General features: G+C 33.4%; 5 protein-coding genes across 5 annotated transcripts; 2 read left to right on the top strand and 3 right to left on the bottom strand.

The window, feature by feature from the left end:
• Positions 1 to 18563: 18563 nt before the first annotated feature.
• On the top strand, positions 18564 to 20394 carry LOC133300157 (F-box protein SKIP22-like). The gene has a single exon (XM_061499658.1). The coding sequence runs from the start codon at positions 18631 to 18633 to the stop codon at positions 20011 to 20013; it is 1383 nt and encodes a 460-aa protein (XP_061355642.1). The 5' UTR covers positions 18564 to 18630; the 3' UTR covers positions 20014 to 20394.
• A 7268-nt stretch (positions 20395 to 27662) lies between these two features.
• On the top strand, positions 27663 to 30069 carry LOC133300159 (tubulin alpha chain). Its single transcript, XM_061499660.1, has 4 exons — positions 27663 to 27837; positions 28349 to 28583; positions 28683 to 29053; positions 29218 to 30069. Exons 1-4 carry the CDS (start codon positions 27745 to 27747, stop codon positions 29869 to 29871), a joined length of 1353 nt encoding a protein of 450 aa, XP_061355644.1. The 5' UTR covers positions 27663 to 27744; the 3' UTR covers positions 29872 to 30069.
• A 7592-nt stretch (positions 30070 to 37661) lies between these two features.
• LOC133300150 (amino acid permease 6-like) lies at positions 37662 to 40540 on the bottom strand. The gene is made up of 7 exons (XM_061499649.1): positions 40450 to 40540; positions 40110 to 40343; positions 39184 to 39277; positions 38877 to 39091; positions 38560 to 38702; positions 38185 to 38412; positions 37662 to 38089 (listed from the first exon to the last, which is right to left on the bottom strand). Exons 1-7 carry the CDS (start codon positions 40538 to 40540, stop codon positions 37664 to 37666), a joined length of 1431 nt encoding a protein of 476 aa, XP_061355633.1. The 3' UTR covers positions 37662 to 37663.
• A 4169-nt stretch (positions 40541 to 44709) lies between these two features.
• Positions 44710 to 51813, bottom strand: LOC133300149 (probable mannitol dehydrogenase). Its single transcript, XM_061499648.1, has 2 exons — positions 51696 to 51813; positions 44710 to 45248 (listed from the first exon to the last, which is right to left on the bottom strand). The coding sequence occupies exons 1-2, from the start codon at positions 51811 to 51813 to the stop codon at positions 44710 to 44712; spliced, it is 657 nt and encodes a 218-aa protein (XP_061355632.1).
• A 4630-nt stretch (positions 51814 to 56443) lies between these two features.
• On the bottom strand, positions 56444 to 59767 carry LOC133300155 (uncharacterized). The gene is made up of 4 exons (XM_061499655.1): positions 59404 to 59767; positions 58897 to 59129; positions 57654 to 57761; positions 56444 to 56756 (listed from the first exon to the last, which is right to left on the bottom strand). The coding sequence occupies exons 1-4, from the start codon at positions 59597 to 59599 to the stop codon at positions 56634 to 56636; spliced, it is 660 nt and encodes a 219-aa protein (XP_061355639.1). The 5' UTR covers positions 59600 to 59767; the 3' UTR covers positions 56444 to 56633.
• Positions 59768 to 61055: the final 1288 nt, after the last annotated feature.

Below are 61055 nucleotides of genomic sequence, written 5' to 3'. Positions count from 1 at the left end.
TGATCAAAAGTTGACTTTTTTCGTAAAGAAAGAAAGTGGGACAGTATTTTTTTGTTAGTGACCCGAAAAAGGCTTTACTCTTATTGTAATAATATCGTTTGGATTACTATAAAACAAAATAAATTTTTTATTTTACTATTTAAGAAAAAAACGATAGTATAAGTAGGGATAGGTTATTCTATCTTTCTTTTTTTTCATGTCTATCTTGCATATCAATCTCCAACATAGTTAAATTAAAATCTCAAATAGGAGAGAAAAATGATAAAGGCTAGTTGAGATTCTGATTTAATGGTGTTAGAGATAGTAGATAAAGTTGGCGTGAAAAAAGTAGATAGAATATATATATCCCTTATAAGTGTTAAAGTTTTAGGAAAAAAATATTTATATTTTTGCTATAGATATTTTTTTCAAAAATAGAGAAAAAGTTACTGGATCCACTCACATCTATATAAGTGTAACAAAAATAAAAATTCTGCATGTTAAACCGCTCCCCCACACACACACACATATATATATATAAATATGGATTTACATTTCTCTAGTTGCTTGACTTCTAGCAAATAAATTTGGAGAATCATAATCATACAAAAGTGGATGAAAGCATTAAATGTGGAGAATCATAACAAATCAACAGTGTAAAATTTATTGCTGGATATCTAGCAGCCACAAAAATAATTTTACCATATATATAAATGTAAGGATAGTGTATTGTACCAACCTTCTTCTATATCTACTAATTTTCAACATGGTTATTCAGAATATAAAGAGGAGAGAAAAATGATAAAGATTAGTTCATATCTAATCTTACGGTGTAGGAAATAAATAAGTACAGTAGAAATGGAAAAAAGATAGGTAAAAAACTAAATAAGTACAGTAGAAATGAAAAAAAGATAGGTAGAATAGTTTTTCTCATATATATATATATATATATATATATATATATATATATATATATATATATATATATATGCTTCCCTCACTAGAAAATTATTCACAAAAAATCTGATGTGGTGTTTAAAATTATCATCCCGATCTATGATGCTTCCCTCACTTGTTCAAATGACTTAATTATCTTATAATGCCTTAGTTGTATTATGAGTTATGACACCATTAAATTACATGATTTTTTTCTATATAAAATAAATTGTCATTCTATTTATCCACCTCACCCTCATCATTAAATTACATGATTTTTTTCTATATAAAATAAATTGTCATTCTATTTATCCACCTCACCCTCATTTACGGTACTTTTTCAAATTCAAAGGGTATTTATTAATTGTCATTAATTTATCAATTAATAAATATTTATAATTTAATTATTAGAATTGGTGGAACACAACTTCTCTCGTGAGTGCTACCACATGTCATTCATGCGACAAATAAGGTAAAAAAAAGTAAATATATATTTACATTTTGGGAGGGTTATATTCACAAATTTTTATTTACAAGTTCTTACAAACTATACTAGTATTTCCTGAAATACACTTAGTTATATCATGTACTTTCGGGAGTACATAGTATAATTTACAAAAAATTATAAAAAAAATTATAAACGAATTATTCCCCTTTGTTAAAATATATTTAAATTTGCGGAGATAGATTCAACGAAAAAACACAATTAAATACAATCAATTGTCATTATTTTAATTTTTTAAAATTAAAATAAATTTAAAGGAATGGGTTGAAGTTTATATCATCCCATTTCATTTACTACTCTCATTTTTCTTTCCTTATCTTGGAGTATGAGATGAAACTACCATAATAAAACTTTGGGTTTAACATATCTGATTTTGTAGCAAAATGTTTTTTTTCCTACACTTATATAAAAGTGAATGGATCACGTTAAGTTCTTTTTTCTTTTCATTTTAAAATGGGCCCTACTCACTTTTATGTGAGTGTGGCAGAGAAAAAATGTAAGCAACAAGAACAAAAATATTATTCTATAATATATATATATATATATATATATATATATATATATATGGCTTTAATGTTTCTAAAGTGAATGTAGATAAGTTATCTACATTCACTCCCAAAACGACGTCGTTTTGGGTCGAAAAATTAAAAATTATAATGAAAAATATTATTATAACACTGAAATAAATTATAATTACAAAAATAACTTGATTTCTGCCTCAAAACGACGTCATTTTGAGCTCACTGTAGATAAGTTATCTACATTGACTGTAGAAAAAGCGAATCCTATATATATATACATATATATATGTCAGGATCATTTTACATCAGTGTAAGTTACACTCTTAATCTTTTTTCTTTTTTTTTGGAGTTACCCAACCCTAATTATCTCTTTGAGACGAGTTGGCTTCCTCCGGTATCCCCACGAGCTTCGACTCTTTGAGCCGGCTATGGGACTAATCCGGAGTGCGGGGGAACAGTGATGGCTAAAGGTTCAGCCCCCTCCCCAAGAATGCATTCAGCGGGAATCGAACACATATCCAACCCCACTAACTCAGCGCCAAGTTACCAACTGAGCTGCACCCATTGGGTTAATCTTGTTCGTTAACCCCACTTATATGATATCTAAAAGCTCAAATTTTTTAGTAATGTGAGCCATTGGATATAAGTGAATCAATGATCAAGATTGAGGGTAAGACTTCTACTGGTGTAAGAATATATATATATATATATATATATATATATATATATATATATATATATACACGGTAAAGGGTTTCTCCTGTTAATAGAGATAAGTTATCTCGGGTGAGTCTAAAATGACGTCATTTTGGAACGGAAATCAAGGTTTTTTTGTAATTCTAATATGTGCAAAGTTATATTAGTTTTTATCATTATAATTTTTTAATCTTATAACTCCAAAACAACGTCGTTTTGAGCTTACTGGAGATAACTTGACTGGATAAATATTTTTCTCATACATACATACATATATATATATATATATATATGTATATATATTGGGATTAATATTTCATAGTTATATGAGATAAATTTTTCCTATATATATCGGGATTAATGTTTCTTATGTTATATGAAATAAGTTTATCTCCTACATACACATAAAAATAATATTTTTCATATACTTTTATATGTATGTAGGAGATAAAATTATCTCCTATAACTTAAGAAGTATTAATATTACACACATATATATATATGTATATATATATGGGTTATATTTATCTACTTTTACATAAGATAACTACATTTCCTACACACACAAAAGCTAGGTGGGTCCCATTTCTTTTTTTTCTCTCTCCTCTTACCTATGGGTCCCACTTATAATCTTGTTTCTACAACATAAGATAAGCATTTTCCTACAACATAAGAAAATTATTTCCCTATATATATATATATTAAAATGTATTTACCTTATTTGTGGCATGAATGACATGTGTCGCCACTGAAGAGACAAGCTGTGTTCCACCAATCCTAATAATTAATTGATAAATTAATGACAATTAATAAGTTTCCTTTGAATTTGAAAAAGTACCATAAATGAAGGTGGGATGGATACATAGAATGACAACTTATTTTATATAGAAAAAATAATGTAATTTAATGTTGTCATAACTCATTAATACTATCAAGGCATTATAAGATAGTAACGTATTTTAATTAAGCCATACGAGCCAGTGAGGAAAGCATTGTAGATACGGATGATAATTTTAAACACGACGTGTTATTTTTGTCTACGTTAATTCGTCTTGGTAATTAAAATCTCAATTTAAATCTATTTTTTATGATTTTATTATTTTTTTAATCAAGATGATTTTATCAAAATTTCAAACGCTTTTACGTTTTCATGAATTTTTACAATTTTTTTACGTTAGGATTTTACGTTTTATGATTTTTTATCCTCCTTTCAATTTTAGGTAAAATTTTGATTTTAACTACCATGATCTCCACTAATGAATTCAAATTGGTGAATTAATACCGGACATAATTAGAATTTTTTTCATGTTGAATTCGTCTCCATTCATGAATAACATTAAAAAAAAAATATTGTGATGTCCATTATTAATTTGTCAATCTTGTAACATCCTCTTAATATTTAAATATATTTAATAGTAATAATAAATAAATAAAAATATCTGAGAAAATAAATCTATAAATATTAACTTGGAATACTAACATCCTTCATTGTTTATACATGGATGGAAGTCAGTACAAATATTTTACACTCTAAATGTTTTACATCAGTTCCTCACATATATTACATTCCTAACTACATCAGGTTACAATGTTTATTCTGCATACTTCTCATTCTAGTCTAGCTTATAGGTGTAGGACTTCATACTGCCTGCATGGAATATGGCTGTTGCTCCTTAGTTTTCAACTATTATGTAAAATTTCCAACGATCGCCATAAAAATAAATATTCACAATCCATCCTTCTCCAGAAAAAAAATAAGTTAGGCATGATGGTTTTCTGGAAAGGTTAGCACAAAATAAATAAATGTGAGATAATTCTCAGTAATATTGAGATGTTTAAACTATAACCATTTCCAGACATAATAATGAAAAATATCAATCTCTCAAGTTTATTTCATATCTGAAATAATAATATAAATAATAAATAATAATAACAAATTGTGTAATATTTAACTGAAGTCAATTTAATTTCCCAATTTTGTGGGTCTCCTACTTGAAAAAAATTGATATGGCGGAGCTCAAGTCATGATAAGGCATCCCTTACCCTAACTATCTGATCCCAAACTTTTGAGGGTCAATTCACAGTAGTAACTTACAGTTAAAATTTACACATCCTCTTAATATTTATTTGGTACCAAATAATTTATTGTATCTTACTGCTAAGGAAAAATTTAAAATTTGATGAAAATCACAATAACATGAGAGGTAGAATAAAATTAAAAGAAAGATTAAGGTATGACTATAAATGCAAATAATATTAAATAAGAGAAGAAATTAAAAAATATTTTGACAGAATAACAACATTACAAATTATTTTTTTTACAAAAAAATGAAAAGAATATAACTGGAAGGAAGAAAATAGAGAGAAAGTTTTACTATCTTAAAATTACCTTTCAACTATTCTATCCCCGTCTTCTTCCTTTTTATTGCTTTCTGTGAAAATTTTCTCAACTTTTCTCACTTTTTCTAAGAGCCCCGCCCCTTCTCAATCTTTCTTTTTAACAACATGAAAGGGACAACACCTACCTATATATATATATATATATATATATATATATATATAGGTAGGATCATTTGACACCAGTGTCAATTTTAAATTTGACACCTCATTTGATAGCCGTTAGATAAAAAAAGATCAACGACTCTGATTTGTGAGTATCTGATACCATTGATCTTTTTTTATCTAACGGCTATCACATCAGGTGTCAAATTTAAAATTTGACACTGATGTTAAAGGATCCTAACTCTCTCTATATATATATATAGTCACGTTTGGAAGCTAATTCATTCCCGTTTTTTTTTAGGGTTTGTTTTTTCTAAAGTTACTTTAGATAACTTTATCTAATGTTCATCGAAACAACGTCGTTTTGGGACGGAAATCATGGTGTTTTTGTAATTTTAATTTATTTTAGGGTTATAATAGTCTTTATCATTCTAGTTTTTCAATTTTTCAACCTCAAAACGACGTCGTTTCGATAAACATTAGACAAAATTATCTAAAGTAACATCAGAAATTTTTTCCCCTTTTTTTTATGCATCATTTAACTTACCTCACTTGGTTGACATCATCAAATTCTAGTAACTTGTATTATATATATGGGTTTGTTTTTTCTAAGGGTTTGTTTTTTCTAAAGTTACTTTAGACAACTTTATCTAATGTTTATCGAAACGACGTCGTTTTGGGACGGAAATCATGGTATTTTTGTAATTTTAATTTATTTCAGGGTTATAATAGTCTTTATCATTCTAATTTTTTAATTTTTCAACCTCAAAACGACGTCGTTTCGATGAACATTAGACAAAGTTGCCTAAAGTAACATTAGATACTTTTTTCTCTTTTTCTAAAGTTACTTTAGATAATTTTATCTAATGTTCACCGAAACGACGTCATTTTGGGACGAAAATCATGGTGTTTTTGTAATTTTAATTTATTTTAGGGTTATAATAGTATTTATCATTCTAATTTTTTAATTTTTCAACTTCAAAACGACGTCGTTTCGATGAACATTAGACAAAGTTGTCTAAAGTAATATTAGATATTTTTTCCCTATATATATATATGTATATATATAATACTATCTTATATATTAATTTTAAATACTAAATAATATTTATTTAATTCTTAATAAATAGTAACTATAGTATCATTATTATTTATTAATAATTATTTAGGAGGGTGTAGTGATATATTTAACTAAAAAAAATTTACTGTGATTATTATAAGAATTTTAAATAAATAAATTATACATAATTTAATATATATTTATTTATTTACACCAAACATATTAATATTAAATAATAATTTATTTATTCATTATTATTACTACTATTATCAATATTGTTTTTTATTTTTATTTTTATTATTATTTTATATATTATTACTTTGATTATTATTATTTTATTTTATTTTTATTTGGTTATTACAAATCTGACATTAACTCACAATTGATATGTTTACAATAAAATATTATATAGTTGTATATTTTTTTATATATATAGTTATATATTTAATCTCACTTTTATTTACTGATTTAAAATTATACAAGTAATTTTAATTTATATCACGATGTGTCGATCAATATAATATTATATATATATATAATGGAAAAAATATTTCTCAAGCTGTTTGAGATAAGTTTATCTCCGGTCACCCCAAAACTACGTCGTTTTGATTATTTATTTCCTTATATTTATTGATTCACCTTTGAATGGTTATGATTCCCCTTTTCTCTCTTCCTTTATCGCTATTGATCCATCTTTGTACGGTTATGATTTTGTATCCGGAGATAAAGTTATCTTCGGCAGCTTGAGAAATGTTAAGCCCATATAAAATATTATATATACAAACTTTTTGTTTATAAACTCTTACAACCTATACTATGTACTCCAAGAAGTACACTACACTAGGTTACACTATATACTTTCAACAGTATATAGTGTAATTTGCAAAAATTTCTAAACAGATCATTCCTCATATATATATATATATAGGGTAATATATTATATATGGGATAAATTATATTTACAAACTATTTTATATACTCTGGGAAGTACACACTTAAGTGTTTGTATTACCCGAAATACATAGTGTAGTTTGTAAGAGTTTCAAAACAAAAAATTTATAAATATAATCATGTTTATTAATTATATATATATATATATATGTGTGGGGTAAACATTTCTGCAGCCACTTTAGATAAGCTTGTCTACAGCTACCCTTTAAAAAACTATGTTCTCCCGGGAGAAAATAGATATAACATTAAAAGTTTTTTTCTCTCCTCATTTACTTTTCAGAACCTGTCTGCTGATGTGGAGAGAGAGGAAAAATCAACTTTAATGTTATAACTATGTTCTCCCGGGAGAACATAGTTATAAATGGGTAGATGTAGATAAGCTTATCTAAAGTGACTGTAGAAATATTTATATACATATATATATATATATGTATTGTTTTTAAATACAAGTTTAATGGAGTTATTGATTTCACACATGATAAAATCATGGAATCAACCACCAATATTGAAAATATAATTTATAATTATCCAAAAGGATTATTTTTCTTTTTAATAATAGTTAGTGATGTTTTCTTTTGATACAGATAGTTAATGACGGTTTTAGACAAGGGTTATGACTATTCTGACTACAATTTTTTTAAGTTTATTTTGTTAAATTAAGTTTTGGATATGGTAAAGTCTTCTCATCGAAGATTTGAGACTTCAGAGTAAATCTGGCGTCCAATTTATGACTTTTACAATGTAATATATTAAAAAAAAAAATATTGAACCATATCTGGTGGATATTATTTTGTACTGATAATATTAAAGAATCAAACTCCAATATAAAGTCATTAGTAAGGACTTTTTGATCTTTTTATCCTTTAGTAATTAAAAAATAATTATTTTGTCTCCGTTTCAAAACTATTACAAACTCACTTAATCGATTAAGTGTCCAAATTTTGTTAATCGATTACATTTTCACCCTCTTCGTAATAGCCATTTCATACCAACCAACAAATTCATTCACTTTCTTACTAAAATTTCCAGCTTCGGTTGGTGTTCCTGGAGAGAAGGAGAAGAGTAAGGAGGGGAAGGCTTTAGCAAACTAGAATAGAGAATTAAGGGGTAAGCATGAGATCCTTTGTTGTGTCCTTCGAAATGTCTTGTAAGAAGAAATCAGAGTTGAAAAGATTACATTTTTGTTATGCATTTGGTTTTAGATGCAGAAGACGCATAAGAGCCAAGGAAAGGGAAATCTTCCTCACAACTTACATGTTATCTTCCATTGATACTTTTGCTGCATAGCCTAAATCACCAAATTTGCAGCCAACTTTGCTTTGTTTTTGGATGTGTATGTCCTTCTTTTCAATCCGTGCCTTTCTTTTTCTTTACTGTTGCCAAGACCAATAAGCAATCAGTTTCACTAGTTTTTGTGTGTACTCTAAAATGATCCAGTATTACGATCCTTTCATCTTTAAGGATTCATGGATGATAGTCTTCAATGAAATAGATAAGAGGCTAAGGGGTGCCGTAAAATGCTCAGATAAATGGATGACTAATGGTTCCTTAAGGATTGTAAGGCTCCCGACCATTTGGTATCAGAGCCAATCATTGTGTCATCCCCGATGACAGGCTCCCTGCCCGATGGCGGCAGCTCAAAGGAAACTCTTCGAGTTTCTTCCAGAGAGAGGGTAAAGATAGTAAAGATATTATATGAGGTGAGTAGGATAGGAATTTCCCAAATCATGGATAATAAAAACACTGCAAACTCTCAGCCTATTATGCTACAATTTTCCTTGTCCCTTCCTAAACACATCCTCTCAAAAATATCCTAAAAAATAGAAAACGTGATAGAATACTCTTATGTCCCTGAAGATGCAAAAATCCTTGTAACATTACCATTGTTGCCCAGTCCTTACAATATTTTCAAAAGACGGAGATCTGTGTTTAAAAGTATCACTAAGTTGATCTCCACCAAGAGACCAAAGATGAAAGAATATGTCCAGTCTTCCAGAATGGATCAATGTGAGCTACAAGCCACTTCTCAGGAGCAGTATGTGGATCTGGAGATTCCTACTAAGTTAATCACTCACTGGAGACAAGAAGGCTATATTGCACTTTATTTTGGTGCTATAATTCTTATCCTTTCATTTCATGGAAGGAAAGGTCTGTCAGTTACAGCTCGTGTTGCTCTGATAGACTCTAGCTTCATCCATTATGAAAATGTTGTGATTGGAACTGTGCTAACAACCCTTCACACTGGAAGTGTGGTTTTAACCATCTTTCCAAATTATAATGTGAGCTTGAAAGATAGAACCTTGCCAAAAAGGTTGAAGGTACAGATACATCTTACAGTAGCTGATCAAGTATCTGAGGCATATGCAGCAACTCTTCACCATCAGATGATCTATAGACTTCAAGATCATGTTGTAGACCTTCCCCAATTTCCTAATAGCCATAATGATGCTTTGTCTGTCATAGCCAAAAACCCAGAAGATACACCTTCTATCATCTAGATTCCTAGAAAGATATCCCGTGAAAAACTGACAGAATTAATTCCTTTGGAATGGCTGACTAATTATGAAAAGATTCATAAAGCCAGCAAGCCCATCTAGTCTCGTGAGGTGAGTTTCAGAAGATCTGTGGATGGAACCGTCAGAATAATCTTCAAGAAGCCTGATACAGTAGCCAACAGTTCTACCCTTCCAATTTTCCAGTCTATGACGATATCTCCCTGTTATACAGAAGATTGAATCCCTGTCCATGGGATTATGCCAGATGGATCTCCCATCTTTCCTGATCGTATTGGTGGTCATTTCATATGGGATACAGATCCTAATATGTGTGATCCTGAGTGTGATTGTTAGATGCATACAGGAGATACTTCAGAGGAAGAAGAAAGTGATGATGATGATACAAGGAGTCGCAGGCGGCGTTGTAAACCACCACCTCCTGTCCAAAGAATATCTAACCCAGATAATGGTCCATGGGTAGGTCTTAAGACACAGGAAAAACTTGAGGCTCTTTGGATCTATAAAAGAGGTTTAGAAATCCTGAGAGAAGAATGACTACTTCCACCTGAACCACCAAATGACCCTAACCTTATAACCTGGTCTTCAAAATGCCAGCCTGAACCCATACCTTGTATGATGTTTTCACAACATGATTTTCCTCCTTTAGAAAGACATACTGACCCAACCACAAAAATCACCACCAAGCCTGTAATTAACCAAGGAGAAGTCCAGCCAGATGGAAAGTTGAAGCCATTAAGTTAAGGTGAATAAGTTCTCAATTGGCAGACTGAGAACGCTCAAGCCCAGAATACTATTCTGAAAAGACTTGATACGAAGGTTGAAAAGATTTGTAATCAGATGGATACAGTTGAAGACCGTCTGCAACATCTTTCAAAGAAGACGAGAAAGCATTATGACAAGAACATGCAGCAGATAGCCCAGCTTGAAGAAGAGATCAAAAAGCTAGGCTTTACTCCATAAGCCAATACGAGAGGTAGGGAGATAAGGAGACTGAAAGCAGAGATCCAAGATCTAGAGAGAAACATTGAACAAAACATCTGATCCCAACAAAAACCAGAACCGACAGAAAACTACAACCCCTTTTTGCCACCTCTTATGCCAAGTAATTATTCTCCTTTTCAAAAACCATTAGAATTATGGACCAACCCTCATCCTCCAAAACCTTGGACTTTACGAACCAGCCATCCTTATGACCAAAAGCCTAGAAGAGAAAGTAGAGAAAGAGGAAAATAACCTTTTACTTCTAGAAAACATTCATCTACAATTAGAATGGAAACAACTCCTTCTTTATCCTCAGACTCTACTGATCGTATGAATAATGCCAGCTCTTCAAAAAGAACTTTGGAAACTGTAGATTTCAAAGACCAATTTGCAATAATCCAGACAGAACCTCAAGACACAGATGAATCCCAAACCTTTGAAACAACATAGTCTTCCTCAACCTCTCAGAGTTCTGATTCCTCTGAGATTGTTCTTGAATCAAAACTAGATCATCAAACTCCTGAAACCACACCCACTCCTGAAACCACACCTGAAACTTATGAAGAAGAACAATCTGATGATTTAGATTCTTCTGATCTTTGAGAAGCAAATTATGCTGATATTACTATCATACTGATGGCCAGAACTGCAGAATCCAGAGTTGAATCTTACTATGATTCCCTTGAGTCTGAAACAGGTGATGCTACCAGCAGAAATCAAACTAAGAAACCAACTACAACAGGACCTTGGTTTACACTTGATGATATTTCTCCAAACCTATGGAGATAAAGACTCTTAGAATTTGGAGCATGGATTGATACTAAGCTCTTAGCTGCTGATGCTGACCCTTACAAAGTAATGGAAGAATTTTGCTCCATAATGGTTGGTTCTCTCAAAGAATGGTATCATAACTTGGGAAGTGTCAGACAAGATCAGCTTCACCAAGTAGGTACTTCCTCTGGTATGCTAGAAGTCCTCCACCAAGAATTTATTGGCGATAGAGACATCATTGACAAGAAAAGCAGGCAAGAATTTTTTGAGATGAAGTGCTGCTCTTTGAAGATAAAAGATATAGAAAAGCATTTTAAGAGAATGATGCAAAGGTTCTATTTGTTGAATGGATACAATGATCTAAGCCTCTAAAACACTTATGTGGCTTCTCTTCCTAAGGAGATTCAACCAGAATTAAACAGAATGACGATTGCTCAAGGGAAAGATTTCACAGCCTTTACTATGGGTCATATTCACCAACTGACTCTTGAAGCGGTAGACAAACTCTGCAAGCAACATAAGTATATGACTGATATGATGAATCAAAGGTCAAAATATACTCAAGCCTGTAAGAAGTCTTATCTGGAGATAAAATGCAAAGATAACAACTGTGATTGCAAAACAAAGAAAAAGACTCATTTCAAGAAGTATAATCAGAAGCAGAAAGGAAAAGGCAAAAAGTCCCAGAAACAATATAGGTTCTTCAAGAAGAAGAAGTTTCGTGGGAAGAACAAATGTCATAAATGTTTCATTTGTAAAATGAAAGGTCATTTCACAAAGAACTGTCCTAACAAGTCAGAAAAAGCAGTAAAAATGATAAATGCTCTAAATCTTGATGAAGGAGATGCAGAATCCTTGTACTCAGAGCAAAGTACTGGAGATGAAGAAACTGTCTTTGCTCTACAAGATTCTTCTTCTGATTCAAAAACTTCTGACAGTGATGTTCCAATTTTTTCCATAAATAGAAGTTCACATTTTGTCATTCAAATTCAGTCATCCTAAAAATATGATTGCCTATATGGATACTGGTGCTGCAAGATCAATGATGGATCATAAGATCTTACCTCCTGAAGCATGACAAAAAAAACAGCCTACTTTGTAGCAGCTGATGGAAAAGTTTTCAGAACCAACTTGATCACTAAACAACCTACAGGGATAAGATTTTCCCTGAATGTGTGGTCTGGACCAATATTATTGGGACTCCTTTACCCAATAAAGACATTTTGATAGGCATGGATGTCTTTACCAAGGCTAAGAAACTTCAAATTCTTCCTCAAGGAATAAGATTCAAAAGAGACTTCAAGTCCTATTCAGAAACCTCGAGGTTATATGCTCTTTATAAAGCTCCTCCTGGACTTGAAGATATCAAAGAAAAACTTCAGCCTCTGTGTACAGATAACCATGGAGAATTCTCTCATCCAAATCCATTGTGGAAGAATAAAGAATTTTTTGTACAGCTTCCTTTCAAGCTCAATGAAGATGTCAGTCCAACCAAAGCAACTCACCCAGGAATGTCTCATTATGACCTTCAATTGGCCAGACAAGAATGCCAAGAACTCTTGAAGCAAGGATTGATAGAACCTACTAAATCTCCATGGGCATGTCAAGCCTTTTATGTGGAAAAAATATCATAGAAGATCTGAGGCAAGAAAATATCAGTGATTGATTATAAGCCTCTGAATCATTTTTTGCAGGATGATAAGTTTCCTATTCCAAAGGTTGACACTCTTCCTATCATTTTTAAGAATGCTCACATCTTTTCCAAGTTTGATATGAAATCAAGATTCTGGTAACTTGGATTGGACCCTGCTGACAGATACAAGACTGCTTTTTGCATTCCGAATGCGCAGTATCAATGGAAGGTGCTTCCATTTGGTCTCAAAGTGGCCCCTTCTCTTTTTCAGAAAGCAATGACCAAAATCTTTGCTCCACTCCTGGATACAGTTCTTATTTATATTGATGATGTTCTTCTTTTTTCTAAAAGTATGGAAGAACACAGGAAACTGCTCAATCAGTTTGCAGAATTAGCTGACAAACATGGGACCATGCTTTATGAGAAAAATATCCTATTGCCCATACTAAAATTGATTTTCTGGGAATGCATTTCTCCAAATGAATGTATCAGCCACGGCCACACAATGCATAAGGACTTGCAAACTATCCTGATGAAAATCTCACTGTAAAACAAATTCAACAATTCTTATGAATTGTTAATTATGTAAGAGATTTCATTCCTCATGCAGCAAAGTACACCAGTGTATTATCAAAGCTTTTAAAGAAAAATCCTCCTCCTTGGAGTTCAGAACAAACCCAAGCAGTCAAAGAACTGAAAAAGATTGCTCAGAATCCACCAGCCTTGAAAATTCCCAGTACTGGTAAAAGAATTCTCCAAACAAATGCCAGTGATCATTTTTGGGGAGCTGTCCTAATAGAAGAAGATGATAACAAGAAATATTATTGTGGACATGCAAGTGGTCAATTCACAGATGCAGAGCTACATTATCATACCACTTATAAAGAAGCCCTGGCAGTCAAAAGTATAATCAAGAAATTTTATTTCCATCTTCGTGGTCATAATTTTGAAGTCCAGATGGATAATTCCTCTTTTCCAAAAATCCTGGAATTCAAAAACAAAATGCCACCAAACCCCCAAATCCTCAGACTGAAAGACTGGTTTTCTAGATATAATTTCACTATCAAACATATCCAAGGAAGCCACAATATCATCTTTGACCTCCTATCCAGACCTTCAAAACCGTCCAAACCTAAAGCACATGTTCAAGTCATTTCCAGCATAGCCACTGTCCTTTTTCCTCTGATATTCATGCATTAACCATTACCCATAGCAGCCAAGCATAAAAGAGATTATCTTCCAGAATTAGGCCAACCTACCTTAGTCTACCAAATCCAAAAGTTTGCTAAAGACTTTTATTTTTATTATACTCCTGAAACCACGAAAACAAAAAATGTTATCCCTTCAGTATTTAACCCATAAATTCCTTTCTTGCACATTTTACAAGTTTTTTGTGATGTAGGTTATGACATTACGAAAAAAAACACTCTGGAGTATATGGTGTCTCACAGTCAACCATTCAGTTCCTCTTGCTCTCAAGATTCAAAGAACTTATGAGATTCTCATGACTCCTTGAGCAGCATATTACTTTCTATGGACCTTGTTAGAATGGTATTCTCCATTACCATGGTGGAGAAAGGAATTGCGCAATATCATTCTATCCAAGGAACAAGAAGGAAAAACACAAGAAGAGGTTTCAAAACTCACTGCCATCTTCATCATTCACAAACTATACTGGCAAAGGCTCGATGGAATTATTTGGTCTCAGAATATTGCATATCTATGGGGATATTTTAATGTTCCAAGACAGCCCTGTTAAAACATGTCCAAGAACTTAATGGGTATGAAGAACCAGAAGATCACCCAAGCTCTTCTCAAGGCCCAGATCAAATGCAAGTTGATCTGATTATTGATCCAATAGATCCAAATGTTGATGTCATGATGGAGATAATTGAAGAAAAAGCCAAAGCAGACAAACCTTGGTGGAAAGAGATGTACGATGGGGTCCACGCATAAGAAAGGAAGACACTAAACTTGTCTATTAGTACCGACACTACTGATGATGTCTAGAAGTACAAAGACACGTGTGTGGTTGTAAAATAAAGAGTGTGCTAATAAATCAACTTTTAGAAAAGTTGTTTGTCTTATTGTATAATTATGTTTGGTGAGGTGTAATTTCTTATGTTGTTGTTATTATGGTTCCTTGCCTATAAAAGGAAACCTTGCGTGTGCTTGTATTCTCAGATCGAGTTTACAGAAAATAAAAGCTTATGTGTTTTTCCTATGAATTTCTAAAGAGTTATCTCTTTTCTCCGAAAACCCAGTATAATGTTCTTACTATAATTACTAATCTCTGGATGAGAAAGTTAGTATGCTCTACACTTGCCCTGTAAAGGGATCCTGTGTATCAGAAATCTAACTCTGAAATGATCCAGTATTACGGTTCTCTCATCGTTAAAGATTAATGGATGATAGTCTTCAATGAAAGAGCTAAGAGGCTAAGTGGTGCCGTGAAATGCTCAGATAAATGGATGACTAATTCATGATTCCTTAAGGATTGTGAGGCTGCCGACCATTAATTCTGTATATAATATGACGAAGATGGTGAAAACGTAATCAATTAATTTTTTTTGTAATTGGTTAAATTTTTTTTTGTACATTTAATTGATTAAGTGTGTTTGTAATCGATTAAAAGGGCATATTGGTATATAATTTTGAAACAGGAACAAAATAATTATTTTTTAATTAATAAGAGATAAAATGATCAAAAAGTGCGTTAGTAAGCGTACAATTTAATATAAATTAAACCATTTAGAAGGTTAAATATAAAGTTGTACAGTGGACAGAAATAATAAAAGTTGTGTTAATTTATTTTATCACATCAATTCATTTTTTAAGACCATTTTTTTTAATTCTGGATAAAGGAAACGAGTCCTCACCACGTGGTTGAATATATTACATTATTTTATCACATCAATATCAATATGACGTTGCTCTGCCGTTAATGCATATAAGTTATTTGTATTTATTCTCAAAACGACGACGTTTTGATATTGAAATTTTAAAAAATTATAAATATAAAGACTATCATAACTCTGAAATAAATTAAAATTATAAAAACACCATGATTTCTCCCCAAAACAACGTCATATTGAATTTACTACAGATAACTTATCTGCAGTAACTTCAGAAAAAACGAACTTCTTTTAAAAACGCTAAAAGTTAATAACGTTATTAAAAATCTGTGACATCAGATACTTAACGGAATATTAGGTTGATTGACCATTTTTTTTTTTATCAATATATATACCATACTTATCAAATTATATACTAATTTTTTTTTATTTTTTTTTGATAACATATACTAATTTATTCATATTTGATCAAAGTTGACCGACTGAGTCCCAATTTAAAGTTAAATTTTATATGCGGCGACCCCATTTGTTGTCCCTCATTTGCCGGTGCAAATATCAAGCAGATGATATTAAATTAACCAAATTAACATTAAATTAAAATTCAGTATTAAGGATACCAAAAAAAAAAGTATTAAATTCATTAATTCAAATAATATTTAAAATTAGAAATAATTCTCAATTGTCTGACAAAATCTTTAAGAACTTCTGAAATTTAAAAGTTATTAAATTTGTTATTAATAATACAATCTAACTATTGGTTTATTTTTTTTTGTTAATTCAAAATAATTCAATCCAATCGATTATCTTTTACAAATAGAGATAGAAAAAGGAAAATTAATAATTATATTATTATTTGAGCCATTGAAATTGTGCTATTATTTTTTTTTTATTTTTACATATGGCGTATTCCATCATATGTTGTATTTTTCAGTGTTATTAAAATCGGCTCAGTCATTGACTCGGTCGAGGTACTGGGTTACTGGCTCAACCGCATGACTCGGTAATTATATGTAATTTTATTATTTATATTAAAAAATTATAAACATATTCAAATATCTAAAAAAAATGATAAAAATTTCAAATATTTTAATATAAAAATAATAAACCTCATATTATTATCCAATAAAAGATTAAACAAAAATATAATGATCGTGATACAAGGCTTTAGGTTCAGAAAATGACATCTCTAACTGTAAATCAAATCAAAATTTTCTACGTAGTGCAAATTGAAATAATATTAGTGTTGTGCGTACATAACTTATATAAGTCAATAAGCAAAAAAAATTAAAATATGTCTATTATGATTCTTTTTTGAAAAAAAAATTTGTTTTTTTTTTGAGACCGGGCCAGGTATATGACCGATTTATCGATTCCTGAGTCGCCGGGCTGGGTCGGTCCGATTTTATTAACACTGATCTTTTCAGCCGTGGATAAAGACTCGTGCATTGAGAGAGTGAATTAGCCCTTATTTTTATTATTAATAAATTACTCATTTTTTGAATTTGTAAAGATTTTAAATTCTCTTCATATAAATAAAAATTATTTATTTTAATTATAAAATAATAATTTCAAATTAATACAATTTATATAGACCGAATAAGGTTGAGAGGATTTTTTGTTTTTGGTGAACTAGGTTGAGAGGATTTAAAGTGGCAGAGAACGTCCCACACTTTCTCATATTTTTTGTCATTCTATCACGCGGTAGAATTCTCGCATTGCATCGTAATTTCGTAAATATCACTTATTATCCCAATTCTGTGATTATATTTTTTTCTTATTTGCAAAAAGAAGAAGATAAGAAACGAGCCAATTAGTTTTGAACAAATAAGAAAGGATTTGGTGTTTGTCATTTCAAATGATATAAGTTATTATATTTTAGGAGAGAGATAGATACAGAAAAACAGAAATCATGGCAGAGAGAAAATGAGTAGTTTTTTTTAATTTAAGTTCAAATTATCTGTGTCTGTATCTCTCTTAAAATAACGTAACTTTCTGTCATTTAAAATAACAAACATTTTTTTCAATAAGAAAAACTAATGAAATTATTACTATTAATAATAAATTTAATATTTTTTAACTGTTAGGAATTTCAAAAAATAAGGCGACCAATTATTTATATTTTAAATATTATTTAACTTAATAAATTTAATATTAATTTTGTCTTGATAATTTCAAATTTAATATTATTTTAATACTCTCTTGATTAATATGATCAATTTAATACTTCTACTTTGTATTATCTAAAGTAAATACGACATTCACTTACATATATATCAAACAGCGAATAAAATCAGACATGTGTAATTTTTTTCTTCAAGTTAAGCCTGTTTAATCTATTTAGTTCAAACGGAAGTATGTAGATATATAATTTTAAAAATATGATAGATTGATAAATTTTTTTAAAAAAGTAATTATATAGTTGGGTCGCAATATTAATTGAGAAATCATATTCTTACGTTGAATAAGATGGATCTCTCGTATTACTCTCCCTTCAAATATGTTTCTATTTTTTCTTTTTTCTAAAAGTTAGTGGGATCCAGTTTATTTATCTCTTAACATAAAAAAACTTCTCTTATACTATAAGTAATCCCCGTATTAATTTCTCCACACTAATTTGATCGGTTAATCATTCTATATATTTGAGGCAGAGAGAGAGAGTAAAAACTCATTAGACGCTTGCCTTGTGATTCCCATTTGCTTCCCAATCCATTTCGAATCAACACGATGAAGCTGAGACTCAGATCTTTGGAATCCAAAGAAACCCTAAAAATCGAAGTTCCCAATTCGTGTTCTCTGAAGCAACTCAGAGACATAATTTCTCGTGCCATTTCTTCTACTTCTTCTTCTTCTTCTTCTCTGCATCTCTCCCTCAATAGAAAGGACGAAATTGGCCTCTCGTCGCCGCATAAGTCCCTGGACTCCATCGGCATCATTGGCGGCGACCTCGTCTTCTACACCCTCAACCCTAACGCTTTCTCCCACAAAACCCTACTTCACAAACCCACCCCACAAGAAGAAACCAATTCCTCTGACGTATCCACGATTCAAGACTCGCCGTCGATCGACATGAGCGATGCTCCTTCAATCCCAGCCGCAGAAAAGTCTCCGACTTTGGATGCTGCAGAGGCGGAAACCATGGATATGGTTGATGGGTCTGATGAGGCGGTGTTGGGGAGGAGCGATTCCGAGCCTTCATTTATGAAAAGGGTGGTCAGAGAAGTTCTTGGAACTGATGTTACCGATTTGAAGCTATTAGTCTTTGCGGTTCATGCTGTTATTCTGGAATCTGGGTTTGTTCGTGCGGATCAGGTTTCGGGTGTGGCGGTTAGTGGCTCCCATCTTCTTGATGACTGGCCTTCTGGGTCATCTTCGATGATATCTTTGAGGTATACACTGCCTGAGATTCTGAATAGTGGTGCCTCTCAAACTGTGAATTTGAAATTTCAGACCTTGGGGCATCTTGTGAATGTTTGTGGGTCTTTGTCTGATGATGCTGGCTCGAGGTTGCATGTGGTTCATTTAGATAAATGTAAATTTGCCCGGCCTGTAAAGTTGATGCTGGCAAATTCTGAATCCAAGGCTAGCTTTAATGATGGGGGAGATGATGAATGTGGAAAACAAGTTTTTGAATTGTGGAAGATGGTGAAAGATAGGCTTGCATTGCCACTCTTAATTGATCTTTGTGAGAAGGCTGGATTGGATCTTCCACCTTGTTTTATGCGCCTACCAATGGAACTTAAGCTCATGATTTTGGAGCATCTCCCTGGTGTTGATTTGGCCAAAGTGGCTTGCACGTGTTCAGAATTGCGATATTTGTCCTCCAGCAATGAGTTGTGGGAGCATAAGTTTGAGGAGGAGTTTGGAGGAATGAAGATTAAAGGAAGGTTATTCAAGGATTTGTTTGCTCTACAATGGGAAACAAAGAAGAAATCAGAGCGAGGGCTTCCTCTTCGACAATATGGAAGATATTTCTCAAGGAGAAGAGATCCCATTCCTTATGGAATACATCCAATTTGGGGTGGAGAATATGGTCGAGCATCCTCTGGATACCTACCGAGGTGGACTTACCTTCCCCAATGTCATTTGGGAGGAGAATTCCATAGATAATCTGCTGACCTGAGTTCTCATCATCAATAATATGCATTGCTGGGTATGAAACCTAATCATTGGCAATAGTTCGCCTATTTTCTTCTTCTTTGTGTGGAACAGACCTTGCTAGAGTGAACACCCTATTATAATCTTTGCTTATTTTTTTTGGCATATTATAATCTTTGCTTTTTGTCTTTGGTTCCAGTTTCCTCTGTTAATGCTTAGGTAAAACCAAATTCTGTTTCAGCATATAAGAATAATTTTCTCCAAGAATGTATAGAACTACATGTTTTTGCTGTGTGCATAATGTATATATTATTATGAATATGAAGCGAGTTTTTATAGCTGTGCCAGTGGTATGGTGGGCCCTGAATTTTGACCTCGGCCCATCTGTGATATTCATGCAGCAAAATTAAACCACGGTTGGTCTCAGTTTGTTAGGGATGGTTATTTAAAGTAATGATATATTTATGTTTGACTTTATATTGAGAGGAATAACATTGTGCTGAATTCGAAAGTTGTTTTGATAGCTAGTGAAACCAGTTTTGAAAATAAAAGTCAAGTTTAATCGTAGTTCACATGCTGACATGCTGGACAGGGTAAATTTATGTACAATTTAACTTGATAGACAGACGAAAAAAATGGTAACATGATGTACCGTTAGCTTGCAGTAGTGGGAGTATCATGGATTTTGTATAGGTTCTACTAAATGATCTGAACATGATTTTATTTTGTGTGACTTGTTTAAAATTTAAGAAAGCGAGTTTCTACTATATGTGATTCAACTAACCACGAGACTTGGAATTTCTTTCAAGATCCTGCAAACAGATGTTCGCTGAAATTGGTTAGCTATGGCAATAGAGCTATTTGTCGTAGTTATATGAACCTTATGATCACACTCCACGCACACTCTTCCTAACAAGTAACAACCATCTAAATTACTCATCTCTCAGCTATTGAGTTTTGGGTTTCATGTCATCACTCCTCTTAGACCGCCTTGTTTTTGTGCGGGTCCGAAAACCTACTAATTACTCATTTACTCCTCTGGGTCTTCCTCAACCTGTTGGTCCTACTTCTGATCCACAGCTGCTCCTGCATCTTAAAATATAACTTTTCAATCCGTATGGTTTAATGTTTTTGACAGGATATAAATTTTATCTCAAAGTAACTTCACAAAGAAGTTTTTGGGATTGAGAGAAAGATATTTTTATAATATTGGGACTATATTAGTTTTTGGAAAAAATGTTTGTCCTCTTAAACGAGGTCATTTTGGTTAAAATTAGTATTTTTATTTAAAATTTAAATTAAAATAATACCCACTTTCGTCTTCTACGATTTTCATTGTGTATTATTTTCTCTCATTTAAAAGGATATAATTAATTTACCCAAAAAAAATAGAGAGGATATAATTATGTCCTAAAACACTAAACCCGGGCCGTTTGGTAGGAGGCAAAATTTTAAATGCCTAGGATTCTGAACTTGGTAGTCTTAGATTGCAATGTTTGGTATCTAAAAAAATAAAATTATCTTGGAAAACAATTTTTTTGGGATTTCCATCCATAGTGCAAAAGTGGACCAAAATTCCAACCTCAAAATACCAAATATAAGTTGGAATTCTTCTTTTCCAGAAGAAATGGAACAAAAAGTGCAAAGCTATAGACCAAAATAACCCTATTGATACATTGTGTCATATCCTTCTAAACCTACAAAGGATAAAGGTGAGGTTATTTTCGTAAAATAATTCTATATTCTCACTAATATTTCACAATCAACCAAACACACACTCAATAAATTTAAGCATAGAATTTCGGGAAAATCTGACATTACCAAACACCTTTTTAGGAAGATTTCTGAAAAATTTATTTCTCACTATATTCCAGTAATAATTTTTTTCTAAATAAATAAAAATTTCTCTTCTATTAAACGTCCCCTTAGTGTTTATTATGTAAGTTTTTTTTTCCTAATCCCAAAACCATGTTTAAGATTACGATAACTTTATTAACAGAAATGGAAAATATGATATACTATCCTCTTGAAGTGAAATCTCCTTTTGTTTAATTTTCTGTAGCTGTTTTTTTCCCCTTTAGTTTTCGATAATTTGTTTTAGGGTCTTTTTTTATATTGCAATAATCGATTATAATTATGTATTTCTAGTTATAACATAATTAAAATTAGTTGCTGATTTTTTTTTTTGCATTAATATAAGAAGTACATTTTCCATTTTTTGTAATGTAGCTTCTGTATTCTTTCTCGGGCCTATAGCTTCTGTAACATTAGAGTCAAACGACGAGTCCAACTACCAACTACGTGGGCTATTAAGACATGTTTTGATTCTCTCTCTCTTCCTAATATTTTATAATATTTGTTAAAATTATTTTACACAATAAAAATACTAAAAACCTGTTTGATAATTTTTGTTAGGGTAAAGTGTGTGTCATTTTAAAGGAGGTAAAGTTGTGTCATGTTAAGAGAGAGAAAGAGATAGATAAAGAAAGATAGAGAGTTGAAAAAAAAAAAAAAGATGTGGGTCCCACCTTTTTGTAAGAGTGAAATGATATAAATTGTGTCATTTAAATGGAATAATATTTTTTTCCTTTTTTTGTTACGAGAATAACTTTTGAAAGTTTGATAACGTGAGGTGGCGGCGGCGACAATAGTATGATTCGATAGTGGGAGTAATTTGAATTAGGAATAAAAATTCTATAAAAAACAGCTAAAATGTGTTCTTAAATTGAAATTAAATCATGATTAATAAGTTAAAAAATGAATTAAGAGACTTTTGTCTTGTGCTGTAATTATTGGGAAAAAAAAGTGTTTTCCAAGAAAAGACAATTATTATTTTCTATAATAAAAGTCATGATAAGGAAAACACATTTTCAAGACGATTAAATGAAAAAATAAATGACTAAGTGCCTGTTTGGATCTTCTTATTTTTAAGCTAGAAGCTACTTATAAGCATAAGCTAGGCCAAACAGATTTTGGAAAAAGCTCTTATAACGAAAAGCTCTTTTTTTTATAATGAAGAAAAAAACTGAAAACTAAAAACTCATAAGAGGAGTTTTTTTTTAAGCTCTTATATGTTTTTCTTGAATTGTGTGTTTTTTTTTTAAACGAAGAGTGATAAAGATAGAGAGAAAGATAATTTTCTTGAAATATGTGCTTTTAAGTAATTTTTAAGCTAAAACTTTTATATAATTTCCAAACAGCTTTTAGCTTATTTTTTAAGCTCTTTTTTTTAGCTTTAGCTTATAAGTAGCTTCTAGCTTAAAAATAAGAAGATCCAAACAGGCTCTAAATAAGTTTTATTTTATTTTATGATCTGGTACTCTGGTTGTTAAAAACAGGATAAAAAATGAAACAAATCCTAAATAAGACCTAAATTTTTCGAGCACTTATTTTTCTCATTCAAAAAACTTAAACTACAGTGCTTACTTAAAAGGAACTGAATTTTTTGTTAATTAAGTTAACAAATATTGGTAAAGAGAACATTGTTACATAGATTTTTTTTTTAGGTTGAAAATTTTTACTTGTTTTTTCAAGAGAAACGAAAGAGGTGGGACCTCGTGAAAGTTGGTAAATTGTCACCCTTTTTTGCAATTAATTCCAACCAACTTGCTTCTTCTTCGAACTGCGGTTACAGGCAGAGTTGAGTTAGCACTGCTTTAAAATAACTTAAAAATTAAATTATTATTATTTAAATATATTAAATTAGTGCATATTTATAAATATTTTCGTAAAGAAAAAGTTTCTCTTTAAACATTTTCTTAAGAAAATGTATAAAATATTAAAATAAATTTATCTAAAAACGTCTTAAATTCGTTCGGGTTGGATAATTGAATGTATTATTATTTTTTCAACATGCATAAAAAGCTTTTTTAAAATTTCCAAAAGAAAAAAACGGTAGATCTGGAAGATTGCATCAATATAGAGAAAAGAATTTGTCATTTTAAATGACATAAAGTAATGTCATTTTAAGAGAGAGATAGACACAAAATAATATTTTCTTATTTAAAATTTAAATTAAAAAAATCACTCACTTTCTCTTCCATGATTTTTATTTTTTGTGTCTATCTCTCTCATAAAATGACATAACTTATGTCATTTAACGACAAACATCAAACCCTATCAAATATTGGTAAAAGGTTGTGTTTCAAATAAAAAGAAACACAACCAGTGTAATGTGATCTACAAGCTAGTGACAAAGTCAATCTTAAACAGGCTGAAAGGTTTAATGCCATCTCTTGTCATGCCCAACCAGTGCAGCTTTGTTAAAGGCAGGCTAAGCAGTGATAACATCATAATAGCCCAGGAAATGATCCACTCCATGTGAGGAAAAAAAGGTAAAAAAGGCTGAATGGTGATAAAAGTTGTCATGGAGAAAGCCTATGACAGAATTGGGTGGAACTTTCTTCAAGACACTTTCCTAGATTTAAAGCTGCCAAAGGAACTCATTAACCTTATTATGCTTTGTGTCTCCTCCAGCACTATGAATATCCTATGTAATGGGGAAAAAATTACAGAATTCAAACAATTAGAGGGTTAAGGCAGGGTGACCCTCTATCACCTTACCTCTTTGTGTTATGTATGGAAAGGCTTGCCCAACTGATCTTTGAAGCAACAACTCAGAAGTTTTGGAAACCAACCACTCTCAGCAAAAATGGCCCCCCAATTTCACACTTGTTCTTTGCTGACGACCTCCTTCTCTGTTGTGAGGCATCTCTAGATCAAGTTATGGTGGTTAACCAAGTCCTTAATCACTTATGTGAAGCCTCTGGCCAAAAGGTAAACACGTCAAAAACAAAAGTCTTCTTTTCCAAGAACATGAACCACAACAGAGTGATGGAGATCAGCCAAGAGCTTGGTTTCAACTTCACATCCGATTTGGGTAAATACCTTGGCATCCCTATCCATTACAAAAGAATCAAGAAGAACTCTTTTAAGTTCATTTTGGATAGAGCTAACAAAAGGCTAAATGCTTGGCACCAATCCTCCCTAGCTATGGCTGGTCGGGTAACCTTAGCAAAGGCAGTGTTGGCTGCTCTCCCAACTTATACAATGCAAACCTCTTACCTTTCGGTTGGTACTTGTGATGACCCGGGGAAAAAAATTAGAGGCTTCATTTGGGGCTCTAGCCAGGGATCTAAGAAGATTCATGCTCTCCCTTAGGAATCTGTTTGCAAACCCAAAACAAAAGGTGGGCTGGGATTCAGGTCTATGAGGAAGTTGAACCAGGCCTATGTAATGAAGATTGGCCATGGCATCATCACTAACCCAGATGCACTATGGGCTAGAGTGCTTAAAAGCAAGTACAAGGTAGAGAATAAAATGATCCCCTCCTTAAACAGACCCAGAACTCCTCCAATCTATGGAAAGGCATATCCAAAGTCTGGAGTGGAAAGTTGGAGATATGGGCAGTGGAGACAATATTTGGGCTTGGCACAAATTCAAACACCTAATCAGCCCTAGTGCATCTAGAGCAATAGCTGGGATCATTCCCCCTTCTCCCCTGAATGGTTTGGATAAGGCTATCTGGGAAAAATCTAGTGATGGTTCGTTTACAATCAGCTCCGCTTATCTTAATCTATCGGAACCCTTTTCCTTTGCCCCTTAATTTAACTGGAACTCTGTTTTGAATTGGGATGACCCCCAAAGAATTATAAATTTTCTTTGACTCCTCATGGGGGACAACTTATTAACAAACTGCCGTAGATTCAGAAGACACATGGCAGAGTCGAACCAGTGCCCTCGGTGCCTTGTCCATGCTGAAGATACAATCCATATGATAAGAGATTGCCATTGGAGTAGAGGAATTTGGCAGAGACTAATTAACCCCAATTCCTGGGCTGCTTTCTTTCATTCCACACTCCCCAACTAGCTCCACCAAAACTCGGGACATTACCCCAAGACTGATGGCAATTCTGATTGGACTCAGCTCTTTGGTATAACTTGCTGGATGATATGAAATGATAGAAACAGCTCCATCTTTTCTAATAAAAGCCTTACAGAAGATGGTGTGGTCAAGAGTGCCAAGACCTTCCTTCGAAACCATGTAGAAGCCAAGCAAAACTTGCAGAAAGCTGGTCTCCAGCAGAATAGAAAAGCTGAAATCCAAGTTAAAAGGCTTCAACCTGCTCCTGAGTGGATTAAGCTGAACGTGGATGGATCCAGCACTAAGAATGGAAACGTCACAGGGTGTGGAGGTGTCTTCAGGGACGAGGAAGGAAAATGGTAGCTTGGTTTTTCTAGGAACCTTGGGTCAGGCAACTCAGTCAAGGCTGAATTATGGGGTATCCTGGCTGACCTCTCATTAGCTTGGGACCAGGGATTTAGGAAAATCCACTTGGAAAGTGATTCAAAAATTGCGCTGGACTTCCTGCACAAGGGTATTCATTCCAATCACCCTCTCTCCAATCTGATCTTTAGGATCCAAGAGCTTATGAAGAGGAGCTGGGAAATTAAAGTCTCTCACACCTACAGAGAGGGGAACAATGTTGCTGATTGTCTTGCCTCCTAAGCTCACATATATGGATAGGAAACCAAAGTCTTCAGGGAGGTTCCTAATGGTTATAAGGATAGACTACATAGTGATTTTAGGGGCACTTTAGCCCCAGATTTGTGAATCTATAGGTTTTCTATTTTATTTCCTCTGTATCCAAAAAAAATAAAAAGAAACACAAATGTATTATTAAAAGGGTTTATACATGTCTTTTTAAAGGACATAAACTTATGTTCTTTTAGCAATTTTTAACTATATTTTTTTGAAAATATATAATTGTATTTTTTTAATTTTCTACTATAACTTCTAATAATAATAATAATAATAATAATAATAATATAACTTTAATATTATAATTAAACATTATCGAAAATATATAATTAAAAACTACTAAAAGGACATAAGCTTGTATCCTTTAAAAGAACACTCCTTTATTTCTTATTAAAAAGGTTAAAAGATAACTCATTAATTTAAGTGATAACAAGCTTGTTTCTCTTTGATAAGAAATATCAAATGTGTATTCAAAAAAAGAAAAAAAAATATCAAATGTAAATCTTGACAATAGATAAAGTAGTTTTGGGGAAGTCACCATAAAATATTTGTGTTTTCCACATATTGTCTAAAGATATGTAAATTTGTCAACGAGAAAACAATAAAAAGATGTTTCAAAATAAACCATGGGTTTAAGCCAAAATCATGTTAAAATTTTCCGATCATGTATTTTGTCAAACATTAATGAACTTAGTTTATACGGAAAAAACTATTTTTATGTGACATAAGACAAGTTTTTTTTCTACACATCCTTCGATAACTGTATCATTTTTTTTTTTCCAGATGATAGAGCTCATTAATTTATCTCTATGACATGAGATAACTATCCCCTTTAATATGGGATTAATAACACCATAGTTTATATGCTCTAAATGTGAATTGAATATGGATAAACTTGGTTGGTATTCGGGCGGCAACAATATAACATTTAAAAAAATTTAAAAATGAAAAGCTAGCAAGTGACCATGGTTACCAAGTTAGGTTACTTGAGATTGACAACTCAACCTTCGTTGCCGTCCGTCCCACATCCTGATCCAAACCATAGTTAAGGACAGCACAGCAATCCCAATTATAAAAACCAAACCATATGTGGCAAATGCCACTCACATTCAGAATTCGAAGAAAGCGTCTTCATAAACGCTTTCACCCTTCCTCTTCAATTTCTTCATTCAATTTCTCATCTTCTCTTTTAATTTGCGAGAATGAGAGAGTGCATCTCAGTCCACATTGGTCAGGCAGGTATTCAGGTCGGAAATGCCTGCTGGGAACTCTACTGTCTCGAGCACGGCATCGGGGTAAGCTTCGATCTGAGGTTCTTTTTTCGCATTTCTCTAGATCCGGGTAAAATTTGTTTCGATCTTACAGATCTAAGGTTGTTTGAATGTTATTTTCATAATTTCATTAGTTTCTTGATTTTATCTTCAATCGGTTCTGTATATATATCTTATCTGCATTGTGTTTGAAATTTGATTATTTTTTTTCCGTTTATATTTCCAAGATCTACATTGTTCTCGGCTTGTATTCTTGAACTTGTTTATAGATCTGTAAATTTAGATCGAGAATGTAGTCTCATTTTCTATGTTTGGATCTATAGGGGAACCTTAGGACTGACTTTGATTAGATCCTTTTGTTTAGCAGTCAGACATAATGATTTGCTTCTGGAATCATTGATGGTTCATTTTGTGGTTGTTTAATCTTGAGTTATGTTAATGGTTATATTAAATCCAATATGTTAATATCACTTTGTCGTGTATTTTTAAAATGAGATTTTAGAAATGAGACACTGAAATTCAAATTTCTATACAGCCTGATGGCCAAATGCCAAGTGACAAGACTGTTGGTGGTGGTGATGATGCTTTCAACACTTTCTTCAGTGAAACTGGTGCTGGAAAGCACGTCCCACGCGCTGTCTTTGTAGATCTCGAGCCTACTGTTATTGATGAGGTGAGGACTGGAACATACCGTCAGCTTTTCCACCCAGAGCAGCTGATCAGCGGCAAAGAAGATGCTGCTAACAACTTTGCTCGTGGTCATTACACCAGTAAGTCTCAACATCACCAGTTCCATGGTATTTCATTTAGCTTCATAATTGGGTTTGTTTGTTATCTTATATTGTATCTGTTATCTATGCTCCTTATAGTTGGGAAAGAGATCGTTGATCTGTGCTTGGACCGCATCAGAAAGCTTGCTGACAACTGCACCGGTCTCCAAGGGTTCTTGGTCTTCAATGCTGTTGGTGGAGGAACTGGTTCTGGTCTTGGTTCCCTTCTGTTGGAGCGTCTGTCAGTTGATTATGGTAAGAAATCGAAGCTCGGGTTCACTGTGTATCCCTCTCCTCAGGTGTCCACCTCTGTGGTTGAGCCATACAACAGCGTCCTCTCTACCCACTCCCTCTTGGAGCACACTGATGTGGCTGTTCTTTTGGACAATGAAGCTATATATGACATTTGTAGGCGCTCTCTTGACATTGAGCGTCCCACCTATACCAACCTCAACCGCCTTATTTCTCAGGTAAGTTTCATCAATTAGGGAGTACATGGATTTTTGAATATCCGATTGGCATGTTAATCTTAGTATGTTGGTTCTGATTTCTTGTGATTATTTCATATTGTTTTAAAGCAATCACCTTGGTATAAAATATCTTTGGTTAATGTTTTTCTTTCTTTGGAGTTCAGGTGATTTCTTCTTTGACTGCTTCCCTAAGGTTTGATGGTGCGCTCAATGTGGATGTGACTGAGTTCCAGACCAATTTGGTCCCCTATCCTAGAATCCATTTCATGCTTTCTTCCTATGCTCCAGTTATATCTGCTGAGAAGGCTTACCATGAACAGCTGTCAGTGGCTGAAATTACTAACAGTGCCTTTGAGCCATCATCTATGATGGCTAAGTGCGATCCTCGCCATGGAAAGTACATGGCATGTTGTCTGATGTATCGTGGTGATGTTGTACCCAAAGATGTGAATGCTGCTGTTGGCACAATCAAGACCAAGAGGACCATTCAGTTTGTGGATTGGTGCCCTACTGGTTTTAAGTGTGGTATTAACTATCAACCACCTACTGTTGTTCCTGGAGGTGACCTTGCCAAGGTGCAGAGGGCAGTTTGCATGATTTCGAACTCCACAGCTGTGGCTGAGGTGTTTAGTCGCATTGACCACAAGTTTGACCTCATGTATGCCAAGCGTGCTTTTGTCCACTGGTACGTGGGTGAGGGTATGGAAGAAGGTGAATTTTCCGAAGCTCGTGAGGATCTTGCTGCCCTTGAAAAGGATTACGAAGAAGTGGGTGCCGAATCTGCTGAGGGTGGGGATGACGATATAGAGGATTACTAGAATCTATTTCAGATTCTCTTGAGGCCCTTTGTTATTAGTGTTTGGTGTTTGGATAGCTTCGAGCCTTTGTCATTTGTTCCTTTGGATGCTTTGTTATTTATGCGCCATCTTTTCTTAGATGTTGTCGCAGACCTAAACATAATTCTCATTGGCATGTGTTATCCGTATTTCTCCCTTATTTGAAGTTATATGCAGTTATACTTCTGTTGACATCTATTTTCGCTCTCTACGGGAAAGAAATCGTTGAGTTTTATTTTCGTGAAAAAACATTACAATGTTGCTAACGTGTTTTTTTTTTCGGAGGGCTCAAAGCCCGTAGCTAACATGTTTTAGGCCGGTTCTGATTGATGAAATAGTTTCTCCCTTCTAAAGGATTTATATGTGGTTTAATGGTTTAGATCTGATTAGTAATATATTTTATGGAAAATTTCAATTTCACCACGTCTTAATATAGTGTTTTTCACTTATTCCTTACATGGTTTCGTTAACTCATAAGATATAAGAAATGTCTTCGTTTTACAAAACATTAAAATATTCTAATTTGTTGTAATAAAATTATCTTATTTTTACACGTCAAATGATCTTTCTCCCATTATATATTCATTCATAGAATATAACGTGATTAATGTTTCTAATGTTGTAGTTATACACACGTAAACATGTGCAAGACTTATATATATATATATATATATATATATATATATATATATATATATATATTTTTGTTCTTCCCTTCACATGATCCTGCATGGGTTTCATATACTTCTATATGTATGTAAGAGATAATTTATCTCTTATAACATAAGAGACATTAAACCCTGATAATATTTGTGTTACAGTAATAAATAAAAAAAGGTTAATTTCAATTTTTATTAAATATGACCAAATAATTTTTTTTTTAAAAATTGAGTATTAAATTTATATAATATTTTAGGGTTTTTTTAATTAGAGGTAGCTTAGCTTTGATATTTTATTTATACTTTATTATTTCATATGTTAAGAAATTTTATATAATAAGATTTTTTTATATTCAATGTTAAGTTATACAAATCAAATCATATGTGATATAAATGATAAGTTTGAAATGATAAGAATAAACTAATAAACATTGTAATCTACCAAATAGGGTTGGTTTAAATGGTACATGTTTAATTTTCCTTAAACAAGATCTTTGGTTCAAGTACTTGTGAGTACAAAAAAATTCTCTTTAGAAGAGCTACTTCACTAACTCGAACTAGATTTGGGCTCGTTACTAATGATGCAAGTCTAGAATATTCTAGATGACATTTTATGACGAGGCAATGCTAATGGTGTGTATTGGATTTCTTATATATTTATGAATTTAGAGCCACGTCACCGAAATACACCTCCTCCATTGTAGAATTATTTGCCTAGGATTTAGATAACTCATCTTGCTCTTTGGTCCATACCATCGTAACTTTGAGCATCCCTACATTGATATACTTAACCCTTTATGTGATAATTCATTGGTTCTGAATCCACAATGGTTCAATCTAATTTTTTTTTAATTATTACTTTTGATTGTTTTACGAATTGTATAAAAATGTTTCTTTGTTTTTTACCAAATAATTTTTACATTTTTTCTATTTAGATAATTTGATATAGAATAATTTTTTTATATGTGATAAACAAAATTTATGATTAAAAAAATGAATTAACGTTTCTTGTGTAATACGAGTTAAAACTATTTCATGAAATTTGAAAATGATTTCATTTTGGAATTTGAAAAAAAAATATAGAGTATTTCAGCACAATACATGAGGAAAGTAAACTTTTTTTAAAAATACTTTATATTTTTTTCTAAGCCCCAAAATAACATCCATTTAAAGTTGTTGTGTTGCAGAAGAAATATTTTTGCACATATATTTATTTATATATTAAAATTTGCAGAAAATAATTTTGTCTTTGTATAGCATAAACATTTATTTATTTTTATTATTTAAATTTATCACTGTAACTTTACTATTATTTAAGTTATTTCAAATATTTTTTTTTATCATTTATTCATTAAATTGATTCGGCATTAATTTAAACGACTTATAACTAATTTTTATAACTTGTAAATTTATAGTTAGAATATTTAAATAATACAATATTATAAAATATATTATTCAAAATTTATTTCATTGAGCATTTTTTTATGTTACTTAAAAAATTTAAAACAATCTATTAATAAACTCCTTTAAATAAATACTAAAAAATTTAAATAAAGAGTTACTACATTACAAAATAAGCAAGACTTCTTTGTTTTACAATTTTTTTCTAAACTCTATATATGTAAATATAGGGACATGATATACTTACCACAAAAAAAGTTTACCACCTTTACAACTGATCTGACCAAATACAGTATGGACTGACCTATATGTATTGAGCCAAATCACACACGGTTGAATCACCTTACATCGTGGTTGGCCTGGGCCTAGTATTGCTGTTGGAATGATCTTGAGCTTTGTCCTTCACGTTGGCACGTTGCACCAAATGGGGGTACCAGCGAAGACACTCCGATCCTTAAGTTAGTATCAGAGGCAGATGTGTTATGTTGTTAAAGTAAAGGATGATCGTACCTTGGTGGTATATCGTGTGTTTATATAATAACTGGGATGCCGCCTTAGTTAAGGCGGCTTGGCTTCTGAGTGGCCAGCTTTGGGCTGCAGGTTATTTAGGGGACCTGTGTAGCCTTATCTTTCAGAGGGTCTAGTAGTAGATTTGAGGCAAGCTGGAGCTGTTCGTTGTTTACTGGAGCTAAGACGCGGTGGAGTTACCTTGAGCCTTAAGTTTACTTCTCTTAGAAGGTTTCATACGCGATATGAGAATCGAGTCTTGTGTGCCGCGAGGAGACCATCGCGTCCTGTATGTCGCGATGGGGATATCGCGTCTGGAACGCCGCGATGTGGGCATCGCGTCAATGCTTGTTCCTTGTTCTTCGGAAGGGCTTGGGCTTTCCTTATGGGGCTTTGATTGAGCTTATATTTTATCCGGATCAACAACCAATCTAATCACCGTTGATTTCCGTCAATCTAACGGTTATCATTTATTGGGAATAATAATTAATTAATAAATGCGATCTAATAATTTCCAATAAATGATAACTGTTAGATTGACGGAAATCAACAGTGATTAGATTGATTGTAAATGTGATAAATTTTTTTGGCGGTAAGTATATCTTTCCCCGTAAATATATACTTAAAAAATTAAAAAAATAGTATTTTCATTACACAACAAGTAAAACTTTAATTTTTTTACATAATAAATTGTGTTGTTTTCTTCTAATTCATTATAAATTAATATATTTTATTTTTTTATCTAAAAAAATTAAATAAATATTTAATTAATTTTATTAGTTATTTCCTTATTTTTTTTGTTTATTCAATGGTTATAATCCAAGTAATAAAACAAACCTAATTATATATGAGTCTGAATTGTTTTGTGTTTTGCTATTAACTTATAAATTTTTGTTCCCCGTATTATGAATTTGTACTCGTAAAGAGAATAATAGTTATAAAGTGATGGAATATATCTACATTTAAATTACCGGATAACAAATTATAGCTCTAGTACATTTCAAACGTTATTTTTAACCCATTAGCTGAATCAGGAGTAAAACTTATGAAAATATAAAAGATATTAATTATCAATCCCACCACTCAAGTTTTTTCTCATTTTCAGTTGGTATATAATCATAGATTGACACAAATCGAAAATAATAAAGAGAAAAGGAAGATAGATTTGACACAACGATTTAACCTGATTCACTCAATGTAGGCTACGTTCAGCTTGTCTGTATATTTGACTCACTACCACGTGTTACAAGTCAACGATTTATAAGAAAATATAAATACGATTTAGAAAACCCAAACAACATCTATTCATGGGTCCAAACCAAATTACTGAGAAAAACAAAATTACAATAAGTTAGAGGTCCATAACAATACCAAACCTCTACTGACTTTCTGCTGATCCCACCAACAAGAGTCCTTATGGGTGTGCATGACAACCATTCTATTCCCTAACACTGTTTCTGAAAAGAAACAATTCTTTTCTTTTTCTACGCCTTGGAACACTTTCTGAAAAAAAAAATGTGTTTCATAACAAGTTCTATTTTTATTCCGAGAATGAAAATTGTGTTTGATAAAAAAATAATTCCTATTAAATATAAAAAAAAATCGGATCATCACTTTCATTTTCATATGGTGTGGTGGTGGTGGTGGTGGCGGCAGTACGATAGTGGTGGTGGCAGTGACATGGTGATGATAGTGGTGGTTGTGACGATAGTGGCTGCGACGATGGTGGTGATAATGGTGGCAGCGACAGTGGTAGTGGTGGGGATGGTGGTGGTGGAGGTGGCGGCAGTGGCTACGAAAATGATGGTAGAGATGGTGGTTGGTGGCGGCAATAATGGTAGCGGTGGCATGGTGGTGGTGGCAGTGGCTGCGGCGGTGGTGGTAGGTGACAATGGTGGTGGTGGCGGCTGTGGTAGTGGTGGCAATGGCGTGGTGATGGTAGTTGCGGGGGTGGTGGTGGTTGGCGGCGGCGGAGGTGGTGACAGTAGTGGCCGCGACAATGGTAGTGGTGGTTAGTGACAATGGTGGTAATGGTAGCGGTGACAGTGCGTGGTGATGGCGGCAGTGGTTGCAATGATGGTGGTGGTGATTGATGGCTATAGTGACAGTGACAGTGACAGTGGTGGTGGCGACGGTGGCATCGTGGTGGTGGGGGGTGACGACACTAATGGTACGACGACGGCGGCGACGATGGTGGCAGTGGCGGTGGTGACTATGGTAGAGGTGGAGAATGATTGCGAGAGATAAGTGTTTCTCATTTTGTACTCGGGAACAAAAAAGCAGAAATTTTCCGATTCTTTTTTCTGTTCCCCAGCACAAAAATTAAGCCGGTTCATTCGGGGAACAAAAAATAAATCGGTTTTACCAAACGAGTTTTCTATCCATTTCTGTTCTCGAGAACAGAAATTAAAAAAAAATGATTCCGGGAAGGTTGTCATGCGCACCCTATCTGTATGCAAAGTATGAACCATATCTAACATAATCCACCTATGTTGCACCGACACCGACACAGGACATGACACGATACGATACTCCGACACATTACTTTTAAAAAATATTAGATTTTGACACATTAGGACACATTTTAATATTAAATAATGTTTTTAGTTTATGTAGTGTATATTATATTTAATATTCTATAATTTAATAAAAAAATAAACCTAAACTTATAATACCCATCAATTTTACAATGAAACATAAGATATTACAAATATTTATATTAAACTCAATAAAATCTTAATCATAATCCTATAAATCTAATAGTTGGAACTAAAAATGCAACGCAACGTAACCTTTGAATCCTTGTTTGAGTTCCCACAATGCGTGTTGGAGTGTCGGGAAGTGTCAGAAAATATCGGACACGACATGTTAATTTTTTTGAAGTGTCGGTACATCATAATAAACCACCATTGAGATGGGTAGCATTTCTTGGCCTTGTACGAAAGTGTGCTTTCCCTTAATTTATATATGGGAAAATTGTTTGTAAAGTGATTGCACCTAAAGATTGGTGTGGTTCACTATGTACTCCCTGAAGTACATAGTTATAATAAATATTATAACTATGTATTTTCAGAAGTATACCAGAGTACACCGTTCTTCTCTCGTGTACTTCCGGGCTACGAAACACCGACACTTCAAAAACTCTGATGTGTCGTGTCCGACACTTCCCGACACTCCAACATGCGTTGTAAAGATTCAAAAAAGGATCAAATGTTACATTGCGTTGCGTTTTTAATTCAAACTATTAGATTCATTGAATTACGATTATCATTTTATTGAGTTTAATATAAATATTTGGAATATCTTATGTATCTTTACAAAATTGATGGCTATTATAAGTTTAGCTTCATTTTTTATTAAATATAATATACACTACATAAATTAAAAATATTATTTAATATCAAAACGTGTTCTAACATGCCGAAATCTAATATTTTTTAGAATCAACATGTCGAAGTGTAGTGTCGTATCGTACCCCGTGTCTCGTGTCTGTATCGATACAACATAGCTTCCGGGAGTACATAGTTGACCGCAACAATCCTTAGATGCTGTCACTGCACATCCACTAAACTCCTTATATGTATGCAATTAAACTCAATAAAACTGTAATCATAATCTAATAGTTGGAACTAAAAATGCAACACAACGCAACCTTTCAATCTTTGTTTGAGTCCCTACAATGCGTGTTGGAGTGCTGAAAAGCGTCAGAAAATATCGAATATGACATGTTAGATTTTTTGAAGTGTCGATGCATCATAGTGAACCACCATTGAGATGGGTAGCGTTTCTTGGCCTTGTACGAAGGTGTGCTTTCCCTTAATTTATATATGAAAAAATTGTTTGTAAAGTGACTGCACCTAAAGATTGATGCGATTCACTATATATACTCCCGAAAGTACAAGAGTACATCGTTCTTCTCTGGTGTACTTTCGAGAGTACATAGTTATAATATTTATTATAATTCTAGTACATAGTTGACCACAACAATTCATAGATGCAGTTACTGTACGTCCACTAAACTCTTTATATAAGTGCAATTAACAAATTTGTCTTATTTATATTTATTCAATTTCTAATTTATAAATTTGCACGTTACAATATCTTCATATATATTATTAATTCATATTTATGCAATTATGAATCTTGCTTACGTTTCTATATTTATTAAATATCTGATTTATTTTCCACGCACGTTAAAATTATTGGTAATATTATCTATGTGTATATGTTTACAAATTTATAAGTCTGCAAATATGAATCTTGTGTAAGTATTTATATTTATTTAATTCCTGATTTATATTTTTACATGTTCTAATTAATTTACTTTACTTAATTTCTTATTCATATTTTTGCATTTTTTTATTTTATTTTTTTATATTCCAATGACTTGTTATAGTTCTAAATTTATTATTTAAGTGATGTATCATGAATTTCAGATAATATTATTGTCTGAACAAATTGTTTGAATCATTTAAAGGAGTTCCTTTTGTATGAATATAATTGATGAATCTTGTGAAAGAATTGCTTTACCCACAAAAAATTATGAAAATTCTCATATCAAGTAATTCAAGCTACATGGACAAGAAATTAGGATTCTTGTATTAAGAAAATCGTTTCCTTAATATGTACGGTCAAGAAAATTTTTTTTCGTCAATTTATTTCGATAGGAAATATCATAGGTAAACTCATGTTTATGAAAGGTTTAAACAAAAAAACAATTTACATGATGACCAAAGTAAATTTTAAAAAGAACTATAATTTATGTGATAACTAAAAATGTTTAATGTGGCCTTAGAAATAAGTTTATGGAAATTTTGATTTATTTCAAATTATTATAATTTTAGTATGATTCTTTTGTATTAAAACGGAGGGGAATTTTTTTTATTAACAAACAATGCATTAAAATTAAATAAATAATGCATAAGAAATCATGTACAAGTTATTACAAAGGAATTTATGTAAATACACATACATTATTTGAACAAAGAGACTTAGAGAGTATCATATTTCATTTCATGCGGAAAGTTTTGCATAAATCCATATATTTATTAAGTACAAAGATTAAGATATTTTCTAAAAAAGTTCATCCAAACGGATCATTAATAATGAAGTAAAAAAACTACTGGAAACAATCTAATCATCCCAAGAGCCAACTAAACATATAGTTTATTCAACAAAAGGACCAAGATTTTCCATAATAAAGGACGCTAATTAGTAGACTTGAAGGGCTTATAGGTTTTAAGGTCTGAGATAATTCCTTCGATTGATCCAGCTGCAGCAACAAGAGTCACAATCAAGCAAAACACACTTATCAACTTCATCCCTATCCAGTTAAGAGAATACTTTGGTACTTTAGCTCGTGCCAGATACATCTCTATTGGAAAGTGCACAGTCAAGGGCCAGAACGAACAAGCTCCAAGCAAACCCACAATGCTGTTGAAGAAGGGCAATATCATAGCAATCACAGTGGTGAATATCACATATAGTGTCCTCCATATGACCCGGAACATATTCATTCTATAAGTACCAACCGATGGAATGTTGATATGATATTCTTTTGCCATGAAGTTGCTTTCTGGCCAACGCTTCCTACACCAATTTTCCACTAGTAGATAAATTGGTTGTGCAAATACCTGTAGATAGAAAATGTAAATGGTGAAAATCCTCCACACAATATGTACATAAAAACCAAATGCAACTTTTGTTTATAAAAAAAAAATTATGTTACCTGGTAGGCGCCCACCAGATGAATAACAACGAAAATATTACCAATGTCAACAAGCCAATATGGTTCATAAAAACCAAATCCTGTTAAGAAGTTTCCTGGTGCCTTGTTCCCAAATGCTGCATAGCCTAGAACGCCACATAACATGTAAAACAGAGTGGTGATTGTGACTCCAGTGATGGTTGCTTTCTTCATGGCTTGATTTTCTGGTGGGGTTGATTTTAATGTGTCCTGTTGTTGGAACAAAAAAAATTAAATCAAGTTTGATATTTTTTTTATCTCCATGTCATGAGAAGCTTGGGAAATTTTATGAAATGTTCACAATACTACAAGTGTATGAAATGAATTAAGCATCAATTTTGCCCTAAGATGACTTGCCTGTATCTCAACAATTACTACACTGAAGGCATATGCAAAAGCAATGTTTCCAATTGCTTGGAAGGTATTCCATAGCTTCTCCTTGCTTGTCACATCCACTCCAACGGTAAGCCCTGTGAGGCTTGTCTTGACATGGTTTCCCCCTTTTATGCTCCAAAACAATACAAATCATTCCGATCTATATTAGTTTAATGTTATTTATAAGTTAATCATATGATATTTTAAGTTTTTTTTTTTTTTTTTTTTTCTTGCATTCTTGCAGACACATTTGAAGCTAAAATATATATTATTAATGTTTAACATATGCAATGTGTCACCTGCTATTTTGGCTATGGAGAGACCAACGCCTATGGAAGCATAACCAAAAGACATGGCGGCAGCAATAAGAGAGAGCCCTGAAAGTTCATGGAAATCTGGGATTTGGCTGAATAGAATCTCTATGATCGCAAAGATGATCATAAATGGGTAATTTGATGTATGACACCTCACTTGGTGGCCATGCTTATGAAAGCAATTGGATCTTTTGATGGCCCTGGTTAAGAAACAAGGAGTAATCTCTAAGAAACACAAGTGCTTGGATTTCAACAACATAATATGCAAAAAGATATTATAATGGGTTCTTACACCATGCTAATGGATGCAGTGATAGTGTATCCAACGGTTATTCCTACAAGATTTCCGTACTGAGCCAATCCACAAAACCGGTATTGAGTTCCCCCTGGAGAGAAAGAGACAGAAAGATTGCAATGCAACAATCAACTTCCAAAGAAAATGACATCTATTTATTTCTACCATCGAACCCTCAGTGTAATTTCATTTGTTAGCGATGTTTAACTTTCATAATGTAGTGGCACGTTTTCTAGAGAAAAACACAAAAAATATGAACTTGATTTGAACTCACATTCACTTTAATATTGTCATTTTTTCTGTTGTACTAAGAGAATTTTCTTTTTAGCAATTTGAATTATGGAGTAAACTATTTATCATATGATTATAGTTGTTATATATTGTCATATATTTATAGAGCTAGGATATTCTAACTACCTATTTTTTCTACTACTACTCCACTACCACTTTAATCACCATTTGATTAAAGGAAAAGTTGAATGAAGAGAGAAAAAAAAAAAATAACTTTTGAATCCAATGGTAATTAAAATGGTAGTGGAGTGGTAGTAGAAAAAATAAGTAGTAGAAATATCCTACCTCATATTTATATAGGGGAATAGTTTTCTCCTTTCACGTAATAAAATTATTCTCTTCCGTAAACTCAATAAATCAATGGGGTTCACATAAGAGCAATAGATAAAAAAAATCAAATTGGGACCCACTTATTATTGTGTCTGCAAGAGAGAATAGTTTTCTCTATTACCCATTTATATAATAGACAATGAAGTTACAAAACTCTAATCAACCAAATTTAATCTAAGTTCAATCTAAAAAAACCTTTGAAGTACATTTTCTCACTCTCACCAGTTAAACGACATGGATTTAATAAAAACAAAACAAATATATGTCTGGAAAACCTCAGTATTTGGTATTATTGTAAGTACCTAGAATATTTTTCACCATCTGCATATAGCTGGGGTTTCTGGTTCCATGAACAGTGTCAGGGTACCTATAACAATCACTGAGCAGAAAAGAAGTAAAGAGAGTGACGAGGGAGAAGATGATCAAAATAATAGGCCCTGCAATCCATCCCAACTGAGCAATGCTCCATGCCAATGATAGCACCCCAGAGCCAATCACTGCCGTCACTATGTGTGCACTTGCAGTTACCCATGTTCCTTCGTGTTCATTGGATTAGAAAAGTTAAAACACAGAATATGAGAAACAAGTACTCATTGACTGGATGTGAAGTTTGGAGAAATATATATATATATATATATATACCTGTCCTTTTTATGTGACCGTCATCATCATATTTAGAGCTATACCCCTCATTTCCTTGTGCATCTATGGAGAAGTTTCTCTGCAATGCCATGGCAATCTCTCTTTTTCTTAGCCAATTGATATTGGATTTAGCACATTGGTTTTTATCCCCCACCAACTCTTTGACCTTGTTAAAGTCTAACACTGAAAATGGAAGCAGATCGAGGATTTTAAGAAAACCCCAACTCAATTTGGTAGGAAATATTAGCAGTTACATATGTGGCAAAGCTGCCATAAATGTTTGCAGAACATTTTTTATGGTCTTTGGATTGGAACCACTATTATCTTTCTTTCTTTATTTATTCCATTTCAACTTATTTATTGTTTTTTTTTTTTTTTAAATTTTATGGTCCCTATTGTTTTTTGTCGATCTTGGTATCTTCACAAAGTTGTTTCTGCTATTGTTCACTAATTTTAATTTTCATGGTCCCTATTGTGTTTCACAAAGTTGCTCATCAAAGGTGGCCGCCATCTAAGGATTCATGAGCAAAAAGAGACAAAAAGAACCAGAGAGGCAGAGTGCAAAATTTATTCATATATTTAAATTATAAAATAACAAAAATATTTTTAAATCTTTAAAGTTAAATCGTCAACCCTTCTAATTAACAATTTACTGAGTAAGAAATATTACATACGTTTTATGAACCAAGGTATTAAATATGGGAAAAAAGGTGTGTCATCTTAAATCACACAACTTATATCCTTTCACTCTCACAAAGAGGCGAGAGTCACATTTTTACAATTTTTTCGCTCCACTCTCCTCCATGATTTATCTCTTTCTCTCCCTTGAGATAACACAACTTTGTATCCTTTAAAATAATATATACTTTTCCCATTAAATATACATAGATATAGCAAAATTTTAAAGAAATGAAAACGCACCAACCTTATCTGAAAACTATCAGAAAAGAACGGGGTTATAAAAACAGAGACTGTTAAGTACATAAAATGAAATGTTATATAGTATACAATCAATATTTTTTTAATTAATTTTGTGTCAATAATTTTTTACGTTATTAGGTATTAAATACATTAGGAAAAGTTCTATATTTTGAACGAAATATTCTTTTCTTTTTTTGGTAACATGAATGAAATATTCTAATTTCTAATACTACATTCAATTACAAATCCAATATTAAATATTTTTACTTTTTCATTTAATCCCTTTTAAGGCTCCTACTTTTATTATTTTAGAGAATATAACATTTCAAGCAACTAAGTTTGCTATAGTGGTGAGGGGCTTGAGTAGTTTATATTAAGAGTAAATACTTTTTTTAGTCCTCAGTAAATTTTACGATGTTCGCTTTAGTCTTTAGCAAATAAAAAGGTCCATCGTGGTCCCTAAGAAATTCAAAATGGATCCATGTAGTTGAAATCGTAGTCCCTCACAAATTCAAAAAAAATCCATATTAGTCCCTCAAAAGGACTAAAATGGGTCCATTTTGAATTTTTTAGGGACCACGATGAACCTTTTTATTTGCTAGGAACTAAAGCGAGCATCGTGAAATTTGCTGAGGACCAAAAAAAATATTTACTTTTTGTTGAGATATATAGTTCAAATGTGGAGTTTATAAGGCCTTGGGCACTCCCACCCTTTGAGCTAGCTTTTGGGGTGGTGTATCCCAAGGTTCTTTACATGGTATCAGAGCCTCGCCGCCCACCACTTTCTCTTTTGGAGTTTTTTAGCACAGGTAGGCTGGGCCTGTTGCATTGTCCACTCTTAAAGTCCAATGAGCTCTTGTGTAAGGGGGCGTGTTGAGATATATAGTCCAAATGTGGAGTTTATAAGGCCTTGGACACTTTCACCCTTTGAGCTAGCTTTTGGAGTGGTGTATCCCAAGATTCTTTACACTTTTATATTAAATTATGTGTTTATATAAAAAAGAGAATATAACATCTCTCAAAAGACCGTGATGTTAATACAACTTAGGTAAACGAGTTGTCATTGGATCTAGGATTATTTCTCGTAGGGAGCGAAAAATCTTATATCAAAATAATGCAAAAACCAAAACTTCAAAAGCATAAAAAACAAATAAACTAGAAATTCACATTAAACTTGTTGAGTTTAAGCACTTTGCATAACTTGAAAATTCCATCTTATATTTAGTGTCGTAGCCTTTGAGGAAATTTTGCAGGATTCCAATCGTAAAGCTTAAGTGTGTTTGGTACAAGAGAAATTTTTTGGTGACCGGGAATTATGATTAAAGGGAATTCAGTAGAAATTGAGTTTACTTGGAATCTTACGAAAGATGTGTTTGGTTCGCCAAAATATTACCGGGAATATTGGGTAAAAATTACTGATTCCATATTTGGTTTAGAACGAAATATGACTTGGAATATGAGGTTATTTTACAAAAATAACCCCAAAACTATTTTTACTTTTGTAATTGATAGATTGGGTCTAGATTTTTATGTGTATTGGGGTATTTTTGTCTCAAAATTTATTGTTGTGCTTTCCTTTTACTTGGTATTCTGATTGGTATTCCGAATTACCATATTATTTTTGGTAATCTGAATAGTGACTTTTCTTTATAAATCAAATTACCGGTAATCCTTGGATATCCGGGAATCGTAAGTTATTCCTTCTACCAAACGTGGTAATTACATTTACCAAAGAAGGATTACCGGTAATCCTCACCAAAAACTTGAACCAAACACCCCCTAAAAGAAATCCAATATGTTTGGCACTATAACTGAAAGCAAACACCAACCATAATTTCTTGCATGCATATGAAAATAATACACCGTCCACTCCAACGGTTTAATCAGGATCAAGATTACAAATTAGATCGATCCAATTAATAAATTATGTAAGTGAACTAATATTGAATCAGTAGTTATTTATAACCCATGATACAATGGGTACCGATTTTTAAAATTTTATGTAAATCATTTGCAGTCTTAAATTTTTATAAATTAATTATATGACTTGATATTTTTTTTGAATACTTGAACACATGACCTAATACAAATTATTCAAATTTCTCGTACTAGTATCCTATTATATTTATTATATAAATGCAATAGGAGAGAAAAAAATAATGGTGCAGATAAGACTTTTAATATACCCATGTCGACTAGTAGTATTATTAAGATATATAATATAGGATAAAAAAAAAAATGGTGCAAGTAAGACTTCTACTACCCATCGTAATTGTAAACTAGAAGTTCTAACAAATTTGGGTCTGCAATATCATTTCTTTTTCCACCCAGTGTTTTTCGTGTGGCCCACATTTGTTGGAAATCGACAATCACACAGAATCGAGAAAACAGAAAAAGAGATAAGAGTAGAGAGATTGACACGATGATTTACCCTGGTTCACCCAATATAGGCTACGTCCAGCTTGTCTGTACTATATTTACCTCACCGCCACTCGTTACAAGTCTCTCGGTTTACAAGGCAAATATAAATAGGATTACAAGAAACCCTAACAGCAGCTATTCATGGGCCCAAGCCCAAACTGCTAAGAAAATTACAATAGAAACAGAGGCCTAAACATTACCCCAGTTGCCTTTCTGCTGACCCCGACAATTAGGGCCAACATCATCATGTGAAGTATGAGCCATACCCAACAGCATTCGATCCAAGCAAATTTGAATGTTGAGAAAAGAAAATGGGTTCTTTGCTAGTAGAATAGAAAGTCCCCATGTTCTCTCTACTAGAGCATAAGTCGTTCCTTGTTTTCCTCTCGTGCTTCTTGCTCCACCTGGTTCTCACATCACATGTGCCTTTAATTTTTCTTCTTCAAATTTTAGGGGGACGCAACCCACCCTAGCTCCCTGATTCCACCTCTGTAGAGTCTCCTGCTTGCACTCTCACTGGTCATTACTAGTGAAGTAAGAAAAACAGAGAGAAAATGCTTGTCATCAGAGGAATAAGTAGAACAGGGGACAAGGAGTATCCTAAAAACCTCACTCCTTTTATAATCGTAACGTGTATAGTTGCAGCCATAAATGGCTTGATCTTCCACTAGGCTTTTTGATCCTTATAATCCTTTATTAATAATTAATTACCAAATTGACCTTCATTATAAATTATTTCAAAAATTTAACCCTCTCAAAAAACATAACACCAATCTGTCCCTGTTTGACCGTTGACCACCAAGTCTATCCGGGTACACCCCTCCCTACTCGGGTATATTTTGAAATTTTTTGCCTACCTGGGTAAGGAGAGGTGTACCCGGGTATTGTTCTTGGCACCTAAGAAATTGCTTGAATTATTTACCCGGGTACGGAGAGGTGTACCCGGTACCCGGGTAAATTTCCATGGGGTTGCATCTGATCTTGGTCACGGCTTATCAGAAACGAGTCAACTCCCAGATGTTCTATTGCTTCCTCCTTTTTGTTGGGTGATGTACTGATTACTGTGACATTAGCCCCAAAAGCTTTGGCAAACTTAACAGCCATATGGCCTAGTCCACCGAGACCAACCACACCCACATGAAGACCAGGCTTGTCGAGTCCAAAATATCTAAGAGGGCTATACACTGAGATCCCAACACAAAGGAGAGGAGAAGCAGCATCAAGAGGTAAGCCATTAGGAATGCGAACCACAAAGTGCTCGTCTGCAACCATAGAGTCAGAGAAGCCTCCATATGTGGTGGTACCATCAATATATTTGGCACCAAATGCGGCTGTATATTGTGGGCAGTAATTTTCAAGATTGTCAGAACAGTTTTGACATGATTTGCAGGAATCAACCAACCCTCCAACACCAACCTTGTCCCCAACTTTGAACTTTTCTAATCTGCTTCCCACCTCTGTCCCCAACTTTTCAAATTGCTTGAATTATTGTTCTTGGCACCTATGTTGTGGTCAGCGTGTAAATCAAATCAGCCCCAGGGAATTTACCCGGGTACACTCCTCTGTACCCGGGTAAATAATTCAAACAATTTTTCAGGTGCCAAGAACAATACCCGGGTACACCCCTCCTTACCCGGGTAGGCAAAAAATTTCAAAATATACCCGAGTAGGGAGGGATGTACCCGGGTAGACTTGGTGGTCAACGGTCAAACATGGGCAGATTAGTGTTATGTTTTTTGAGGGGGTTAAATTTTTGAAATAGTTTATAATGAAGGTCAATTTGGTAATTAATTATTAATAAAAGGTTATAAGGGTCAAAAAGCCTCTTCCACTACGATATTGATCTACTGTAGACACATCATGTCGTGGGACTCAACACTTGAAAAAAAAACTGAAGGGATCCACCAATTTGTTTGTGCAGGAATGGGACAATTTCTCCGGCAATAGAAGAAACTATTCCCCCACACATATATATATATAGGATTAATTATTTGTCATGTTATTTGACCTTCTTTATTTAATTGATCGAAAATGAATATCATATTTTTCTTTTTATCTTTATCATCATTGACTGATTTTTGTATGGTTATAATTTCTCGAGTTGACAAATCCTTAGACTTGACATCCGATTAACCCACCCACCCACACACACACACATATATATATATGGATTAATGTTTCTCATGATATAGGAGATAATTTTATTTTTTACACACACATAAAAGTGTGTGGTGCTCATATGAGATCATGTGAAGAGAAGAGAGAGAAAAAAAACACGAATCTCACACAATTTTATGTGCTTATGTTGCATGAGACAAATTGTCTCACGCAACATGAGAAATTATATTCCCTATATATATAGGAAATAAGATATTGTGTTTATTTTTTGTCTTGCCTACTCTACGTACTTCTTTCAAATATTGTTAGATTAGAATTTCAAGATGAGAGAGGAATGATAAAGATTAATTGAGATTTTGATCTAACGGTGTTGGAGATAAATAAATAAAGTAGGTATGAAAAAAAAAGAAAAAATAATATCACATCCCTATATATAGCCTGAAAGTTCATACCTTCTTTTGAACCCTCTCAAATAATTCATTATATATCAATTGAGATGATAAATTTAAGATTACATCAACGCATTAGAAATATAAATTAGAAATTAAATAAATGTAAACTGACATTAACAGTTCGGCACTGGTCATAACCATTTTTATTTAGGATGACCATGTGATCTTTCTCTACTCAAATAGTTTGGTGCAACTTTAACCAATGGGTCTTCACTGGAAAGTGGGAGATGTACCTGCAAGACACTCTGACGCTCAAGTTAGATCCTGTTCAAGCAGATTTATTCATGTAGAGGAAGATGTATATCTTTTGGATTAACACATGTATTTATAGTGGAGCGATGACATGCTTGGGAGATGCCTTTCTTTATTGTGAAGGCCACCATCTCTCTTCATTGGTTCTTGTGGTAGGCTTTGTAATAAGCTTAGCAGAGGTGTCTTGGCGGTGAAGTTTGCTGAGATGTACCAGCAACTGTAGCAGTCTTTGTTGACTGAAGTCCTTGCTTAATGGTGAAGGCTTTGAATGTAGGCCTCGTATTAATATTTTAATCAGAAGCCCCTCAGCTTGTTGCTTATGCTAAGAGCATAAGTAGCGAGATGTAGAAGTTTGCGGGATAATTTGTCTGTTTATCAACCCGAAAGAGTCATTTCACTGTTCTTTTATTTTGCAGTCTGGTTTTGTATTCTGTTGTTGCTTGGGAGTTTCCATGATAAAACTTGTAACCTGCACCTTACATATACATTTCATAATACATATATTTGTGTACCTTTCTATATTGTACTCTTTTGGTTTCGATGCCGCTTTGCGAGATGTCTTGAAGATTTTGAATGTGATGCCACTTGTTTGAGTTTTAATGTTGCTTTGGGTGAGATGGCTGAAAGTCATTTGTGATCTCGTTGTTCTGAATTTGATGTCGCATACTTGATGTCGCTTTATTTGATATTGCGGTACTAACCTATGGTTCAAGCCTTGGGAGGCCAATATTCATTTCAGGGGAGATTCTTGCGAAATCAATTTTCTTTTCATGTCTCGCTTTTCATCATTCTTGGATTCATGAGCTCTGTTGCCTAAGTAGAATCTTTCACTTTTAGTTTATACAAGTAACTTCAATACTTGTTTCACATATCATTTAGCTCAATTCATTTCAAGCCTGCATCATTGCATTTATGTATGGTAATCACATAATTCATGTATGATATTCATTGTGTACCTTTCATTAATCTTGATGTCGCTTAGAGACATGTATGGAAGTCTTCATGTGATGTCGCTGATGCAAGTTTGATGTCGCAAATTTGATGCTACTTCGTTTGATATTTGCGGTATTGACCTAAGATTCACGCCTTAGGCATTGGTATAAGGCTATATACCAGATTTCCCTTTCAAACTTAAGGCTTTAACCTTCAAGGTTTTACCCTCAACTACTGGTACCAGGGTTCAGGTAACCTGTGTACCAGATTTTCTTCAAACTTAAGGTTTTACCGTTAAGCACTAGTATGAGGGTTCAGGTAGCCTGTATACCAGATTTACTTCATGCCTGATATGAGGGTTCAGGTGCCTGCATACCAGGTTTACTTCAAACCTAAGCTTAAGAGCTTTAGGCACTTTTAGCATATTTTAGACGAGGTTCATATCTCGCTTTTCTTTGAAACCTATATATGAGGCCTACATTCAAAGCCTTCACCATTAAGCAAGGACTTCAGTCAACAAAAGATGCTACAGTTACTGCTATATCTCAGCAAGTTCATCAGTAAACTTCACCGCCAAGACACCTTTGCAAAGCTTATCTCAAAGCTACTCATAAGAACCAATGAAGACAGATGGTTGCCTTCACCATGAAGAAAGGCATCTTCCAAGCTGGTCATCTCTTCACTATAAATACATATGTGTTAATCCAAAAGTACTTATCGTCTTCTACATGAATAAACCTACTTGAACCAAATTTGACTTGAACGTCTGAGTGTCTTGTAGATACACCCCCACCTGGTTCTAGTGAAGATCCATGAGTTAAAGGTGTACCAAATTATTTCTATAGAGGAATATCACATGGTCAGTTCAGATAAAAATAGTTCTAATTAGTTACAAAATTATAATTTAAAAATTATATACATAAATTAGATTAATAATAATTTTAATATATAGAAATATAAATTTAAAATTAAATGAACATAAAACGTAGATAATATTAATAATTATTTAATATTAATTAATTAATATATACATCAATAAGATCAATAATAATTATAACATGTATAAATATACACATAATAATGTTAATAATAAGTATATGCTGGGAACTTATTAATAAGTGAAAGCAAAGTGAAATACAGTTAAAAGAAATAAAAGTATCCGTTTGGAAATGATTGTTTTGAAGAATGACTTCAAAATAATAATAATTTTTTAGTTTTAAAAACTAAAAATGCAGAACAACTTAATGATGTTCTCAAAAGTTATTTATTTTTTATTTTTTATTTTGGAGATAGAAATTTTATAAATATGAAAATTTATTAATGACGCTTTTATAAATAAATTTAATTTCTTTTTAATTTTAAATTATTTTACAGTGTCAATATTATAATTATGAAATTTTATTAATGACTTTTTTTAATTAATAATTGTAATTTTTTTATAACGTTAAATCCCATTACATTCAAACAAGTTTTATTACTTTTTTACTCTTAAAATCCGTTTTTAAAATTTATATTGAAAATAATTTTTTTTTTAATAACATTTTGTAACATCCTCACTCTCAGTACCTTATATGTTAGTAGGATGAATAATAATAAATTCCTTTCTCTTTAGGAAGAGAATTTTTAGCCATCACTGTTCCCCCGCACTCCGGATTAGTCCCATAGCCGGCTCAAAGAGTCGAAGCTCGTGGGGATACCGAAGGGAGCCAACTCGTCTCAAAGAGATAATTAGGGTTGGGTAACTCAAAAAAAAAAAAAAGAGAATTTCTTTCTTACTTGCGCTAGTGATTTACTCTCTATTTTTTTTTTTTTTGATAACAATTTACTCTCTATTTTTAAACCCATGACTTCTCCGCTATTTATAGATAGTCTATGGAACATTTTTCCACATTCTAAATTATTCTTTATTTAATTAAGGGGATTTATTGCAACAAAAAAAAGGGGGGATTTATAATACGTGGAGACTTGAACCATATTTTATTCTAAGATGGCATTGGAATGTGTAGCCAATCCCATTAATTAAGGAGAAAATACTCCAAAAATAACATGTATAAATTTAAATTAAAGCTTAAATAAATATAAATGCCTAAACAATATTAATAACTACAAAATATAAATAAAAAGTTAAAGTGTCTTTTACGTAGGCTAAAGCATTATTTTAAAAATTTTGGGCAAAAATTTGTCGAGTTAAAACTAATTGCATAAGTATTTCTAAATTAACGCAATCAAACATGTCGCTTATATTGAAGAGAAACATGTCCTTATATTGAAGAGACTCGTGCCACATCAGTGCCACGTAGGCAATTTCGTTACCGCAAAATTTCGGAAGGCCATAACTTTTGACTCAGGTATCCAAATCAAATGATTTTTTTTTTGATTTCACATAACTTTTCGGGATCTACGCGATGACACCTCATTTGACATATTTTATCTCTCACAAATATAGTTTGAATTTGTAACAATTGTACCACAATCACAAGAGTGTTTAGGGCATGTTTGGTACATAGTATAGGATAAGGCTTGATACTATAAGATCTGATTAAATTTTAATACTATCAATACTATCCAGCATTTGACATGATATTGTATAAGATAATATCATCCAATGTTTGGTAATACACTATGTAATACTAGATAGGTTAAAAATAAATATTTTTGTCAAAAATACCTTTTAATAATGAAATTTACATAATTATTTCAAATATATCAGATGATATTATTTTTTATAGAAATATGTTGATCAGTGTGTCCAAAAAATATATTAAAAATAAAAATCTCTAATATTTTAAAAAATTATATATTGCAAAATTACTTTTTATTTTAATATACTAATATTAAAATAATATATTAATTCTTGAGAATTGCATTGGTTAATACATCACCCATTTATCAGACCTAATCCTACCCTCCTAGGCCTGATTAAGTTATAATCATTTTGATGTATAAAGGAATCCTACTGTATAAGCTTATACTATACGATGGTCACACCAAACAACTAAAAATGTCATCACGTATAGTATAAGCTTATATTATCAGGCCTTATACATCACACCAAGCAGGCCCTTAAATCCAAAAGATAGCACATGCGACAACTCATGGTGTTGGTTCGGAAAGAATTCAAGATCTTCTGGATTTAAATGATCCTGTAATTGTGATAAACAATGAACTGCCACATGTGCCATCATCTGGATTTAAACGATCTTGTGATTATGATACAATTGTTACAAATTTAAACTATGTGTGTAGGAGATAGATATGTCAAATGAGGTGTCATTGCGTAAATCTCGAAAAGTTATATGAAATCCAAAAAAAAAAAATCATCTGATTTGGATACCCGAATAAAAAATTATGACCTTTCGATATTTTACGGTAACAAAACTGCCTACATGACACTGAAGTGACACGAGTCCTGTCAATAACATTGAGAGGACTAGTCGCATGTACAAGTGACATGTTTGACTTTTACGTGACAATTCTTTTGTCCAAAAGTTTTAAAATGATGTTTTTCCCCTTTTACGTTTTATTAACTTTTTAATCCTTATTCAGTAAGAGAGTAAAAAATTAACTCTGAAGAGTGCCAAACCATAATCGTTCAACCACGTAAAGATAGTTTAAGGGATTATATTTTCTTATGCAATATAAGATAAGATATCTCATGTTACACTCACAAACTTAGGTGGGTCCCATTGCATAGAAAAAAGAGAAAAAGAATTTGAAGTGGGTCCTACGTCTTTTTGAGTGTGTAGGAGAGACTTATTGTCTCTTATCACATGAGACTAATATTTCCCATAGTTTAAACCCTTCATCGTTTGTCTAGCCTACGGACTTCATCCAGCACGATTTAACTTATCACTGGAAAATATAAAGAATTGAAAATATAAAGTGTTGTTGTACATAATATAGAAGTCCCACATTGAGTGTGTCTCTTTGTATAGTCCCACATTGAATGTGTCTCTTTGTATTCTTCAATTGGTTTGCTATATAATAGCACCAATGTTGTGTAGTTTAATATAACAAGGATTACAATGAATACCTCTTGTCTCTTGGTAATTAACATGGTATCTAGAGCTTAACAAGAGGAATCATAATCCGCGATTTTTCGGTGGACCATTGTCCGTTGAGTAATATTTTTTTTTTTTTTCCGGAAACCGTCACATCTGTCAGTTTCCGGCTTCCCTATTTTGTTTCCGACCTTGTCTGAGTACTGCCGCTGTCCAGAACCACCGTTGACCACCGTTTCCGGCGAATTTTCCGGCAAAACTCCCATCGATCTGACCGCCACAACAAGGCGGTCCTGTCTGTCCAACACCCATCTCCAACACCTAGGCCACGCGCCCACATGCGCGGGAGGAAGCTTCTGCCGTCCGCTTCATTGCAGCGGCGCGTGCAGCTCCGGCTGGACCTCCGACCACCACGGTTCAACTCGTCTTCTCCTTGCGCACCTGGATCTGTCCTCACTTTGTTGTTCTGACTTCGTTTCGGCTTCCGACAGTGTTTCTTTCTCTTGCTGGTTCCTATTCACGCGTGTTTCTTTGCTTTTGGTTGCTGTTTGCTTTTGTTTCAGGTGATCAATGGCTGATTTGTCACCCCACGATGCATCCAAGGGTTCTCAAAAGGCTGACCCGCCTATTGTTTCTAATTATATTAATGTTCCGCTGCACGTCGACAAGTTGGATGGCTCCAATTATGATTCTTGGGCTTCTGATCTCTGACTTTGGTTTGATGGACATGACTACACTGACCATCTCATTACTAAGGCTGAGTCCATCTCGGTAGATGTACGCCCTAATTGGAAAAAGGTTGATGCTCAGTTATGTAGCATTATCAAGTCTACCATCCACTCGTCCTTGAAGCAGATTTTTCGTGCTCACGTCACTTGTGAGTCTGTTTGGCGTCAGGCCAAGTCACTTTATACCAATGACACTCAGCGACTCTATGGGGTTTGTCAAAATTTGATCACTACTATTGCTGCTCAACAACTTGATGTCTCTATGTCTGCTTATTTGGGAAAAGTTCAGGGCCTCCTTCATGATTTCAATGAACTGTTGCTGCCTGCTACAGATCCTGCTAAAGAACTTGAGCAACGCAGCACGTTCTTCATGCTCATGGCTCTTTATGGTTTGCCCCTGCCATATTCTGTCAACCGAGATCAGATCTTGGGCCCTACTACTGTTCCATCCCTGGACTCTGTTTGGTCTACGTTGCTTCGCATTCCACCTAAGACTTTTATGGAGCCTGCAGTATCTGCTCCCTCTTCAATTGACCCATCTGCCCTTGTCTCCAAGGGTTTTGCACGTAGACGCAAACCCTCTACAAGACGCTTTCTCTGCACTCATTGCAAAAAGTCAGGCCATACTATTGATCGTTGCTGGGATCTTCACGGTCTCCCTCCTCGCTCCGCTCATTTTCTCAGACTACTGTTCCTGCCTCGGACTCTGCCTTGATTGCTGGATCACAGCCACCTCCTGGTACCACTGCCTCTAGTGCACACGCGGATAATTCTTTTGCTGGTGTTTCTCACTCGCCCTCTCTTGGTCCATGGATTCTCGATTCTGGTGCATCTGACCATATTTATGGTAATAAGTCTTTATTTACCTCTCTCTGTACGTCTGGTCCCCTGCCCAGTATCACTATGGCTAATGGGTCACTGGTTCAGTCCCAAGGGATTGACACTGTTCTCCTTTTTCCTTCTATTCCCATTGAGAATGTGCTTTATGTTCCCATTCTCCTTCAACCTTATTTCCATTAGTCGCTTGACTCAATCCCTTGACTGTATTATTTCTTTCACTAAAGAGTCTGTCATTTTGCAGGATCGGAGCTCGAGGAGGACACTTGGCGTCGGATCTGAGTCCAATGGCCTTTATCAACTTTCAACTTCTGTTCCAGTGTGCTCTGTTGTGGATTCTCCGCTTACTATCCACACTCAGCTGGGTCATCCAAATCTTGCTAAGCTCCAGAAGATGGTCCCACGTTTCTCAAATTTATCTAGTTTGTCTTGTGAGTCGTGTCAGTTAGGGAAGCACACTCGTAGTTCGTTTCCCGATCGTGTCAGTCGTCGGTCTTCGTCTCCTTTTGCTTTAGTTCATTCAGATATTTGGGGTCCTAGTCGTACCGTTTCCACTATGGGGTACAAATATTTTGTAACTTTCATTGATGATTATTCTCGATGTACTTGGTTATTTTTAATGAAAAATCGGTCTTAATTGTTTTCTATTTTTAACAAGTTCTTTAATGAAATCCTTACTCAATTTGGTGTTTCGATTCGCATTTTTCGAAGTGATAATGCTCGTGAATATTTGTCTCATCAGTTTTAAACCTTCTTTGCATCTCACGGCATCCTTCACCAGACATCATGTTCACACACCCCTCAACAGAATGGGGTTGCTGAACGCAAGAACCGTCACCTAATTGAGACTACTCAGACATTCTTGTTACATGGTCATATCCCATTCCAGTATTGGGGCAATGTTGTCCTCACAACTTGTTATCTCATTAATCGGATTCCTTCCTCCGTACTTCATAATCAGTTACCACATTCTGTGTTGTTTCCCCATCAACCTTTGTACCCACTCACTCCTCACATCTTTGGTTCTACTTGTTTTGTCCACAATCTCAGTCCTAGTCTTGACAAGTTATCTGCTAAGTCACATAAATGTATTTTCCTGGGTTACCCTCGCTCACAAAAGGGTTATCGATGTTATTCTCCTAGTCTTCGTCGTTACTTTGTCTCGGCGGATGTTACATTCTTTGAGTCTATTCCATTCTTTGACTCCTCCTCCCATCCCAGTGATTCTGTTGCTACTCAGCTACCTTCACCATCTCCTTCTTTAGATGTCACCGTCCCTGTTCCCACCCATGTTCCCCCCTCCAGGTCTATCATCGTCGGCAACGTCCCCCTGTTCCCCAGGACCCTGCCCCCCCGAGTCTGCCCTTATTGTTACTGAGGCTCCTGTGGACTCACTTCCGTCATCATCTCCTCCGGCAGCTCCGATCCTTCCGTCTGACATTGATGTGCCCATTGCACTCCAGAAAGGTACTCGTGATTCTCGTCCCCCTCCCAGGTATTTAATGAATTTGAGTTATCATCGTCTTTCACCATCCCATTTTGCTTGCCTTTCTTCTCTTTCTTCTGTATCTGTTCCTAAGACTACAGATGAGGCGTTATCACATTCTGGTTGGCGACATGCCATGATTGATGAGATGAGTGCACTTCAGAGTAGTGGTACCTGGGATCTGGTTCCCCTTCCCTCTGGGAAGTCTGTTGTTGGCTGTCGATGGATATACACGGTTAAAGTTGGTCCGGATGGTCAGGTGGACCGTCTTAAGGCCCGCTTGGTGGCTAAGGGTTATACTCAGATATTTGGCCTTGACTATGGTGACACATTTTCTCCCGTTGCGAAAATGACTTCTGTTCGCCTCTTTATTACTATGGCAGCCATTCATCACTGACCTATGTATCAGCTGGACATAAAGAATGCTTTCCTCCATGGTGATCTGCGGGAAGAGGTTTATATGGAGCAACCTCCTGGGTTTGTTGCTCAGGGGGAGTCTAACCTAGTTTGTCGTCTCCGAAGATCCTTGTATAGTCTAAAGCAGTCTCTCCGGGCTTGGTTTGGAAGGTTTAGCACTGTTGTACAACAGTTTGGCATGACTCGAAGTGAGGCTGATCACTCAGTCTTTTACAGACACTCTGATTCAGGTTCTATTTATTTGGTAGTATATGTTGATGATATCGTCATTACAGGTAATGATACTATGGCATAACTCAGTTAAAACAACATTTGTGCCATCATTTTCAAACAAAGGACCTTGGAAGACTCCGATATTTCTTAGGATAGAAGTGGCCCAATCCAAAGATGGCATTGTACTATCACAGAGAAAATATGCTATGGATATTCTTGAAGAAACAACATTGTTAAATGCTAAGCCCGTTGATACTCCTATGGATCCAAATGTCAAGCTTTTACCAAATCAGGGGGAGCTATTTTCTGATCCAAAAAGATATAGAAGATTGGTTGGGAAACTGAACTATCTCACAGTTACTCGACCAGACATTTCCTTTGCAGTCAGTGTAGTAAGTCAGTTCTTGAATTCTCCCTGTGAAGATCACTGGAATGCAGTAATCCGTATCCTCAAGTACATCAAGACTGCTCCTGGCAAAGGTCTTCTCTATGAAAACAAAGGTCATACCAGAGTTGTAGGATACTCAGATTCTGATTGGGCAGGTTCTCCTATTGATAGAAGATCCACTTCTGGGTATTGTGTATTCGTTGGAGATAACTTGATTTCCTGGAGAAGTAAGAAGCAAAGTGTAGTTGCTAGATCAAGTGCTGAAGCAGAATATCGCTCCATGGCCACAGCTACCTGTGAACTCATCTGGTTAAAACAGCTACTGAAGGAACTCAAGTTTGGAGACACTGGCCCAACATCTCTCATTTGTGATAATCAAGCTACTTTGCATATTGCTTCAAATCCAGTGTTTCATGAAAGGACTAAGCACATTGAGATAGATTGTCATTTCCTTAGGGAAAAGGTTCTCTCAGGAGATATAGTCACTCGTTTTGTCAACTCAAATGATCAATTAACTGATGTATTTACTAAGTCTTTGAGAGGACCTAGGATAGACCAGATATGTAACAAGCTTAGTGCATACGATCTATATGCTCCAGCTTGAGGGGGAGTGTTGTTGTACGTAGTATAGAAGTCCCACATTGAGTGTATCTCTTTGTATAGTCCCACATTGAGTGTGTCTCTTTATATTCTTCAATTGGTTTGCTATATAATAGCATCAATGTTATGTAGTTTAATATAACAAGGATTACAATGAATACCTCTTGTCTCTTGGTAATTAAGATAAAGAATTATAAGTAATGCTGCTTCTAATGGCTTTCATTTAGATATAAATTATGAGCACAATATATAGAAAAGGCAGGTAAAAAGAATTAAGTCAATGATGAACGCAAAATAGATAACAAGTTCACCCTGGGACGATATTTTACAAAGGAACTAAATCAATAGAAGCTAAGGAAACATAAATTTGATATATGTAACTAGATTTCTATGAGCTAAGTACATGTAATGTTGCCTTTAATTTAGCCGAGGTGCTATCTGAGACATCCTTTCATCTTCTAGGAGTGCATAAGGGTCCACATATTGTGGAGGTGATAAAGACATCTTGCTTGCGTCGTGGACAAAAGACGGTCCAAAATACTGCAACAGTGAACTTAAGGATCAAATCTAGCTCTCAAAAACATTAAAGGCATCAACCACTCTTATTATATATCCACTACAATCAGAAATCAATTTAAAAAACAGTGAGGCTTCAAGAACAAAAGCAGAGGTTAGTGCAAGACCAACATGCCATAATGAGAAAATTGTAAAGAACCAATTCAACTCAAAAACTTCAACTGTTGAGTTAGGCTATGCTAAGAAATACCACAAGAGAAAGTGGGGGCGGTAAGGATCGAACTCATAACACTAGGCTTTGATAGCATAAAAAAAATTAATTCAACTCAAAAACTTAAGTTATTGGGTGAGGCTACATTAATGATTTTATATATCTCTAATATGCTTTAAGAATTCATGCTATGTAAAGTTTGTTGCCTAGTATTAAATATAAAACCATGCGATAGACGGGAAGATCTAGCAAAGATCGTGAGCTTCAGGATTATTAAATGAAGTGGGTGCTCCCCAAGAATTAAATCAACAAAAACAATTGTACTCAGTAAATTGAGTTTTATCAGTTTACCAGACAACAGACACAAAATCCATGTATATGAAAGTTACAGCATTGCCTGTGAACTACAACTATTACAAGAGAGATTTTTATTTTTATTTTTAAAGGAAGCTGAAAATATATCCTATAGGTTCTAAATTGACGTAGTTTGCCAATTTGAGTGTTATGTTCTGTCCATCAAATTGTTATTCCTTTTAATAACAAGTTAATACTTGAAACTTGAAAGAAAAATCATGTTATCATTGTACATACAAGATGGCCAAGATACTATATGCATTGCTTAACATGCAAACAGTATAGTCTGATGGGACAAATAAAAAAATAAAAATAAAAATGTAAAAATAACATCAGTTGATAGGAAAAGAGCTTACAAAGTAGAGAGCAGAAAAAAATGCAACAGTTATGAGGATCAATGGTCCAAATCCCAAGAAGAATGTTCCTCCAATTGTCAACAGAACTTTAGCACGAGGTACCAAACCCTGAAATGGATAAATAAATAAGTGATTTTCGGTAATTTTACCCAAAAAAGAGTTCAATTAGATCTAAGCATCAAAGTTCACTTCAATATAATACATTATCAGTTCTGATTCAGAGGCATTTTATTGTGCAGAACAGGACAGATGTGATGTAGATTCTATCAGCGAAAAGACTCTTGATAAATTATGCAATGCTGCTATTGCTATCATATCATTCGTTAATATTCAACGCAAAAGAAAGTGCACCAATGTCTACGCTGGTCTGACAGAGAAAGGCAAATGCATACTCTGAACATCATGCAAATTTCTTAACGCATCATCTCTGTTATTATTGCCATAAAAAAACTTCAATAGCTTATTATTCTTTCTCATGTCAAGAAATAAGAATTACTTACTACAGAGCACTAGAGCAGAGAAGGTGCATACTTTAATTTGAAATTATTTAAAAGACTCCAACTCAATCTCTCAGCAAAGCTATTTATGAAGAGACAAGAAATATTGTTTGTTAGAATTTAACTTATGAAATCTTATTTATATCTCAAATAATGAAAGTAGAATAATTAATAGGAAATCTAATGAGACACGAACTTCATTTTGAAAAATATTTAAGATTCTAGCAAGTTCCTTATAGAAACCATCTGAACTTTCAAGTTTGAAACATCAGACCAAGATATGAAGTCTCAAGTGTTCATGTTACTATTTGAAGTTCACAACAGCCAGATCAAGTTTGCTGATTTGAATTATAACAAAAAATTCATAGCACTAAAAATTGTCAGCGAAAAAGGGTACTGATATCACTCATTAATGAAAATATGAAATTAGACCAATTATTTCCACACTTGACGACACATAAAAGATAAAATAGTATAGAATGTTTTGGGATTGATGTTGAAACCCCACCCTTGTTGCCATTTATAACTGAATTTCTTTTCTTTTTTTCTCATTTATTCATCCTTCCTATCTTTCTTTGTCCTCCCCACCTCCACTCTCTTGTTTCTTACTAACAAAAAAAATTGAATTAGTATTTTTTATTCACGTTGAAACACCCTAGGAGCAGTACAAACAATGGAACACATGATGCACTAATGTAAACAAACTACTGGCAACAAAACCTTTAAATGTAAAAAAATGAACCAACCTCAAGACCTTCACTGTTCAGTGCCATAGATCGCTCCCTCTGATTGTCTAGACTCCTCTCAACATTAGTTGAGACAGCATTTCTGTTTGAGAAACCTCCTCTATCTTCTTCATTTACATAAACCTCTTCATCAAGTCCATAGTTGCTTTGCTTGTAATCCTCGAGCAAAGATGTTGGGGTCATACCCCTCCTCTTCAGTTCCTTCATGAATAATGACTCGGGAGGCTCTTCTCCTGAAAATACAATAGTAGTGGTATGAAGCTACCAAAAAGGTAAATTTAGTCACTTGTTCTCTTTAATCAGTTCAAGATATTTAAAAGTTTTATAATCTGCAGAGAAAACAGAGTGAATATCACAAATACCTATCAACACAGGGATTATTATTTCAAATAAACAACAATTCTTACTAAAGCAACAATTGCAAAGCAAAAATTATTACAATTCTGTAGAAACAATTATTCTTCTCATTAAATGACACCAAGTAAAAAAGAAAAGAAAAAAACTTGCCATTGTTTTGGTTCTGGGTATCTTGAGCTCCACAGCAAACCATGAACAAAGTAGAAGACTTGGAAACGGTGAAAGTTTGCAACTTTCCGATCCTTTTATGGAAATAGTAGTGTGGGGGATTGTTCCGCGTGGATTTTCTGGGAAAATTGGATTGGGAAAGGGAAAGTTGGGAGAGGGTGGGTCTCAAGGAAGCCATAACTAACACACCAAACTCGAAAGAGAGAGAGAGAGAGAGAGACCCAAATGGACGAAACGGGTTTGGTGGCAGAGAAAGGCTTCAAAAGGCTTATTCTTCTACAGAAGCAAGCAAGTGGAGCAGAGCCTCCTGCACCTCAAGAACCTTCAAGACGAATAATATTTGCCTTATTTTTAATTTCCGAATTCAAGGGTAATTATGTTATTTAAGATGGGATAGGATATTAATATTATCAGATAATGTTATTACTAATAAGTTACAATCAACTGTTATTTTTTATTGGGTTAATAATTAATTAATAAATTTGATTTGTGGAAATAATAATAACAATATTTTATTTCATTTAATATATTTAAAGTTTTCATAACACATTTAGTTTAATTTTTTATTTTAGTAAGAATATATATAAAATTAGCATAAATTTTTTATTGTATTTAAATCGTAAATATATTTTATGTAATTTAAATTTGTATATAATTAATGGGCAAAAAATTTATCTTTTAAACGAAAATAAAAGAAAGACACAAATTAATATTTTTTATTTAAAATTTAAATTAAAAAAAACACATATACTTTCTTCTTCCATGATTTATATTACTTGTATCTTTTTTCACTTAAAATGGCATAACTCTACTTCTTTTAAGTTTTCTTAATTTATTCCCTGATCGAGGCAGAAAATTAATTCTTTCGAAGCGTAGAGATCACCGAAGTAAGTTTTGTCTTTACCAATAAGTCTTTTTCACATACACAATCAAGAATTGAACCCTGTTAATATGCTTTAAAAGGATAAGCATCAGCTTACCAATAAAAAAGAGAGGATAAACATCAAACCCATAATTAATTATTGATATTTCGTTTCTTTCATAAAAATTGAAGGATCTCTTTGATTAATCAAGAGTGTGTCTTGCCAATACGTTAGAGTTTAATTTCATTCTCAGTAACTGCTTCGGCTGTCAATCTTGCAATCGTGTCTGCCTCAATTTTCGCTTGTCACAAATTTTTCGATTTCTTTGTAGTTCTCCATAAATTAGACGTGAGTAAATACAATATTCTTCTTGCTAAGATTTTAAAATAAATATAGTATTTTAACTCTCAGAATCGAATTATTCTAAAAGGGAAAATTAATACACAATATCAGGATTATTTGTGTTATTATTAATTTATGAATTCAACCATAATTATGTTATTTAAGATATTAATAGGTTTTCTTATTTTTAGAGATTTTATTTTTAATAAAATATTTAGTTTAAGGAAATTTATACTCTAACTAAAATTTATCAAATTATTGTTATTATTTTTGAGTTATAAATATCTTTTTTTTTTGTTGGTACATAGTTATAAATATCTTTTAAATACTTTAAATATCTTTTGTGGGTACATAGTTATAAATATTTTGTTTCCATCGGAAATTATGTGAAACTTAAATTAATATTCCAGCTTTAAATTTTTTATCAGG

Source organism: Gastrolobium bilobum, unplaced genomic scaffold, assembly GCF_033153095.1.
Source record: "Gastrolobium bilobum isolate Gb01-03AN ecotype WA unplaced genomic scaffold, APGP_CSIRO_Gbil_v1 utg60503, whole genome shotgun sequence".
In the NCBI taxonomy this organism is placed as follows: Eukaryota; Viridiplantae; Streptophyta; class Magnoliopsida; order Fabales; family Fabaceae; genus Gastrolobium; species Gastrolobium bilobum.
The sequence above is the reverse complement of the archived record's forward strand: the minus strand, read 5'-3'. Positions and strand labels throughout refer to the sequence as shown.

What these genes read in the sequence shown, in the direction of transcription:
- LOC133300149 (XM_061499648.1), bottom strand. Translation starts at nt 51,813, where the DNA reads ATGGGAGTTTTGCCGGAAAATTCGCCGGAAACGGTGGTCAACGGTGGT. An exon ending in GGAAACTGACAGATGTGACG is followed by an intron (nt 45,249 to 51,695) that starts GTTTCCGGAAAA and finishes AGTTGGGGACAG; the next exon opens with AGGTGGGAAGCAGATTAGAA.
- LOC133300155 (XM_061499655.1), bottom strand. Translation starts at nt 59,599, where the DNA reads ATGGCTTCCTTGAGACCCACCCTCTCCCAACTTTCCCTTTCCCAATCC. An exon ending in TACCCAGAACCAAAACAATG is followed by an intron (nt 59,130 to 59,403) that starts GCAAGTTTTTTT and finishes TTGTATTTTCAG; the next exon opens with GAGAAGAGCCTCCCGAGTCA. An exon ending in TGAACAGTGAAGGTCTTGAG is followed by an intron (nt 57,762 to 58,896) that starts GTTGGTTCATTT and finishes TATCCATTTCAG; the next exon opens with GGTTTGGTACCTCGTGCTAA.
- LOC133300157 (XM_061499658.1), top strand. Translation starts at nt 18,631, where the DNA reads ATGAAGCTGAGACTCAGATCTTTGGAATCCAAAGAAACCCTAAAAATC.
- LOC133300159 (XM_061499660.1), top strand. Translation starts at nt 27,745, where the DNA reads ATGAGAGAGTGCATCTCAGTCCACATTGGTCAGGCAGGTATTCAGGTC. An exon ending in GTCTCGAGCACGGCATCGGG is followed by an intron (nt 27,838 to 28,348) that starts GTAAGCTTCGAT and finishes ATTTCTATACAG; the next exon opens with CCTGATGGCCAAATGCCAAG. An exon ending in TCAACCGCCTTATTTCTCAG is followed by an intron (nt 29,054 to 29,217) that starts GTAAGTTTCATC and finishes TTTGGAGTTCAG; the next exon opens with GTGATTTCTTCTTTGACTGC.
- LOC133300150 (XM_061499649.1), bottom strand. Translation starts at nt 40,540, where the DNA reads ATGGCATTGCAGAGAAACTTCTCCATAGATGCACAAGGAAATGAGGGG. An exon ending in GATGGTGAAAAATATTCTAG is followed by an intron (nt 39,278 to 40,109) that starts GTACTTACAATA and finishes CTTTCTCTCCAG; the next exon opens with GGGGAACTCAATACCGGTTT. An exon ending in CTCCATAGCCAAAATAGCAG is followed by an intron (nt 38,703 to 38,876) that starts GTGACACATTGC and finishes GGAGCATAAAAG; the next exon opens with GGGGAAACCATGTCAAGACA.